This window comes from Bubalus kerabau, unplaced genomic scaffold (assembly GCF_029407905.1).
Source record: "Bubalus kerabau isolate K-KA32 ecotype Philippines breed swamp buffalo unplaced genomic scaffold, PCC_UOA_SB_1v2 scaffold_42, whole genome shotgun sequence".
NCBI classification, from domain to species: Eukaryota; Metazoa; Chordata; class Mammalia; order Artiodactyla; family Bovidae; genus Bubalus; species Bubalus kerabau.
Window position 1 is genome coordinate 2,247,797 of NW_026577896.1, and position 68,832 is coordinate 2,316,628.

A 68,832-nucleotide genomic window follows, 5' to 3' on the forward strand; every position below is an offset into this window, starting at 1 on the left:
ACAAAGCAGGGGAATCGACCCACCGGTCACGATCAGGAGGGGAGAAGGGGCTTAAATGAAGTGGTGCCGGGAACCTCGGTGTTCCCCTTGAGTGAGACCGGCGTGTTGGGGGACTTTTGGGGTCGCATCAAGGGTGCCAAGTACCGTTTCGCATTTCAAGACGGAACCTGGGACATCTTTTGAAACGCTGTAGCGGGCAAGGGCCTCATCTTGCGATGACGGGAGAACCACGTGGTTTTGCTCGAGTTGCGGCGGGATTCTCGAGTTATGACCGGGAATTTAGGCTTCCTTTTGTTGGCCTTGAAATCCAATCTTCCTTTCGGGTTGCGAGGGGGAGCTGGGGATTGCGCTAGAGTCACTGCAGGGCAAAAGAGACCTAATCTAGGCTTGTGTCCAGGATCTAACGTTGCTCTCCAGGGGCGACAGGGATCTCGGGTTTGCATTCCAGACTCATCCGGGGAGTCAGTTCTCACCTCGAGGGTAAGCAAAGAATTCCGCTCTCGTCTCGAGTCGCGATGGGTATCTCTTGGAGCCCACTGTGTGTACTAAAGGGAGTCAAGCCTCCTGTGGAGTTTGGAGAGAGGACTCGGGATTGGACTCCAGGCCATGCAGGAAAAGAAGGCCCTCATCTCGAGATGACGGTGGCGTCTCGTGGGTTTTCTCGAGCTGCGGCGCCAGTGTGGGGTGTCTCATGAAGTACCACGGGGATCTCAGGGAGCCTCTTGTATGGCGCCAGGAAAATCCAGTATTCCATTCGAGTTGCAAGTTAGAACTGGGGTTTGCTCTCCAGTCACTGCAGGGCAAAATAGACCTCATCTACGCTTGTGTCCAGGACCTAGTGTTCCACTACTGGGCCAACAGGGATCTCAGGGTTGCATTCTCGACTCACCCGGGGAGTCAGGCCTCGTCTTGAGGGGAAAAAAAGGACTCCGCTCTCCTGTCGAGTCGCGACAGGTATCTCTTGGAGCCCACTGCGTGGCGTAAAGGGAGTGAAGCCTCCTATGGAGTTTGGAGATGACTCGGGATTGTTTTCCTGGCCATGCAGGAAAAAAGGCCCTCATCTCGCGATGACGGGGGCATCCCGTGGGTTTTCTCCAGCTGCGGCGCCAGTATCAGATTTCTCACGAGGTACAACGGGGAGCTCAGAGAGCCTCTCGTGTGGTGCTAGGGACGTCAGGTCTCCGTGCGTGTGGTGAAGGGGAGTGCGTGATTGCTCTCGAGTCATAGTAGGCGAATCGGGCCTCAAGACGCATTGAAGAAGGACTCTTGAGGTCTTTCTCGGGTTGCGGCAGGGAACCCTGGGTTCCCTTGATTTGTGTCGGTGACCTCAGGCAACTTCTAAGGGTGCCTCTGAGAAGTCAGGCACACTGTGGATTTGGGAGGGGCCTTTCGTTACTCAACTGGGTTTGGTGCAATCGAAGAGGGCCTCATCTCGAATGGAGGCAGGAACCTCAGGGGTCCTCTCCATATCTGACTCGGGTCGCAGGGTACCTGCAGAGTATGGACAAGAGAGTCACGCCTCGTCTTCTGTGGAGGAATGGATTTCCCCTTGCCTTTCGAGTTGTTCACGGAGTGACAGGCCACTTGTTGAGCTGAGTGTAGAACCTGCGGGTTTTTCTGGACGATGCACGGGGGTGTCAGTGCCCCTTCGTGTTGTGCCTTCATCCACAGGGTTGCCTTCAAAGAGGTTTCCGGGCATCGGGTTCTTTTCAAGAGCGTACCGGAAAATTAGGGTCTTTCAGCATGTGGTACCACCCACGAGGCTACGTCTCGAATTTCCTCGGGACACCGGCCTCATCCTGAGGTGCGCCAGGAAGCTCGGGAACCCCTTGCAGACAAAGCAGGGGAATCGACCCACCGGTCGCAATCAGAAGGGGAGAAGGGGCTCAGATGAAGTGGTGCCGGGAACCTCGGTGGTCCCCTCGAGTGAGACCAGTATGTCACGGCACTTTTGAGGTCGCATCAAGGGTGCCAAGTACAGTTTCGCACTTCAAGACGGAACGTGGGAATTCTCTGGAGATGCTGTAGCGGGCAAGGGCCTCATATTGCGATGACGAGGGAAACACGTGGTTTTTCTCGAGTTGAGGCGGGATTCTCGAGTTACAATGGGGAATTCAGGCTTCCTCCTGTGTTGGCCCAGGAAGTCCAATCTTCCATTCAACTTGTCAGAGAGAGCTGGGGGTTGCTCTCGAGTCACTTCAGGGCAAAGAGTCCTCATCTAGGCTTGGGTCCAGGACGTAATGTCCCTCTCCAGGGGCGACAGGGATATCGGGGTCGCATTCCAGTCTCACCCGGTGGGTCACGCCTCGTCTCGAGTGGAAGCAAAGGACTCCACTATCCTCTCGAGTCGGGACGCGTAACTCTTGGAGCCCAATGAGTGGCCTAAAGGGAGTCAAGCGTCCTGTGTAGCTTGGACAGAAGGTTCACGCTTGATCTGCATACCATGCAGTTAAAGATGGCCCTCCTCTCGTGATGACGGGGGCGTCTCATGGGTTTTCTCGAGCTGCGGCGCCAGTGTGGGGTTTCTCACGAGATATGATGGGGAGTTCAGGGAGCCTCTCATGCGGCGCCAGAGAAGCCTGACTCCATGCGTGTGGCCAGGCAGATCGCGTCATTGCTCTCGAGTCATGGGAGGGACTAGGGCCTCAAGAGGCATTTAAGAAGGACTCTCAAGGTCTTTCTTGGGTTGGGGCGGGAAACACTCGTTTCCATCGACCTCTAAGGGGACCTTAGGGAACTTCCCAGGTGCCTCTGAGAGGTGAGGGATACTGAGGAGTTAGAGGGGCCTCTCGGGACTCCACTAGGTTTGACGAAATGAAAGAGGGCCTCATCTCGATTGGAGGCAGGAACCTCAGGCTTCCTCTCCATTTCTGACTCCGACCGCAGGGTCCCTGCAGAGTTGGGACAGGAGAGTCAGGCCTCGTCTTGTCTGAGTAACGGAACTCTGCTTGCCTCTCGAGTCGTTCAGGGGGTCTCAGGGCCCTTGACAAGCTGTTAGTGGAACCTGCGGGTGTTTCCAGAAGATGCATGGGGGTGTCAGTGCCCCTTCGTTTTGTGCCTTCCCCCACAGGGTTGCCTTCAAAGAGGTGTCCGGGCATCGGGTTCATTTCAAGAGCGGACCGGGAAATCGGGGTCATTCGGCATGTGGCACCACCCACGTGGCTCATCTCGAATTTCCTCGTGAGACCAGCATCATCCTGAGGTGCGCCGGGAAGGCCGGGAACACCTTCCACACAAAGTAGGGGAATCGATTCTCCTGTCGCGTTCAGGAGGGGAGATGGGGCTCAGATGAAGTGGTGCCGGGACCCTCAGTGTTCCACTCGAGGGAACCCGGCGTTTCAGGGAACTTTAGGGGTCGCATCAAGGGAGCCAAGTACCGTTTCCCACTTCAGGACGGAACATGGGACTTCCCTGGAGACGCTATAGAGGGCAAGGGCCTCATCCTGTGAAGACGTTGGAACCACGTCGTTTTTCTCGAGTTGCATCGGGATTCTCGAAAACGACAGGAATTTCAGGCTTCCTCTTGGGTTGGCCCTGGGAAGCCCAATCTTCAATTCGAGTTGCGATGGAAAGCTGGGGGTTCTGCTCGAGTCACTACAGGGCCAAAGAGACCTCATCGAGGCGTGTGTCCAGGACCTAATATTCCTCCCAAGGGAAGACAGGGATCACGGGTTTCCATTCCAGACTCCCCCGGGGGGTCAGGACTCGCCTGGAGGGGAAGCAAAGGACTCCGCTTTCCTCTCAAGTCGCGACACGGTTCTCTTGGAGCCCACTGAGTGGACTCAAGGGTGTCGAGCCTCCTCTTCAGTTTGGAGAGAGGACCCGGGATTGCCCTCCAGGCCAGGCAGGAAAAGAAGGCCCTCATCTCGCGATGACGGGGGAGTCTCATGGGTTTCCTCAGGCTGCTGCGCTCATGGAGGTTTTCTCACGAGGCACGACGAGGACCTCAGGGAGCCTCTCGTGCGGCGCCAGGGAAGTCAGGTCCCCATGCGCATGGCGAGGGGGAGCTGGTCATCACTCTCGAGTCATGGGAAACGGCTAGGTCCTCAAGAGGCGTTGAAGAAGGACTCTCGAGGTCTTTCTCGGGTTGTGGCGGGAAACCCTCGTTTCCCTCGACTTCTGCAGGGGACCTTAGTGAACTTCCCACGGTGCCTCTGAGAGGTGAGGGATGCTGTGTAGTTCGCAGGGCCTCTCGGGACTCTGCTGGGTTCGGCGCAATGGAAGAGGGCCTCATCTCGAGGGGAGGCATGAACCTCAGGCTTCCTCTCGGTTTCGGACTCCGACTGCACGGTCCCTGCAGGGTTGGGACAGGAGAGTCATGCCTCGTCTTGTCTGAGGAATGGAATTCTGGTTGCCTCTCGAGTTGTTCCAGGAGTCTCAGGCCCCTTGTCGAGCTGTGTGTAGACCCTGCGGGTTTTTCCGGATGATGCACGGGGGTGTCACTGCCCCTTCGTGTTATGCCTTCACTCACAGGGTTGCCTTCGAAGACGTGTCCGGGCATCGGGTTCTTATCAAGAGCAGACCGGAAAATCGGAGTCGTTCGGCACGTGGCACCTCACACGTGGCTAGTCTCCAATTTCCTCCTGAGACCGGCCTCATCCTGAGGTGCGCCAGGAAGGCCGGGAACCCCTTCCAGACAAAGCAGGGGAATCGACTCTCCTGTCGCGATCAGGAGGGGAGAAGGGGCTCAGATGAAGTGGTGCCGGGACCCTCGGTGTTCCCCTCGAGGGAACCCAGCGTGTCGGGGAACTTTTGCGGTCGCATCAAGGGTGTCAAATACCGTTTCGCCCTTCAGGGCGGAACATGGGACTTCCCTGGAGACACCGGGAACTTCGGTGTTCCCCTGGAGTGAGACCGGTATGTTGGGGAACTTTGGGGTCGCATCAAGGGTGCCAAGTAGCATTTCGAACTTTAAGATGGAACGTGGGACTTCTCTTGAGACTCTAGCTGGCAAGGGCCTCATATTGCGATGAAGGGGGAACCACATGGTTTTTAAGACTTGAGGCTGTATTCTCGAATTACGATGGGAAATTCAGACTTCCTCTTGTGTTGACCGTGGGAAGACCAATCTTCCATTCAGATTGTGAGGGAGAGATGGAGGTTGCTCTCGAGTCACTGTAGGGCAAAATAGACCTCATCTAGGCTTGTGTCTAGGACATAATGTTCCACTCCAGGGGTGACATGGATCTCGGGGTTGCATTCCAAACTCACCCGGGGAGTCAGGCCTCGTCTCCAGGGAAGCAAAGGACTCCGCTCTCCTCTCGAGTCGCACCGGGTATTTCTTGGACCCAACTGAGTGGCCTAAAGGGAGTCAATACTCCTGTGAAGTTTGGAGAGAGGACCAGGAATTGCTCTCCAGGTCAGGCAGGAAAAGAAGGCCCCCATCTCTCCTTGACGGGGGCATCTTGTGGTTTTTCTCGAACTGCGGCGCCAGTGTGGGTTTTCTCACGAGGTACGATGGGGTACTCAGGGAGCCTCTTGTGTGGTACTAGGGAAGTCAGTTTTCCTGCTTGTGGCGAGGGGAGCGCGTCCTTGCTCTGGAGTCATGGTAGGGGAATCGGGCATCAAGAGACGTTGAAAAAGGACTCTCCAAGTCTTTCTCGGGTTACTTCAGGAAACTCTGGGTTCCCTCGACTTGTGCCAGTGACCTCAGGTAGCTTCTCAGGGAGCCTCTGAGAATTCAGGGATACTGTGGTGTTGGGAGGGGCCTCTCGGGACACCACTGAGTTTGGTTCAATGGAAGAGGGCCTCTTCTCTAGTTGAGGCAGGAACCTCAGGGTTCCTCTCCATTTCTGACTCTAATTGCAGGGTCCCTGAAGAGTTGGGACAGGAGAGTAAGGCCTTGTCTTGTGTGAAGGAATGCAACTTCACTTGCCTCTCGAGTTGTTCACGGGGTGACAGTCCACATTTGGAGCTGTGAGTGGAATCTGCGGGTTTTTCCAGACGATGCATGGGGATGTCAGTGTCCCTTCGTGTTGTGCCTTCATCCACAGGGTTGCCTTCGAAGAGATGTCCGGGCGTCAGGTTCTTATCTAGAGTGGACCGGGAATTCGGGATCTTTCAGCATATGGCACCAACCATGAGGCTACTTTTCGAATTTCCTCATGAGACCGGCCTCATCCGGAGGTTCGCGGGGAACGTCGGGAACCCCTTGCAGACAAAACATGGGAATCGACCCTTCTGTCGTGATCAGGAGGGGTGAAGGGGCTCACAGGAAGTGCTGCCGTGAACTTTGGTGTTTCCCTCGAGTGAGACCGGTATGTCAGGGAACTTTGGGGGTCGCATCAAGGGTGCCAAGTACCGTTTTGTACTTCAGGATGGAACGTGGGACTTCTCTTGATACGCTGTAGCGGCCAAGGGCCTCATCTTGCGATGACGGGGGAGCCACGTGGTTTTAATCGAGTTGCGGCGGGATTCTCGAGTTACGACGGGGATTTCAGGCTTCCTCTTGTCTTGTGCCAGGGAAGTCCAATCATCCATTCGAGTTGCGAGGGAGAACTGGGGGTTGCGCTCGAGTCACGTCAGGGCAAAGGAGACCTCATCTAGGCTTGTGTCCAGGACCTAATGTTCCTCTCCAAGGGCCACAGGGATCTCAGGTTTGCATTCCAGACTCACCCAGGGAGTCAGGCCTCATGTCGAAGGGAAGCAAAGGACTCCGCTCTCCTTTCGAGTCGCGACAGGCACCTCTTGGAGCACACTTTGTGGCCTAAAGGGAGTCAAGCCTCCTGTGAAGTTTGGAGAGAGGACTTGGGACTGCTCTCCAGGCCATGCAGGAAAAGATGGCCCTCATCTCGCGATGACGGAGGGATCTTGTGGGTTTTCTCGAGCTGCGGCGCCAGTGTGGGGTTTCACACGAGGTACGACGGGGAGCTCAGGGAGCGTCTCGTGTGGTGCCACGGAAGTCAGGTCTCCATGAGCGTGGCGAGGGGGAGCGCGTACTGGCTCTCGAGTCACGGGAGGGGACTAGGGCCTTGAGACGCGTTGAAGAAGGACTCTCGAGGTTTTTCTCGGGGGGCGGAGGGAAACCCTCGTTTCCTTCGCCTTCTGCCAGGGACCTTAGGGAACTTCCCAGCGTGCCTCTGAGAAGCGAGGGATCCTGTGGAGGTGGCGTTGCCCCTCGGGACTCCGCTGGATCTGGCGCAACGGAAGAGGACCTCACCTCGAGGGGAGGCAGGAACCTCAGGCTTCCTCTCCGTTTCGTACTCCGACCGCAGGGTCCCTGCAGAGTTGGGACAGGAGAGTCAGGCCTCGTCTTGTCTGAGGAAGGGAACCCCGCTGGCCTCTCGAGTTGCTCAGGGGGTCTCAGGCCCCTCGTCGAGCTGTGTGTGGAACCCGCGGGTCTTTGCGGACGATGAACGGGGGTGGCAGTGCCCCTTCGTGTTGTGCCTTCACCCACAGGGTTGCCTTCGAAGAGGGGTCCGGGCCTCGGGTCCTTCTCAAGAGCGGACCGTGGAATCGGGTGCGTTCGGCATGTGGCACCACCCACGTGGCTCGTCTCGAATTTCCTCGTGAGACCGGCCTCATCCTTAGGTGCGCCGGGAACCCCGGGAACCCTTTCCAGACCACGCAGGTGAATCGCCTCTCCTGTCGCGATCAGGAGGGGAGAAGGGGCTCAGAGGAAGCGGTGCTGGGACCCTCGGTGTTCCCCTCGGGGGAACCCGGCGTTTCGGGGGACTCTTGGGGGTCGCAGGAAGGCTGTCAGGGACCGTTTCGCCCTTCAGGGCGGAACAGGGGACTTCCCTTGAGACGCCGTGGCGGGCAAGGGCCTCATCTTGCCAAGAGGTGGGAACCACGTGGTTTTTCTCGAGTTGCGGCGGGATTCTCGAGTTACGACGGGGATCTCAGCCTTCCCCATGGGTTGGCCCTGGGAAGCCCAATCTTCCCCTCGGGTTGCGAGGGAAAGCTGGGGGTTGCGCTCGAGTCACTGCAGGGCCGAAGAGACCTCACCTAGGCGTGTGTCCGGGACCTAATATTCCTCTCCAGGGAAGGCAGGGATCTCGGGGTTGCATTCCAGGCTCCCCCGGGGAGTCAGGCCTCGTCTCGACGGGAAGCCAAGGACTCTGCTCTCCTCTCGAGTTCAACGGGTATCTCTTTTAGCCCACAGAGTGGCCTAAAGGGAGTCAGGCCTCCTGTGGAGTTTGAAGAGAGGCCTCGAGATTGCTCTCCAGGCCATGCAGGAAAAGAAGGCCTTCATCTCGCGATGACGGAGGCATCTCGTGGGTTTTCTGGAGCTGGGGAGCCAGTGTGGGATTTCTCACGAGGTATGACGGGGAGCTCAGGGAGCCTCTCGTGTGGCGCCATGGAAGTCAAGTCTCCATGCGAGTGGCGAGGGGGAACGCGTCATTGCTCTCGAGTCATGGTAGGGGAATCGGGATTCAAGATGCGTTGAAGGAGGATTTTCGAGGTCTTTCTCGGGTTGCGTCAGGAAACCCTGTGTTCCCTCGACTTGTGCCAGTGACCTCAGGGAGCTTCTAAGGGTGCCTCTGAGAAGTCGCGATACTGTGGATTTGGGAGGGGCCTCTCGGGCCTCCACTGTTTTTGGTGTAATGGAAGAGGGCCTCATCTCGAGTGGAGTCAGGAACCTCAGGGTTCCTCTCCATTTCGGACTCCGATCGCAGGGTCCCTTCAGAGTTGGGACCGGAGAGTCAGGCCTCGTCTTGAGTGCAGGAATGGAACTCTGCTTGCCTCTCGAGTTGTTCATGGGATGACAGGCCTCTTATCGAGCTGCGTGTGGATCCTGCGGCTTTTACCGTATGATGCACGGGAGTGTCAGTGTCCCTTCGTTTTGTGCCTTCGTCCACAGGGTTGCCTTCGAATAGGTGTCCGGGCATCGGGTTCTTCTCAAGAGTGGGCCGGGAAATCGGGGTATTTCGGCCTGTGACACCACCCACGACGCTATGTCTCAAATTTACTCGTGAGACCGGCCTCATCCTGAGGTGCGCCGGGAATGTGGGGAACCCCTTCCAAACAAAGCAGGGGAATAGACCCTCCTGTCTCGAACATGAGGGGAGAAGGTGCTCAGATGAAGTGGTGCGGGAACCTCGGTGTTCCTGTCGAGTGAGACCGGCGTGTCCGGGAACATTTGGTGTCGCATCAAGGGTACAAAGTACCGTTTCGCACTTCAAGACGGAACGTGGTTCTTTTCTTGAGACGCCATAGCAGCAAGGGCCTCATCTTGGGATGACGTTGGAAACACGTGGTTTTTCTCGAGTTGCGGCGGGATTCTCGAGTTACGAAGGGGATTTCTGGCTTCCTCTTGTGTTGGCCCAGGGAAGCCCAATCTTCCATTCGAGTTGCGAGGGAGAGCTGGGGGTTGCGCTCGAGTCACTGCAGGGCAAAAGAAACCTCATCCAGGCTTGTGTCTAGGACCTAATGTTCCTCTCAAGGGATGACTGGGATCTTGGGGTTGCATTCTAGACTCACCCAGGAGTCAGGCGTCCTCTCGAGGGGAAACAAAGGACTTCTCTCTCTTCTCGAGTCGCGACGGGTATTTCTTGGAGCCCACTGAGTGGACTAAAGGGAGTCAAGCCTCCTCTGGAGTTTGGAGAGAGGACTCGGGATTGCACTCCAGGACATGCAGGAAAAGAAGGCCCTCATCTCACGATGACGGGGGGGGGGGGTCTCGGTGGTTTTACCGAGCTGCAGCGCCTGTGTTGGTTTCTCAGGAGGTACGACGGGGAGCTCAGTGAGCCTCTTGTGTGGCGCCAGGGAAGTTAGGTCTCGATGCGTGTGGCGAGGGGGAGCGCGTCATTGCTCTCGAGTCATGGTAGGGGAATCAGGCCTCTAGACGCGTTGAAGGACTCTCAAGATCTCTCTCGGGTCTTGGCAAGAATACCTGGGTTCCCTCGACTTGTGCCGGTGACCTCAGGGAGATTCTCCGGGTGCCTCTGAGAAATCAGGGATACTGTGGAGTTGGGAAAGACCTCTCGGGACTCCACTGGGTTTGGTGAAATGGAAGGGGGCCTCATCTCGAGGGGAGGCAGGAACCTCAGGTTTCCTCTCCATTTCTCATTCCGATCGCAGCCCCCTGCATAGTTGGGAGAGGTGAGTCAGGCCTTGTCTTGTGTGCAGGAATGGACCTCCGCTTGCCTCTCGAGTTGTTCACTGGGTGACACGCACTTGTTGAGCTGTATGAGTAACCTGCGGTCTTTTCCGGACGATGCACGGGGGTGTCAGTGCCCCTTCGTGTTGTGCCTTCATCCACACTATCTTCGAATAGGTGTCTGGGCATCGCGTTCTTATCAAGAGCGGATCGGGAAATCGCGGTCTTTCGGCATGTGGCACCACCATCGAGGCTACGTCTCGAATTTCCTCGTGAGACAGCCTCATCTGAGCTGCGTGGAGAAGGTCGGGAACCCCTTGCAGACAAAGCAGGGGAATTGACCCTCCTTTCGCGATCAGGAGGGGAGAAGGGGCTCAGATGATGTGGTGCCAGGAACCTCGGTGTTCCCCTCTAGTGCGACCCGTATGTCGGGGAACTTTTGGGGTAGCATTAAGGGTGCCAAATATCATTTCGCACTTGAAGACAGAACGTGGGACTACTCTTGAGACGCTGGAGCGGGCAAGGGCCTCATCTTGCAATGACGGGGGAACCACGTGGTTTTTCTCAAGTTGAGGCGGAATTCTCGAATTACTCCTGGGAATTCAGGCTTCCTCTTGTGTTGGCCCAGGGAGGTCCAATCTTCCATTCGGGTTGCGAGGGAAAGCTGGGGAGTGCTCTCGAGTTACTGCAGGGCAAAAGCGACCTCATCTAGCCTTGTGTTCAGGACCCAATGATCCTCTCCAAGGGCGACAGGGATCTCGGGTTTGCATTACAGACTCACCCGGGGAGTTAGGCCTCGTCTCGAGGGGAAGCAAAGGACTCGGCTATCCTCTCGAGTTGCGACGCGTATCTCTTGGAGCCCACTGAGTGTTCTAAAGGGAGTCAACCCTCCTCTTCAGTTTGGAGAGAGGACTCGGGATTGCTCTCCAGGCCATGCAGGAAAAGAAGGCCCACATCTCGAGATGACGGGGGCGTCTCGTGGGTTTTCTCGAGCTGCGGCGCCAGTGTGGGGTTTCTCACGAGGTACGACGGGGAGTTCAGGTAGCCTCTCGTGTGGCAACAGGGAAGTCAGGTCTCCATGGGCGGGGCAAGGGGGAGCGCGTCATTGCTCTCAAGTCAGGGTAGGGGAATCGGGCCTCATGACGGGTTGAAAAAGGACTCTCGATGTCTTTCTAGGGTTGCGGCAGGAAACCCTGGGTTCCCTTGACTTGTGCCGGTGACCTCAGGGAGCGTCTCAGGGTGCCTCTGAGAAGTCAGGGATACTGTGGATTTGGGAGAGGCCTCTCGGGCCTCCTCTGGGTTTGGTGCAATGGAAGTGGGCCTCATCTCGAGTTGAGGCAGGAACCTCAGGGTTCTGCTCCTGACTTCCTGGAGGCCGGATCTGACTCAGATCGCAGGGTCCCTGTTGAGTTTGCTCAGGAGTGTCAGGTCTCGTGTTCTGCGGAGGAATGGAACTCCGCTTACATCTCAAGTTGTTCAAGGATAACACCACTTTTCGTGATGTGTGTGGAACCTGCGGGTTTTTCGGAGATGCACGGGGGCGTCAGTGCTCCTTCCTGTTGTGCCTTCATCCACAGGGTTGCCTTCGAAGAGGTGTCCGGGCATCGTGTTCTCCTCAAGTGCGGACCGGGAAATTGGGGTCTTTCAGCATGTTGCACCACCCACTAGGCTACGTCTCGAATTTTCTCGTGAGACCGGCCTCATCCTGAGGCGCGCAGGAAAGTCCGGGAACCCTTTCCAAACAAAGCAGGGGAATCGACCCTACTTTCGGGATCAGGAGGAGAGAAAGGGCTCAGATGAAGTAGTGCCGGGAACCTCGGTGCTCTCCTTGAGTGAAAGTCGGGTAACTTTTCTGGTTGCATCAAGGGTGCCAAGTACCGTTTCGCACTTCAAGACGGAACCTGGGACTTCTCTTGAGATGCTGTAGTGGGCAAGGGCCTCATCTAGCGCTGACGGGGGACCCACGTGTTTTTTCTCGAGTTGCGGCAGGATTCTTGAGTTACGATGGGGAATACAGGTTTCCTCTTGTGTTGGCCCAGGGAAGTCCAATCTTCCATTCGAGTTGCAAGTGAGAGCTGGAGATTGCTCTCGAGTCACTGCAGGGCAAAATAGAGCTCATCTAGGTTTGCGTCCAGGACCGAGTTTTTCTCTCCAGGGGCAACAGGGATCTCGGGGTTGCATTCCAGACTCACCCGGGGAGTCAGGCCTCGTCTCGAAGGGAATGAATGGACTCCGCTCTCCTCTCGAGTCGCGACGGGTATCCCTTGGAGCCCAAGAGTGGCCTAAATGGAGTTAAGCCTCCTGTGGAGTTTGGAGAGAGGACTCGGGATTGCTCTCTAGGCCATGCAGGAAAAGAAGGCCCTCATCTCGCGATGACGGGGGCGTCTCGTGGGTTTTCTCAAGGTGCAGTGCCTGGTTAGGGTTTCTCACGAGATAGGACGGGGAGCTCAGGGAGACTCCTGTGGTGCCACGGAAGTCAGGTCTCCATGGACGTGGCGTGGGGGAGCGCCTCATTGCTCTCGAGTCATGGTAGGGGAATCAAGCCTCAAGACGCTTCGAAGAAGAACTCTCGAGGTCTTTCTCGGGGTGTGGCAGGAAACCCTGGGTTCCCTCGACTTGTGCCCATGACCTCAGGGAGCTTAGCGGGGTTCCTCTGAGAAGTCAGGGATACTGTGGAGTTGAGAGGGGCTTCTCGGGACATCACAGGGACTGGTGCAATTGAAGAGGACCTAATCTCGGATTGAGGCAGTAACGTCAGGGTTCCTCTCCATTTCTGACTCGGATAGCAGGGTCCCTGCAGAGTTGGGACAGGAGAGTCAGACCTCGTCTTGTGTGGAGTAATGGAACTCCGCTTGCCTCTCGAGTTGTTCACGGGATGACAGGCCACCTGTCGAGTTGTATGTGGAACCTGCGGTTTTGGGGGACGATGCACAGGGGTGTCAGTGCCCCTTCGTGTTGTGCCTTCATCCACAGGGTTACCTTCGAAGAGGTGACCGGGCATCGGGATCTTATCAATAGTGGACCAGGAAATCGGGGTCTTTCGGCATGTGGCACAACCCACGAGGCTACGTCTCGACTTCCCTCGTGAGACTGGCCTCATCCTGAGGTTCGCCGGGAAGTCTGGGAACCCCTTCCAGACAAAGCAGGGGAATCGACCCTCCTGTCGCCATCAGGAGGGGAGAAGAGGCTCAGCTGAAGCGGTGCTGGGAACCTCCATGTTCTCCTCGAGTGAGACCGGGGTGTCAGGGAAATTTGGGGGTCGCATCAAGGGTGCCAAGTACCGTTTCACACTTCAAGCCGGAACATGGGACTTCCCTGGAGACGCTATAGCTGACAGGGGCCTCATATTTCGATGACGGAGGAGCCACGTTGTTTTTCTCCAGTTGCCGCGGGATTCTCGAATTACAATGGGGAATACAGGCTTCCTCTTGTGTTGGCCCAGGGAAGTCCAATCATCCATTCGAGTTGCGAGGGAGAGCTGGGGATTGCACTTGAGTCAATGCAGGACAAAAAAGACCTCATTTAGGCTTGTGTCCAGGACCGAGTTTTCCTCTACAGGGGCAACACGGATCTCGGGATCCCATTCCAGACTCACCCAAGTAGTCAGGCCTCGGCTCGAGGGGAAGCAACGGACTCTGCTCTCCTCTAGAGTAGCGACGTGTATCTCTTGGAGGCTACTGAGTGGCCTAAAGGGAGTCAGGCCTCCAGTGGAGTTTGGAGAGTGGACTCGGGATTGCTCTCTAGGTCATGTAGGAAAAGAAGGCCCTCATCTTACGATGATGGGGGCGTCTCGTGAGTTTTCTCGAGCGGCGGTGCCAGTGTGGGGTTTTCATGAGGTAGGACGGGGAGCGCAGGGAGCCTCTCGTGTGGCGCCAGGGAAGTTAGGTTTCAATGGGCGTGGCGAGGGGAATGCGTCATTGCTCTCCAGTCATGGTAGGGTATCGGGCCTCAAGACGCGGTAAAGAAGGACTCTCGAGGTCTTTCTCAGAATGCAGCAGGAAACCCTGGGTTCACTCGACTTGTGCCAGTGACCGCAGAGAGCTTCTGAGGGTGCCTCTGAGAATCAGGGATACTGTGGAGTTTTAGGGGCCTCTCGGGACTCCACTGGGTATGGCGCAATGGAAGAGGGCCTCATTTCGAGTTGATGCAGGAACGTCAGGTTTCATCTACATTTCTGACTCCGATCGCACGGTCCCTGCAGAGTTGGGAAAGGAGAGTCAGGCCTTCTCTTGTGTGGAGGAACGGAACTCCGCATGCCTCTCTAGTTCTTCAAGGGATGACAGGACACTTGTCGATCTGTGTTTGGAATCTGCGTGTTTTTCCGTACTATGCATGGGGATGTCAGTACCCCTTCGTGTTGTGCATTCATCCACAGGTTTGCTTTCGAAGAGGTGTCCTGGCATCGGGTTCTTGTTAAGAGTGGACCGGGAAATCGGGGTCTTTCCGCATGTGGCACCACCCACCAGGCTACGTCTCAAATTTCCTAGTGAGACCGGCCTCATCCTGAGGTGCGCCAGGAAGGTCGGAAGCCCTTGCAGACAAAGCAGGGGAATCGACCCTCCTGTCTCGATCAGGAGGGGAGAAGGGGCACAGATGAGGTGATGCCGGGAACCTCGGTGTTCCCCTCCAGTGAGACCAGTGTGTTGGGGAACTTTTGGGGTCGCATCAAAGGTGCCAAGTACCGTATCGCACTTCAAGATGGAACGTAAGACTTCTTTTGAGACGCTGTAGTGGCAATGGCCGCATCTTGCGATGAAGAGGGAACGACGTGGTTTTTCTCGAGTTGTGGCGGGATTCTTGAGTTACAACGGGAAATTCAGGCTTCCTCTTCTGTTGGCCCAGGGAAGTCCAGTCTTCCATTCGAGTTGCGAGGGAGAGTTGGGGATTGCTCTCGAGTCACTGCAGGAAAAAAGAGACCTCATCTAGGCTTGTGTCCAGGACCTAATGTTTCTCTCCAGGGGCGACAGGGATCTCCGGTTCACATATCAGACACACCCGAGGAGTCAGGCCTCGCCTCGAGGGGAAGGAAAAGACTCCGCTCTCCTCTCGAGTCGCGACGGGTATGTCTTGGAGTCCACTGAGTGACCAAAAGGGAGTCAAGCCTACTGTGGAGTTTGGAGAGAGGACTCGGGATTGCTCTCCAGGCCATGCTAGAAAAGAAGGCCGTCATGTCGCGAAAATGGGGGCGTCTCGTGGGTTTTCTCTATCTGTGGCGCCAGTGTTTGGTTTCTCACGAGGTATGACGGGGAGCTCAGGGAGCCTCTCGTGTGGCGCCAGGGAAGTCAGGGCTTCATGAGTGTAGCAGAGGGAGCGCGTCATTGCCCTCGAGTCATGGTAGGGGAATCAGGCCTCAAAATGCATTGAAGAAGGACTCTTGAGTTCTTTCTATGGTGGCGGCAGTAAACCCTGGGTTCACTCGAATTGTGCTGGTGCCTCAGGGAGCTTCTCAGGGTGCCTCTGAGAAGTCAGGGATACTGTGGAGCTGGGACGCGTCTCTCGGGACTCCACTGGGTTTCGTGCAATGGAAGAGGTCCTAATCTCGAGTGGAGGCAGGAACCTCAGTGTTCCTCTCGTGACTTCACTGGCGCTGGTCTGATTCGGATCGCAAAGCCCCTGCAGAGTTGGGACAGGAGAGTCAGGCATCGTCTTGTGTAGAGGAATGAAACCCCACTTGCCTCTCGAGTTCTTCAGGGGTGACAAGCCACTTGTTGAGCTGTATGTGGAACCTGCGGGTTTTTCCGGACGATGCACGAGGGTGTCAGTGCCCCTTTGTGTTGTGCCTTCATCCACAGGGTTGCCTTCGAAGAGGTGTCCAGGCATCTGGTTCTTATCAAGAGCGTACCGGGAAATCATAGTCTTTTGGCATGTGGTACCACCCACGAGCTACGTCTCGAATTTCCTCGTGAGACTGGCCTCATCCTGAAGTGCCCCGTGAAGGTCGGGAACCCCTTACTAACAAAGCAGGGGAAGTGACCCTCCTATCACGAACAGGAGGGGAGAAGGGGCTCAGATAAACTGGTGCCGGGAACCTCGGTGTTCACCTCGAGTGAGACCGATATTTTGGGGAACTTTTGGGGTCACATCAAGGGTGTCAAGTATCGTTTTGCACTTCAAGACGGAACGTGGGACTTTTCTTGAGAAGCTGTAGCGGGCAAGGGCCTCATCTTGTGATGACGAGGGAACCAAGTGCTTTTTCTCGATTTGCGGCGGGATTCTCGAGTAACAAGGGGAATTCAGGCTTCCTCTTGTGTTGGCCCAGGGAAGTCCAATCTTCCATTCGAGTTGTCAGGGAGAGCGGGGGATTGCTCTCGAGTTACAGAAGGGCAAAAGAGACCTCATCTAGGCTTGTTTCCAGGACCTAATGTTCCTCTCCAGGGGAGACAGGGATCTCGGGGTTGCATTCCAGACCCACCTGGTGAGTCAGGCCTTGTCTCGAGGGGAAGCAAAGGACTCCATTCTCCTCTCGAGTCGCGACGGGTATCTCTTGGAGCCCACTAAGTGGCCTAAAGGGAGTCAAGCCTCCTGTGGAGTTTGGAAAGAGGATTCGGGATTCCTCTCCAGGCCATGCAGGAAAAGAAGGCCCTCATCTCGCGATGACAGGGGCGTATGGTGAGTTTTCTCAAGCTGCGGCGTCAGTGTGGGGTTTCTCACGAGGTACAACAGGGAGCTCAGGGAGCCTCTCTTATGGCGCCAGGGAAGTCAGGTCTCCATGTGCGTGGCGAGGGGGTGCGTGTCATTTCTATAGAGCCATGGAAGCAGATTCGGGCTTCAAGACACGTTGAAGTAGGACTCTCGAGGTCTTTTTCCCATTGTGGCAGGAAACCCTGGGTTCCCTCGACATGTGCCGGTGACCTCATGGAGCTTCTCCGGGTGCCTCTGAGAAGTCAGGGGTACTGTGGAGTTGGGAGGGGCCTCTCTGGACTCCACTGGGTTTGGTGCAATGGATGAGAGCCTCATCTCGAGTGGAGGCAGGAACCTCATGTTTCCTCTCCTGGGTTTCCTGTCGCTGGTACTGACTCGGATCGCAGTTTCCCTGCAGAGTTGGTACAGAAAATCAGGTCTCGTCTTGTGTGGAGGAATGGAACTCCACTTGCCTGTCGAGTTGTTCACGGGGTGACAGACCACTTGTTGAACTGTGTTTGTAACCTGCGGGTTTTTCTGGACGATGCACGGGGGTGTCAGTGCCCCTTCGTGTTGTGCTTTCATCCACAGGTTTTCCTTCGTAAAGGTGTCAGGGCATCACGTTCTTATCAAGAGCAGACCGGGAAATCGGGGTCTTTCGGCTTGTGGCACCACCCACGAGGCTATGTCTCGAATTTCCTCGTGAGACCTGCCTCATCCTTAGGCGCGCTGGAAAGGTCGGGAACGCCTTCCAGACATAGCAGGGGAATCGACACGCCTGTCGCGATCACGAGGGGAGAAGGAGCTCAAATGAAGTGGTTCCGGGAACCTCGGTGTTCCTTTCGAGTGAGACCGGTATGTCGGGGAATTTTGAGATTGCATCAAGGGTGCCAAGTACCGTTTCGCACTTCAAGACAGAAAGTGGGACTTCTCTTGAGTCGCTGTAGCGGGCAAGGGCCTCATCTAGCGCTGATGGGGGAACCACGTAGATTTTCTCGAGTTTCGGCGGGATTCTCGAGTTACGATGTCGAATTCAGGCTTCCAATTGTATTGGCCCAGGGAAGTCCAATCTTCAATTTGATTTGCGAGGGAGAGCTGGCGATTGCTCTCTAGTAACTGCAGTGCAAAATAGACCTCATCTAGGCTTGTGTCCAGGACCGAGTTTTCCTCTCCAGGTGTGACAGGAACTCGGGGTTGCATTCCAGACTCACACGGGGAGTCAGGCCTCGTCTCGAGGGGAAGCAAAGGACTCTGCTCTCCCTTCAGGTCCTGACAGGTATCTCTTGGAGCCAACTGAGAGGCCTAAAGAGAGTCAAGCCTCCTGTGGAGTCTGGAGAGAGGACTCGGTTTTGCTCTCCATGCCAGGCAGGAAACAAGTCCCTCATCTCGTGATGACGGGGGCATATCGTGGGTTTTCTCGAGCTGCGGTGCCTGAATGGGGTTTCCGAAGAGGTACGATGGGGAGCTCAGGGAGACTCTCTTCAGGAGTCAGGGAAGTCAGGTATCCATGCGCATGGCGATGGGGAGCGGGTCTTTGCTCTAGAGTCATGGTAGGGGAATCGGGCCTCAAGACGCGCCGAAGGACTCTCAAGGTCTTTCTCGGGTCGCAGCAGGAAACCCTGGGTTCCCTGGACTTGAGCCGGTGACCTCAGGTAGATTCTCAAGGTGCCTCTGAGAATTCAAGGATACTGCGGAGTTGGGAGGGGCCTCTCGCGACTCATCTGGGTTTGGTGCAATGGAAGAGGGCCTCACCTCGAGGGGAGACAGGAACCTCAGGATTCCTCTCCGTTTCGGACTCCGACCGCAGGGTCCCTGCAGAGTTGGGACAGGAGAGTCAGGCCTCGTCTTGTCTGAGGAAGGGAACACCACTGGCCTCTCGAGTTGCTCAGGGGGTCTCAGGCCCCTCGTCGAGCTCTGTGTGGAACCCGAGGGACTTTGCGGACGATGCCCGGTGGTGGCAGTGCCCCTTCGTGTTGTGCCTTCACCCACAGGGTTGCCTTCGAAGAGGGGTCCGGGCCTCGGGTCCTGCTCAAGGGCGGAGCGGGGAATCGGGGGCGTTCGGCATGTGGCACCACCCACGTGGCTCGTCTCGAATTTCCTCGTGAGACCGGCCTCATCCTGAGGTGCACCGGGAAGGCCGGGAACCCCTTCCAGCCCACGCAGGGGAATCGCCTCTCCTGTCGCGATCAGGAGGGGAGAAGGGGCTCAGAGGAAGCGGTGCCGGGACCCTCGGTGTTCCCCTCGGGGCAACCCGGCGTGTCGGGGGACTCTTGGGGGTCGCAGGAGGGCTGTCAGGGACCGTTTCGCCCTTCAGGGCGGAACAGGGGACTTCCCTTGAGACGTCGTGGAGGGCAAGGGCCTCATCTTGCCAAGAGGTGGGAACCACGTGGTTTTTCTCGAGTTGCGGCGGCATTCTCAAGTTACGACGGGGATCTCAGCCTTCCCCTTGGGTTGGCCCTGGGAAGCCCAATCTTCCCCTCGGGTTGCGAGGGAAAGCTGGGGGTTGCGCTCGAGTCACCGCAGGGCCGAAGAGACTTCACCTAGGCGTGTGTCCGGGACCTAATATTCCTCTCCAGGGAAGGCAGGGATCTCAGGGTTGCATTCCAGGCTCCCCCGGGGAGTCAGGCCTCATCTCGACGGGAAGCCAAGGACTCCGCTCTCCTCTCGAGTCGCGACGCGGGTCTCTTGGAGCCCCCTGAGCGGCCTCAAGGGAGTCCAGCCTCCTCTTCCGTTTGGAGAGAGGACCCGGGATTGCTCTCCAGGCCATGCAGGAAAAGAAGGCCCTCAGATCGCGAGGACGGGGGCGTCTCAGGGCTTTCCTCGAGCTGAGGCGCCCGTGGGTTTTTTCTCCCGAGGCACGACGAGGATCTCAGGGAGCCTCTCGTGCGGCGCCAGGGAAATCAGGTTTCCATGCGCGTGGCGAGGGGGAGCGCGTCCTGGCTCTCGAGTCACGGGAGGGGACTAGGGCCTCGAGACGCGTTGAAGAAAGACTCTCGAGGTCTTTGTCGGGGGGCGGCGGGAAACCCTCGTGTCCCTCGCCTTCTGCCGGGGACCTTAGGGAACTTGCCAGGGTGCCTCAGAGAGGCGAGGGATCCTGTGGAGGTGGCGGGCCCCTCGGGACTCCGCTGGGTCTGGCGCAATGGAAGAGGGCCTCACCTCGAGGGGAGGCAGGAACCTCAGGCTTCCTCTCCGTTTCGGACTCCGACCGCAGGGTTCCTGCAGAGTTGGGACAGGAGAGTCAGGCCTCGTCTTGTCTGAGGAAGGGAACCCCGCTGGCCTCTCGAGTTGCTCAGGGGGTCTCCGGCCCCTCGTCGAGCTGTGTGTGGAACCCGCGGGTCTTTGCGGACGATGCACGGGGGTGGCAGTGCCCCTTCGTGTTGCGCCTTCCCCCACAGGGTTGCCTTCGAAGAGGGTTCCGGGCCTCGGGTCCTTCTCAAGGGCGGACCGGGGAATCGGGGGCGTTCGGCATGTGGCCCCACTCACGTGGCTCATCTCGAATTTCCTCGTGAGACCGGCCTCATCCTGAGGTGCGCCGGGAAGGCCGGGAACCCCTTCCAGACCACGCAGGGGAATCGCCTCTCCTGTCGCGATCAGGAGGGGAGAAGGGGCTCAGAGGAAGCGGTGCCGGAAACCTCAGTGTCCCCCTCGAGGGAACCCGGCGTGTCGGGGGACTTTTGGGGGTCGCAGGAAGGCTGTCAGGGACCGTTTCGCCCTTCAGGGCGTTACAGGGGACTTCCCTTGAGACGCCGTGGCGGGCAAGGGCCTCATCTTGCCAAGAGGTGGGAACCACGTGGTTTTTCTCGAGTTGCGGCGGGATTCTCGAGTTACGACGGGGATCTCAGCCTTCCCCTTGGGTTGCCCCTGGGAAGCCCAAACTTCCCCTCGGGTTGCGAGGGAAAGCTGGGGGTTGCGCTCGAGTCACTGCAGGGCCGAAGAGACCTCACCTAGGCGTGTGTCCAGGACCTACTCTTCCTCTCCAGGGAAGGCAGGGATCTCGGGGTTGCATTCCAGGCTCCCCCGGGGAGTCAGGCCTCGTCTGGAGGGGAAGCCAAGGACTCCGCTCTCCTCTCGAGTCGCGAAGCGGTTCTCTTGGAACCACCTGAGCGGCCTCAAAGGAGTCCAGCCTCCTCTTCCGTTTGGAGAGAGGACCCGGGATTGCTCTCCAGGCCATGCAGGAAAAGAAGGCCCTCAGCTCGCGAGGACGGGGGCTTCTCAGAGGTTTCCTCGAGCTGCGGCGCCCGTGGGTTTTTTCTCCCTAGGCACGACGAGGATCTCAGGGAGCCTCTCGTGCGGCGCCAGGGAAGTCAGGTCTCCATGCGCGTGGAGAGGGGGAGCGCGTCCTGGCTCTCGATTCACGGGAGGGGACTAGGGCCTCGAGACGCGTTGAAGAAGGACTCTCGAGGTCTTTCTCGGGGGGCGGCAGGAAACCCTCGTGTCCCTCGCCTTCTGCCGGGGACCTTAGGGAACTTGCCAGGGTGCCTCTGAGAGGCGAGGGATCCTGTGGAGGTGGCGGGGCCCCTCGGGACTCCGCTGGGTCTGGCGCAACGGAAGAGGGCCTCACCTCGAGGGGAGGCAGGAACCTCAGGCTTCCTCTCCGTTTCGTACTCCGACCGCAGGGTCCCTGCAGAGTTGGGACAGGAGAGTCAGGCCTCGTCTTGTCTGAGGAAGGGAACCCCGCTGGCCTCTCGAGTTGCTCAGGGGGTGTCAGGCCCCTCATCGAGCTGTGTGTGGAACCCGCGGGTCTTTGCGGACGCTGCACGGGGGTGGCAGTGCCCCTTCGTGTTGTGCCTTCACCCACAGGGTTGCCTTCGAAGAGGGGTCCGGGCCTCGGTTCCTTCTCAAGGGCGGACCGGGGAATCGGGGGCGTTCGGCATGTGGCCCCACCCACGTGGCTCGTCTCGAATTTCCTCGTGAGACCGGCCTCATCCTGAGGTGCGCCGGGAAGGCCGGGAACCCCTTCCAGACCACGCAGGGGAATCGCCTCTCCTGTCGCGGTCAGGAGGGGAGAAGGGGCTCAGAGGAAGCGGTGCCGGGACCCTCGGTGTTCCCCTCGAGGGAACCCGGCGTGTCGGGGGACTTTTGGGGGTCGCAGGAAGGCTGTCAGGGACCGTTTCGCCCTTCAGGGCGGAACAGGGGACTTCCCTTGAGACGCCGTGGCGGGCAAGTGCCTCATCTTGCCAAGAGGTGGGAACCACGTGGTTTTTCTCGAGTTGCGGCGGGATTCTCGTGTTATGACGGGGATCTCAGCCTTCCCCTTGGGTTGGCCTTGGGAAGCCCAATCTTCCCCTCGGGTTGCGAGGGAAAGCTGGGGGTTGCGCTCGAGTCACTGCAGGGCCGAAGAGACCTCACCTAGGCGTGTGTCCGGGACTTAATATTCCTCTCCAGGGAAGGCAGGGATCTCGGGGTTGCATTCCAGGCTCCCCCGGGGAGTCAGGCCTCGTCTTGAGGGGAAGCCAAGGACTCCGCTCTCCTCTCGAGTCGCGACGCGGGTCTCTTGGAGACCCCTGAGCGGCCTCAAGGGAGTCCAACCTCCTCTTCCGTTTGGAGAGAGGACCCGGGATTGCTCTCCAGGCCATGCAGGAAAAGAAGGCCCTCAGCTCGCGAGGACGGGGGCGTCTCAGGGGTTTCCTCGAGCTGAGGCGCCCGTGGGTTTTTTCTCCCGAGGCAAGACGAGGATCTCAGGGAGCCTCTCGTGCGGCGCCAGGGATGTCAGGTTTCCATGCGCGTGGAGAGGGGGAGCGCGTCCTGGCTCTCGAGTCACGGGAGGGGACTAGGGCCTCGAGACGCGTTGAAGAAAGACTCTCGAGGTCTTTGTCGGGGGGCGGCGGGAAACCCTCGTGTCCCTCGCCTTCTGCCGGGGACCTTAGGGAACTTGCCAGGGTGCCTCTGAGAGGCGAGGGATCCTGTGGAGGTGGCGGGGCCCCTCGGGACTCCGCTGGGTCTGGCGCAACGGAAGAGGGCCTCACCTCGAGGGGAGGCAGGAACCTCAGGCTTCCTCTCCGTTTCGGACTCCGACCGCAGGGTTCCTGCAGAGTTGGGACAGGAGAGTCAGGCCTCGTCTTGTCTGAGGAAGGGAACCCCGCTGGCCTCTCGAGTTGCTCAGGGGGTCTCCGGCCCCTCGTCGAGCTGTGTGTGGAACCCACGGGTCTTTGCGGACGATGCACGGGGGTGGCAGTGCCCCTTCGTTTTGTGCCTTCACCCACAGGGTTGCCTTCAAAGAGGGGTCCGGGCTTCGGGTCCTTCTCAAGGGCGGACCGGGGAATCGGGGGCGTTCGGCATGTGGCCCCACCCACGTGGCTCGTCTCGAATTTCCTCGTGAGACCGGCCTCATCCTGAGGTGCGCCGGGAAGGCCGGGAACCCCTTCCAGACCACGCAGGGGAATCGCCTCTCCTGTCGCAATCAGGAAGGGAAAAGGGGCTCAGAGGAAGCGGTGCCGGGACCCTCGGTGTTCCCCTCGAGGGAACCCGGCGTGTTGGGGGACTTTTGGGGGTCGCAGGAAGGCTGTCAGGGACCGTTTCGCCCTTCAGGGCGGAACAGGGGACTTCCCTTGAGACGCCGTGGCGGGCAAGGGCCTCATCTTGCCAAGAGGTGGGAACCACGTGGTTTTTCTCGAGTTGCGGCGGGATTCTCGAGTTACGACGGGGATCTCAGCCTTCCCCTTGGGTTGGCCCTGGGAAGCCCAATCTACCCCTCGGGTTGCGAGGGAAAGCTGGGGGTTGCGCTCGAGTCACCGCAGGGCCGAAGAGACCTCACCTAGGCGTGTGTCCGGGACCTAATATTCCTCTCCAGGGAAGGCAGGATCTCGGGGTTGCATTCCAGGCTCCCCCGGGGAGTCAGGCCTCGTCTCGAGGGGAAGCCAAGGATTCCGCTCTCCTCTCGAGTCGACACGCGGGTCTCTCGGAGCCCCCTGAGCGGCCTCAAGGGAGTCCAGCCTCCTCTTCCGTTTGGAGAGAGGACCCGGGATTGCTCTCCAGGCCATGCAGGAAAAGAAGGCCCTCAGGTCGCGAGGACGGGGGCATCTCAGGGGTTTCCTCGAGCTGCGGCGCCCGTGGGGGTTTTCTCTAAGGCACGACGAGGATCTCAGGGAGCCTCTCGTGCGGCGCCAGGGAAGTCAGGTCTCCATGCGCGTGGCGAGGGGGAGCGCGTCCTGGCTCTCGAGTCACGGGAGGGGACTAGGGCCTCGAGACGCGTTGAAGAAGTACTCTCGAGGTCTTTCTCGGGGGGCGGCGGGAAACCCTCGTTTCCCTCGCCTTCTGCCGGGGACCTTAGGGAACTTCCCAGGGTGCCTCTGAGAGGCGAGGGATCCTGTGGAGGTGGCGGGGCCCCTCGGGACTCCGCTGGGTCTGGCGCAACGGAAGAGGGCCTCACCTCGAGGGGAGGCAGGAACCTCAGGCTACCTCTCCGTTTCGGACTCCGACCGCAGGGTCCCTGCAGAGTTGGGACAGGAGAGTGAGGCCTCGTATTGCCTGAGGAAGGGAACCCCGCTGGCCTCTCGAGTTGCTCAGGGGGTCTCAGGCCCCTCGTCGAGCTGTGTGTGGAACCCGCGGGTCTTTGCGGACGATGCATGGGGGTGGCAGTGCCCCTTCGTGTTGTGCCTTCACCCACAGGGTTGCCTTCGAAGAGGGGTCCGGGCCTCGGGTCCTTCTCAAGGGCGGACCGGGGAATCGGGGGCGTTCGGCATGTGGCCCCACCCACGTGGTTCGTCTCGAATTTCCTCGTGAGACCGGCCTCATCCTGAGGTGCGCCGGGAAGGCCGGGAACCCCTTCCAGACCACGCAGGGGAATCGCCTCTCCTGTCGCGATCAGGAGGGGAGAAGGGGCTCAGAGGAAGCGGTGCCGGGACCCTCGGTGTTCCCCTCGAGGGAACCCGGCGTGTCAGGGGACTTTTGGGGGTCGCAGGAAGGCTGTCAGGGACCGTTTCGCCCTTCAGGGCGGAACAGGGGACTTCCCTTGAGACGCCGTGGCGGGCAAGGGCCTCATCTTGCCAAGAGGTGGGAACCACGTGGTTTTTCTCGAGTTGCGGCGGGATTCTCGAGTTACGACGAGGATCTCAGCCTTCCCCTTGGGTTGGCCCTGGGAAGCCCAATCTTCCCCTCGGGTTGCGAGGGAAAGCTGGGGGTTGCGCTCGAGTCACCGCAGGGCCGAAGAGCCCTCACCTAGGCGTGTGTCCGGGACCTAATATTCCTCTCCAGGGAAGGCAGGGATCTCGGGGTTGCATTCCAGGCTCCCCCGGGGAGTCAGGCCTCGTCTCGAGGGGAAGCCAAGGACTCGGCTCTCCTCTCGAGTCGCGACGCGGGTCTCTTGGAACCCCCTGAGCGGCCTCAAGGGAGTCCAGCCTCCTCTTCCGTTTGGAGAGAGGACCCGGGATTGCTCTCCAGGCCATGCAGGAAAAGAAGGCCCTCAGCTCGCGAGGACGGGGGCGTCTCAGGGGTTTCCTCGAGCTGCGGCACCCGTGGGGGTTTTCTCCCGAGGCACGACGAGGATCTCAGGGAGCCTCTCGTGCGGCGCCAGGGAAGTCAGGTCTCCATGCGCGTGGCGAGGGGGAGCGCGTCCTGGCTCTCGAGTCACGGGAGGGGACTAGGGCCTCGAGACGCGTTGAAGAAGGACTCTCGAGGTCTTTGTCGGGGGGCGGCGGGAAACCCTCGTGTCCCTCGCCTTCTGCCGGGGACCTTAGGGAACTTCCCAGGGTGCCTCTGAGAGGCGAGGGATCCTGTGGAGGTGGCGGGGCCCCTCGGGACTCCGCTGGGTCTGGCGCAACGGAAGAGGGCCTCACCTCGAGGGGAGGCAGGAACCTCAGGCTTCCTCTCCGTTTCGGACTCCGACCGCAGGGTCCCTGCAGAGTTGGGACAGGAGAGTCAGGCCTCGTCTTGTCTGAGGAAGGGAACCCCGCTGGCCTCTCGAGTTGCTCAGGGGGTCTCAGGCCCCTCGTCGAGCTGTGTGTGGAACCCGCGGGCCTTTGCGGACGCTGCACGTGGGTGGCAGTGCCCCTTCGTGTTGTGCCTTCACCCACAGGGTTGCCTTCGAAGAGGGGTCCGGGCCTCGGGTCCTTCTCAAGGGCGGACCGGGGAATCGGGGGCGTTCGGCATGTGGCCCCACCCACGTGGCTCGTCTCGAATTTCCTCGTGAGACCGGCCTCATCCTGAGGTGCGCCGGGAAGGCCGGGAACCCCTTCCAGATCACGCAGGGGAATCGCCTCTCCTGTCGCGATCAGGAGGGGAGAAGGGGCTCAGAGGAAGCGGTGCCGGGACCCTCGGTGTTCCCCTCGAGGAACCCGGCGTGTCGGGGGATTTTTGGGGGTCGCAGGAAGGCTGTCAGGGACCGTTTCGCCCTTCAGGGCGGAACAGGGGACTTCCCTTGAGACGCCGTGGCGGGCAAGGGCCTCATCTTGCCAAGAGGTGGGAACCACGTGGTTTTTCTCGAGTTGCGGCGGCATTCTCGAGTTACGACGGGGATCTCAGCCTTCCCCTTGGGTTGGCCCTGGGAAGCCCAATCTACCCCTCGGGTTGCGAGGGAAAGCTGGGGGTTGCGCTCGAGTCACCGCAGGGCCGAAGAGACCTCACCTAGGCGTGTGTCCGGGACCTACTATTCCTCTCCAGGGAAGGCAGGGATCTCGGGGTTGCATTCCAGGCTCCCCCGGGGAGTCAGGCCTCGTCTCGAGGGGAAGCCAAGGTCTCCGCTCTCCTCTCGAGTCGCGACGCGGGTCTCTTGGAACCCCCTGAGCGGCCTCAAGGGAGTCCAGCCTCCTCTTCCGTTTGGAGAGAGGACCCGGGATTGCTCTCCAGGCCATGCAGGAAAAGAAGGCCCTCAGCTCGCGAGGACGGGGGCGTCTCAGGGGTTTCCTCGAGCTGCGGCACCCGTGGGGGTTTTCTCCCGAGGCACGACGAGGATCTCAGGGAGCCTCTCGTGCGGCGCCAGGGAAGTCAGGTCTCCATGCGCGTGGCGAGGGGGAGCGCGTCCTGGCTCTCGAGTCACGGGAGGGGACTAGGGCCTCGAGACGCGTTGAAGAAGGACTCTCGAGGTCTTTGTCGGGGGGCGGCGGGAAACCCTCGTGTCCCTCGCCTTCTGCCGGGGACCTTAGGGAACTTCCCAGGGTGCCTCTGAGAGGCGAGGGATCCTGTGGAGGTGGCGGGGCCCCTCGGGACTCCGCTGGGTCTGGCGCAACGGAAGAGGGCCTCACCTCGAGGGGAGGCAGGAACCTCAGGCTTCCTCTCCGTTTCGGACTCCGACCGCAGGGTCCCTGCAGAGTTGGGACAGGAGAGTCAGTCCTCGTCTTGTCTGAGGAAGGGAACCCCGCTGGCCTCTCGAGTTGCTCAGGGGGTCTCAGGCCCCTCGTCGAGCTGTGTGTGGAACCCGCGGGCCTTTGCGGACGCTGCACGTGGGTGGCAGTGCCCCTTCGTGTTGTGCCTTCACCCACAGGGTTGCCTTCGAAGAGGGGTCCGGGCCTCGGGTCCTTCTCAAGGGCGGACCGGGGAATCGGGGGCGTTCGGCATGTGGCCCCACCCACGTGGCTCGTCTCGAATTTCCTCGTGAGACCGGCCTCATCCTGAGGTGCGCCGGGAAGGCCGGGAACCCCTTCCAGATCACGCAGGGGAATCGCCTCTCCTGTCGCGATCAGGAGGGGAGAAGGGGCTCAGAGGAAGCGGTGCCGGGACCCTCGGTGTTCCCCTCGAGGAACCCGGCGTGTCGGGGGATTTTTGGGGGTCGCAGGAAGGCTGTCAGGGACCGTTTCGCCCTTCAGGGCGGAACAGGGGACTTCCCTTGAGACGCCGTGGCGGGCAAGGGCCTCATCTTGCCAAGAGGTGGGAACCACGTGGTTTTTCTCGAGTTGCGGCGGCATTCTCGAGTTACGACGGGGATCTCAGCCTTCCCCTTGGGTTGGCCCGGGGAAGCCCAATCTACCCCTCGGGTTGCGAGGGAAAGCTGGGGGTTGCGCTCGAGTCACCGCAGGGCCGAAGAGACCTCACCTAGGCGTGTGTCCGGGACCTACTATTCCTCTCCAGGGAAGGCAGGGATCTCGGGGTTGCATTCCAGGCTCCCCCGGGGAGTCAGGCCTCGTCTCGAGGGGAAGCCAAGGACTCCGCTCTCCTCTCGAGTCGCGACGCGGGTCTCTTGGAGCCCCCTGAGCGGCCTCAAGGGAGTCCAGCCTCCTCTTCCGTTTGGAGAGAGGACCCGGGATTGCTCTCCAGGCCATGCAGGAAAAGAAGGCCCTCAGCTCGCGAGGACGGGGGCGTCTCAGGGGTTTCCTCGAGCTGCGGCGCCCGTGGGGGTTTTCTCCCGAGGCACGACGAGGATCTCAGGGAGCCTCTCGTGCGGCGCCAGGGAAGTCAGGTCTCCATGCGCGTGGCGAGGGGGAGCGCGTCCTGGCTCTCGAGTCACGGGAGGGGACTAGGGCCTCGAGACGCGTTGAAGAAGGACTCTCGAGGTCTTTGTCGGGGGGCGGCGGGAAACCCTCGTGTCCCTCACCTTCTGCCGGGGACCATAGGGAACTTGCCAGGGTGCCTCTGAGAGGCGAGGGATCCTGTGGAGGTGGCGGGGCCCCTCGGGACTCCGCTGGGTCTGGCGCAACGGAAGAGGGCCTCACCTCGAGGGGAGGCAGGAACCTCAGGCTTCCTCTCCGTTTCGGACTCCGACCGCAGGGTCCCTGCAGAGTTGGGACAGGAGAGTCAGGCCTCGTCTTGTCTGAGGAAGGGAACCCCGCTGGCCTCTCGAGTTGCTCAGGGGGTCTCAGGCCCCTCGTCGAGCTGTGTGTGGAACCCGCGGGTCTTTGCGGACGCTGCACGGGGGTGGCAGTGCCCCTTCGTGTTGTGCCTTCACCCACAGGGTTGCCTTCGAAGAGGGGTCCGGGCCTCGGGTCCTTCTCAAGGGCGGACCGGGGAATCGGGGGCGTTCGGCATGTGGCCCCACCCACGTGGCTCGTCTCGAATTTCCTCGTGAGACCGGCCTCATCCTGAGGTGCGCCGGGAAGGCCGGGAACCCCTTCCAGATCACGCAGGGGAATCGCCTCTCCTGTCGCGATCAGGAGGGGAGAAGGGGCTCAGAGGAAGCGGTGCCGGGACCCTCGGTGTTCCCCTCGAGGGAACCCGGCGTGTCGGGGGACTTTTGGGGGTCGCAGGAAGGCTGTCAGGGACCGTTTCGCCCTTCAGGGCGGAACAGGGGACTTCCCTTGAGACGCCGTGGCGGGCAAGGGCCTCATCTTGCCAAGAGGTGGGAACCACGTGGTTTTTCTCGAGTTGCGGCGGGATTCTCGAGTTACGACGGGGATCTCAGCCTTCCCCTTGGGTTGGCCCTGGGAAGCCCAATCTTCCCCTCGGGTTGCGAGGGAAAGCTGGGGGTTGCGCTCGAGTCACCGCAGGGCCGAAGAGACCTCACCTAGGCGTGTGTCCGGGACCTAATATTCCTCTCCAGGGAAGGCAGGGATCTCGGGGTTGCATTCCAGGCTCCCCCGGGGAGTCAGGCCTCGTCTCGAGGGGAAGCCAAGGACTCCGCTCTCCTCTCGAGTCGCGACGCGGGTCTCTTGGAGCCCCCTGAGCGGCCTCAAGGGAGTCCAGCCTCCTCTTCCGTTTGGAGAGAGGACCCGGGATTGCTCTCCAGGCCATGCAGGAAAAGAAGGCCCTCAGCTCTCGAGGACGGGGGCGTCTCAGGGGTTTCCTCGAGCTGCGGCGCCCGTGGGGGTTTTCTCCCGAGGCACGACGAGGATCTCAGGGAGCCTCTCGTGCGGCGCCAGGGAAGTCAGGTCTCCATGCGCGTGGCGAGGGGGAGCGCGTCCTGGCTCTCGAGTCACGGGAGGGGACTAGGGCCTCGAGACGCGTTGAAGAAGGACTCTCGAGGTCTTTCTCCGGGGGCGGCGGGAAACCCTCGTGTCCCTCGCCATCTGCCGGGGACCTTAGGGAACTTGCCAGGGTGCCTCTGAGAGGCGAGGGATCCTGTGGAGGTGGCGGGGCCCCTCGGGACTCCGCTGGGTCTGGCGCAACGGAAGAGGGCCTCACCTCGAGGGGAGGCAGGCACCTCAGGCTTCCTCTCCGTTTCGGACTCCGACCGCAGGGTCCCTGCAGAGTTGGGACAGGAGAGTCAGGCCTCGTCTTGTCTGAGGAAGGGAACCCCGCTGGCCTCTCGAGTTGCTCAGGGGGTCTCAGGCCCCTCGTCGAGCTGTGTGTGGAACCCGCGGGTCTTTGCGGACGCTGCACGGGGGTGGCAGTGCCCCTTCGTGTTGTGCCTTCACCCAGAGGGTTGCCTTCGAAGAGGGTCCGGGCCTCGGGTCCTTCTCAAGGGCGGACCGGGGAATCGGGGGCGTTCGACATGTGGCCCCACCCACGTGGCTCGTCTCGAATTTCCTCGTGAGACCGGCCTCATCCTGAGGTGCGCCGGGAAGGCCGGGAACCCCTTCCAGACCACGCAGGGGAATCGCCTCTCCTGTCGCGATCAGGAGGGGAGAAGGGGCTCAGAGGAAGCGGTGCCGGGACCCTCGGTGTTCCCCTCGAGGGAACCCGGCGTGTCGGGGGACTTTTGGGGGTCGCAGGAAGGCTGTCAGGGACCGTTTCGCCCTTCAGGGCGGAACAGGGGACTTCCCTTGAGACGCCGTGGCGGGCAAGGGCCTCATCTTGCCAAGAGGTGGGAACCACGTGGTTTTTCTCGAGTTGCGGCGGGATTCTCGAGTTACGACGGGGATCTCAGCCTTCCCCTTGGGTTGGCCCTGGGAAGCCCAATCTTCCCCTCGGGTTGCGAGGGAAAGCTGGGGGTTGCGCTCGAGTCACCGCAGGGCCGAAGAGACCTCACATAGTCGTGTGTCCGGGACCTACTATTCCTCTCCAGGGAAGCAGAGATCTCGGGGTTGCATTCCAGGCTCCCCCGGGGAGTCAGGCCTCGTCTCGAGGGGAAGCCAAGGACTCCGCTCTCCTCTCGAGTCGCGACGCGGGTCTCTTGGAGCCCCCTGAGCGGCCTCAAGGGAGTCCAGCCTCCTCTTACGTTTAGAGAGAGGACCCGGGATTGCTCTCCAGGCCATGCAGGAAAAGAAGGCCCTCAGCTCGCGAGGACGGGGGCGTCTCAGGGGTTTCCTCGAGCTGCGGCGCCCGTGGGGGTTTTCTCCCGAGGCACGATGAGGATCTCAGGGAGCCTCTCGTGCGGCGCCAGGGAAGTCAGGTCTCCATGCGCGTGGCGAGGGGGAGCGCGTCCTGGCTCTCGAGTCATGGGAGGGGACTAGGGCCTCGAGACGCGTTGAAGAAGGACTCTCGAGGTCTTTGTCGGGGGGCGGCGGGAAACCCTCGTGTCCCTCGCCTTCTGCCGGGGACCTTAGGGAACTTGCCAGGGTGCCTCTGAGAGGCGAGGGATCCTGTGGAGGTGGCGGGGCCCCTCGGGACTCCGCTGGGTCTGGCGCAACGGAAGAGGGCCTCACCTCGAGGGGAGGCAGGAACCTCAGGCTTCCTCTCCGTTTCGGACTCCGACCGCAGGGTCCCTGCAGAGTTGGGACAGGAGAGTCAGGCCTCGTCTTGTCTGAGGAAGGGAACCCCGCTGGCCTCTCGAGTTGCTCAGGGGGTCTCAGGCCCCTCGTCGAGCTGTGTGTGGAACCCGCGGGTCTTTGCGGACGCTGCACGGGGGTGGCAGTGCCCCTTCGTGTTGTGCCTTCACCCACAGGGTTGCCTTCGAAGAGGGGTCCGGGCCTCGGGTCCTTCTCAAGGGCGGACCGGGGAATCGGGGGCGTTCGGCATGTGGACCCACCCACGTGGCTCGTCTGGAATTTCCTCGTGAGACCGGCCTCATCCTGAGGTGCGCCGGGAAGGCCGGGAACCCCTTCCAGACCACGCAGGGGAATCGCCTCTCCTGTCGCGATCAGGAGGGGAGAAGGGGCTCAGAGGAAGCGGTGCCGGGACCCTCGGTGTTCCCCTCGAGGGAACCCGGCGTGTTGGGGGACTTTTGGGGGTCGCAGGAAGGCTGTCAGGGACCGTTTCGCCCTTCAGGGCGGAACAGGGGACTTCCCTTGAGACGCCGTGGCGGGCAAGGGCCTCATCTTGCCAAGAGGTGGGAACCACGTGGTTTTTCTCGAGTTGCGGCGGGATTCTCGAGTTACGACGGGGATCTCAGCCTTCCCCTTGCGTTGGCCCTGGGAAGCCCAATCTTCCCCTCGGGTTGCGAGGGAAAGCTGGGGGTTGCGCTCGAGTCACCGCAGGGCCGAAGAGACCTCACCTAGGCGTGTGTCCGGGACCTAATATTCCTCTCCAGGGAAGGCAGGGATCTCGGGGTTGCATTCCAGGCTCCCCCGGGGAGTCAGGCCTCGTCTCGAGGGGAAGCCAAGGTCTCCGCTCTCCTCTCGAGTCGCGACGCGGGTCTCTTGGAACCCCCTGAGCGGCCTCAAGGGAGTCCAGCCTCCTCTTCCGTTTGGAGAGAGGACCCGGGATTGCTCTCCAGGCCATGCAGGAAAAGAAGGCCCTCAGCTCGCGAGGACGGGGGCGTCTCAGGGGTTTCCTCGAGCTGCGGCACCCGTGGGGGTTTTCTCCCGAGGCACGACGAGGATCTCAGGGAGCCTCTCGTGCGGCGCCAGGGAAGTCAGGTCTCCATGCGCGTGGCGAGGGGGAGCGCGTCCTGGCTCTCGAGTCACGGGAGGGGACTAGGGCCTCGAGACGCGTTGAAGAAGGACTCTCGAGGTCTTTGTCGGGGGGCGGCGGGAAACCCTCGTGTCCCTCGCCTTCTGCCGGGGACCTTAGGGAACTTCCCAGGGTGCCTCTGAGAGGCGAGGGATCCTGTGGAGGTGGCGGGGCCCCTCGGGACTCCGCTGGGTCTGGCGCAACGGAAGAGGGCCTCACCTCGAGGGGAGGCAGGAACCTCAGGCTTCCTCTCCGTTTCGGACTCCGACCGCAGGGTCCCTGCAGAGTTGGGACAGGAGAGTCAGTCCTCGTCTTGTCTGAGGAAGGGAACCCCGCTGGCCTCTCGAGTTGCTCAGGGGGTCTCAGGCCCCTCGTCGAGCTGTGTGTGGAACCCGCGGGCCTTTGCGGACGCTGCACGTGGGTGGCAGTGCCCCTTCGTGTTGTGCCTTCACCCACAGGGTTGCCTTCGAAGAGGGGTCCGGGCCTCGGGTCCTTCTCAAGGGCGGACCGGGGAATCGGGGGCGTTCGGCATGTGGCCCCACCCACGTGGCTCGTCTCGAATTTCCTCGTGAGACCGGCCTCATCCTGAGGTGCGCCGGGAAGGCCGGGAACCCCTTCCAGATCACGCAGGGGAATCGCCTCTCCTGTCGCGATCAGGAGGGGAGAAGGGGCTCAGAGGAAGCGGTGCCGGGACCCTCGGTGTTCCCCTCGAGGAACCCGGCGTGTCGGGGGATTTTTGGGGGTCGCAGGAAGGCTGTCAGGGACAGTTTCGCCCTTCAGGGCGGAACAGGGGACTTCCCTTGAGACGCCGTGGCGGGCAAGGGCCTCATCTTGCCAAGAGGTGGGAACCACGTGGTTTTTCTCGAGTTGCGGCGGCATTCTCGAGTTACGACGGGGATCTCAGCCTTCCCCTTGGGTTGGCCCTGGGAAGCCCAATCTACCCCTCGGGTTGCGAGGGAAAGCTGGGGGTTGCGCTCGAGTCACCGCAGGGCCGAAGAGACCTCACCTAGGCGTGTGTCCGGGACCTACTATTCCTCTCCAGGGAAGGCAGGGATCTCGGGGTTGCATTCCAGGCTCCCCCGGGGAGTCAGGCCTCGTCTCGAGGGGAAGCCAAGGTCTCCGCTCTCCTCTCGAGTCGCGACGCGGGTCTCTTGGAACCCCCTGAGCGGCCTCAAGGGAGTCCAGCCTCCTCTTCCGTTTGGAGAGAGGACCCGGGATTGCTCTCCAGGCCATGCAGGAAAAGAAGGCCCTCAGCTCGCGAGGACGGGGGCGTCTCAGGGGTTTCCTCGAGCTGCGGCACCCGTGGGGGTTTTCTCCCGAGGCACGACGAGGATCTCAGGGAGCCTCTCGTGCGGCGCCAGGGAAGTCAGGTCTCCATGCGCGTGGCGAGGGGGAGCGCGTCCTGGCTCTCGAGTCACGGGAGGGGACTAGGGCCTCGAGACGCGTTGAAGAAGGACTCTCGAGGTCTTTGTCGGGGGGCGGCGGGAAACCCTCGTGTCCCTCGCCTTCTGCCGGGGACCTTAGGGAACTTCCCAGGGTGCCTCTGAGAGGCGAGGGATCCTGTGGAGGTGGCGGGGCCCCTCGGGACTCCGCTGGGTCTGGCGCAACGGAAGAGGGCCTCACCTCGAGGGGAGGCAGGAACCTCAGGCTTCCTCTCCGTTTCGGACTCCGACCGCAGGGTCCCTGCAGAGTTGGGACAGGAGAGTCAGTCCTCGTCTTGTCTGAGGAAGGGAACCCCGCTGGCCTCTCGAGTTGCTCAGGGGGTCTCAGGCCCCTCGTCGAGCTGTGTGTGGAACCCGCGGGCCTTTGCGGACGCTGCACGTGGGTGGCAGTGCCCCTTCGTGTTGTGCCTTCACCCACAGGGTTGCCTTCGAAGAGGGGTCCGGGCCTCGGGTCCTTCTCAAGGGCGGACCGGGGAATCGGGGGCGTTCGGCATGTGGCCCCACCCACGTGGCTCGTCTCGAATTTCCTCGTGAGACCGGCCTCATCCTGAGGTGCGCCGGGAAGGCCGGGAACCCCTTCCAGATCACGCAGGGGAATCGCCTCTCCTGTCGCGATCAGGAGGGGAGAAGGGGCTCAGAGGAAGCGGTGCCGGGACCCTCGGTGTTCCCCTCGAGGAACCCGGCGTGTCGGGGGATTTTTGGGGGTCGCAGGAAGGCTGTCAGGGACCGTTTCGCCCTTCAGGGCGGAACAGGGGACTTCCCTTGAGACGCCGTGGCGGGCAAGGGCCTCATCTTGCCAAGAGGTGGGAACCACGTGGTTTTTCTCGAGTTGCGGCGGCATTCTCGAGTTACGACGGGGATCTCAGCCTTCCCCTTGGGTTGGCCCGGGGAAGCCCAATCTACCCCTCGGGTTGCGAGGGAAAGCTGGGGGTTGCGCTCGAGTCACCGCAGGGCCGAAGAGACCTCACCTAGGCGTGTGTCCGGGACCTACTATTCCTCTCCAGGGAAGGCAGGGATCTCGGGGTTGCATTCCAGGCTCCCCCGGGGAGTCAGGCCTCGTCTCGAGGGGAAGCCAAGGACTCCGCTCTCCTCTCGAGTCGCGACGCGGGTCTCTTGGAGCCCCCTGAGCGGCCTCAAGGGAGTCCAGCCTCCTCTTCCGTTTGGAGAGAGGACCCGGGATTGCTCTCCAGGCCATGCAGGAAAAGAAGGCCCTCAGCTCGCGAGGACGGGGGCGTCTCAGGGGTTTCCTCGAGCTGCGGCGCCCGTGGGGGTTTTCTCCCGAGGCACGACGAGGATCTCAGGGAGCCTCTCGTGCGGCGCCAGGGAAGTCAGGTCTCCATGCGCGTGGCGAGGGGGAGCGCGTCCTGGCTCTCGAGTCACGGGAGGGGACTAGGGCCTCGAGACGCGTTGAAGAAGGACTCTCGAGGTCTTTGTCGGGGGGCGGCGGGAAACCCTCGTGTCCCTCACCTTCTGCCGGGGACCATAGGGAACTTGCCAGGGTGCCTCTGAGAGGCGAGGGATCCTGTGGAGGTGGCGGGGCCCCTCGGGACTCCGCTGGGTCTGGCGCAACGGAAGAGGGCCTCACCTCGAGGGGAGGCAGGAACCTCAGGCTTCCTCTCCGTTTCGGACTCCGACCGCAGGGTCCCTGCAGAGTTGGGACAGGAGAGTCAGGCCTCGTCTTGTCTGAGGAAGGGAACCCCGCTGGCCTCTCGAGTTGCTCAGGGGGTCTCAGGCCCCTCGTCGAGCTGTGTGTGGAACCCGCGGGTCTTTGCGGACGCTGCACGGGGGTGGCAGTGCCCCTTCGTGTTGTGCCTTCACCCACAGGGTTGCCTTCGAAGAGGGGTCCGGGCCTCGGGTCCTTCTCAAGGGCGGACCGGGGAATCGGGGGCGTTCGGCATGTGGCCCCACCCACGTGGCTCGTCTCGAATTTCCTCGTGAGACCGGCCTCATCCTGAGGTGCGCCGGGAAGGCCGGGAACCCCTTCCAGATCACGCAGGGGAATCGCCTCTCCTGTCGCGATCAGGAGGGGAGAAGGGGCTCAGAGGAAGCGGTGCCGGGACCCTCGGTGTTCCCCTCGAGGGAACCCGGCGTGTCGGGGGACTTTTGGGGGTCGCAGGAAGGCTGTCAGGGACCGTTTCGCCCTTCAGGGCGGAACAGGGGACTTCCCTTGAGACGCCGTGGCGGGCAAGGGCCTCATCTTGCCAAGAGGTGGGAACCACGTGGTTTTTCTCGAGTTGCGGCGGGATTCTCGAGTTACGACGGGGATCTCAGCCTTCCCCTTGGGTTGGCCCTGGGAAGCCCAATCTTCCCCTCGGGTTGCGAGGGAAAGCTGGGGGTTGCGCTCGAGTCACCGCAGGGCCGAAGAGACCTCACCTAGGCGTGTGTCCGGGACCTAATATTCCTCTCCAGGGAAGGCAGGGATCTCGGGGTTGCATTCCAGGCTCCCCCGGGGAGTCAGGCCTCGTCTCGAGGGGAAGCCAAGGACTCCGCTCTCCTCTCGAGTCGCGACGCGGGTCTCTTGGAGCCCCCTGAGCGGCCTCAAGGGAGTCCAGCCTCCTCTTCCGTTTGGAGAGAGGACCCGGGATTGCTCTCCAGGCCATGCAGGAAAAGAAGGCCCTCAGCTCTCGAGGACGGGGGCGTCTCAGGGGTTTCCTCGAGCTGCGGCGCCCGTGGGGGTTTTCTCCCGAGGCACGACGAGGATCTCAGGGAGCCTCTCGTGCGGCGCCAGGGAAGTCAGGTCTCCATGCGCGTGGCGAGGGGGAGCGCGTCCTGGCTCTCGAGTCACGGGAGGGGACTAGGGCCTCGAGACGCGTTGAAGAAGGACTCTCGAGGTCTTTCTCCGGGGGCGGCGGGAAACCCTCGTGTCCCTCGCCATCTGCCGGGGACCTTAGGGAACTTGCCAGGGTGCCTCTGAGAGGCGAGGGATCCTGTGGAGGTGGCGGGGCCCCTCGGGACTCCGCTGGGTCTGGCGCAACGGAAGAGGGCCTCACCTCGAGGGGAGGCAGGCACCTCAGGCTTCCTCTCCGTTTCGGACTCCGACCGCAGGGTCCCTGCAGAGTTGGGACAGGAGAGTCAGGCCTCGTCTTGTCTGAGGAAGGGAACCCCGCTGGCCTCTCGAGTTGCTCAGGGGGTCTCAGGCCCCTCGTCGAGCTGTGTGTGGAACCCGCGGGTCTTTGCGGACGCTGCACGGGGGTGGCAGTGCCCCTTCGTGTTGTGCCTTCACCCAGAGGGTTGCCTTCGAAGAGGGTCCGGGCCTCGGGTCCTTCTCAAGGGCGGACCGGGGAATCGGGGGCGTTCGACATGTGGCCCCACCCACGTGGCTCGTCTCGAATTTCCTCGTGAGACCGGCCTCATCCTGAGGTGCGCCGGGAAGGCCGGGAACCCCTTCCAGACCACGCAGGGGAATCGCCTCTCCTGTCGCGATCAGGAGGGGAGAAGGGGCTCAGAGGAAGCGGTGCCGGGACCCTCGGTGTTCCCCTCGAGGGAACCCGGCGTGTCGGGGGACTTTTGGGGGTCGCAGGAAGGCTGTCAGGGACCGTTTCGCCCTTCAGGGCGGAACAGGGGACTTCCCTTGAGACGCCGTGGCGGGCAAGGGCCTCATCTTGCCAAGAGGTGGGAACCACGTGGTTTTTCTCGAGTTGCGGCGGGATTCTCGAGTTACGACGGGGATCTCAGCCTTCCCCTTGGGTTGGCCCTGGGAAGCCCAATCTTCCCCTCGGGTTGCGAGGGAAAGCTGGGGGTTGCGCTCGAGTCACCGCAGGGCCGAAGAGACCTCACATAGTCGTGTGTCCGGGACCTACTATTCCTCTCCAGGGAAGCAGAGATCTCGGGGTTGCATTCCAGGCTCCCCCGGGGAGTCAGGCCTCGTCTCGAGGGGAAGCCAAGGACTCCGCTCTCCTCTCGAGTCGCGACGCGGGTCTCTTGGAGCCCCCTGAGCGGCCTCAAGGGAGTCCAGCCTCCTCTTCCGTTTGGAGAGAGGACCCGGGATTTCTCTCCAGGCCATGCAGGAAAAGAAGGCCCTCAGCTCGCGAGGACGGGGGCGTGTCCGGGGTTTCCTCGAGCTGCAGCGCCCTTGGGGGTTTTCTCCCAAGGCACGACGAGGATCTCAGGGACCCTCTCGTGCGGCGCCAGGGAAGTCAGGTCTCCATGCGCGTGGCGAGGGGGAGCGCGTCCTGGCTCTCGAGTCACGGGAGGGGATTAGGGCCTCGAGACGCGTTGAAGAAGGACTCTCGAGGTCTTTGTCGGGGGGCGGCGGGAAACCCTCGTTTCCCTCGCCTTCTGCCGGGGACCTTAGGGAACTTCCCAGGGTGCCTCTGAGAGGCGAGGGATCCTGTGGAGGTGGCGGGGCCCCTCGGGACTCCGCTGGGTCTGGCGCAACGGAAGAGGGCCTCACCTCGAGGGGAGGCAGGAACCTCAGGCTTGCTCTCCGTTTCGGACTCCGACCGCAGGGTCCCTGCAGAGTTGGGACAGGAGAGTCAGGCCTCGTCTTGTCTGAGGAAGGGAACCCCGCTGGCCTCTCGAGTTGCTCAGGGGGTCTCAGGCCCCTCGTCGAGCTGTGTGTGGAACCCGCGGGTCTTTGCGGACGCTGCACGGGGGTGGCAGTGCCCCTTCGTGTTGTGCCTTCACCCACAGGGTTGCCTTCGAAGAGGGGTCCGGGCCTCGGGTGCTTCTCAAGAGAGGACCTGGGAATCGGGGGCGTTCGGCATGTGGCCCCACCCACGTGGCTCGTCTCGAATTTCCTCGTGAGACCGGCCTCATCCTGAGGTGCCCCGGAAGGCCGGGAACCCCTTCCAGACCACGCAGGGGAATCGCCTCTCCTGTCGCGATCAGGAGGGGAGAAGGGGCTCAGAGGAAGCGGTGCCGGGACCCTCGGTGTTCCCCTCGGGGGACCCCGGCGTGTCGGGGGACTTTTGGGGGTCGCAGGAAGGCTGTCAGGGACCGTCTCGCCCTTCAGGGCGGAACAGGGGACTTCCCTTGAGACGCCGTTGCGGGCAAGGGCCTCATCTTGCCAAGCGGTGGGAACCACGTGGTTTTTCTCGAGTGGCGGCGGCATTCTCGAGTTACGACGGGGATCTCAGCCTTCCCCTTGGGTTGGCCCTGGGAAGCCCAATCTTCCCCTCGGGTTGCGAGGGAAAGCTGGGGGTTGCGCTCGAGTCACTGCAGGGCCGAAGAGACCTCACCTAAGCGTGTGTCCGGGACCTAATGTTCCTCTCCAGGGAAGGCAGGGATCTCGGGGTTGCATTCCAGGCTCCCCCGGGGAGTCAGGCCTCGTCTCGAGGGGAAGCCAAGGACTCCGCTCTCCTCTCGAGTCGCGACGCGGGTCTCTTGGAGCCCCCTGAGCGGCCTCAAGGGAGTCCAGCCTCCTCTTCCGTTTGGAGAGAGGACCCGGGATTGCTCTCCAGGCCATGCAGGAAAAGAAGGCCCTCAGCTCGCGAGGACGGGGGCGTCTCAGGGGTTTCCTCGAGCTGCGGCGCCCGTGGGGGTTTTCTCCCGAGGCACGACGAGGATCTCAGGGAGCCTCTCGTGCGGCGCCAGGGAAGTCAGGTCTCCATGCGCGTGGCGAGGGGGAGCGCGTCCTGGCTCTCGAGTCACGCGAGGGGACTAGGGCCTCGAGACGCGTTGAAGAAGGACTCTCGAGGTCTTTGTCGGGGGGCGGCGGGAAACCTTCGTTTCCCTCGCCTTCTGCCGGGGACCTTAGGGAACTTCCCAGGGTGCCTCTGTGAGGCGAGGGATCCTGTGGACGTGGCGGGGCCCCTCGGGACTCCGCTGGGTCTGGCGCAACGGAAGAGGGCCTCACCTCGAGGGGAGGCAGGAACCTCAGGCTTCCTCTCCGTTTCGGACTCCGACCGCAGGGTCCCTGCAGAGTTGGGACAGGAGAGTCAGGCCTCGTCTCGTCTGAGGAAGGGAACCCCGCTGGCCTCTCGAGTTGCTCAGGGGGTCTCAGGCCCCTCGTCGAGCTGTGTGTGGAACCCGCGGGTCTTTGCGGACGATGCACGGGGGTGGCAGTGCCACTTCGTGTTGTGCCTTCACCCACAGGGTTGCCTTCGAAGAGGGGTCCGGGCCTCGGGTCCTTCTCAAGAGCGGACCGGGGAATCGGGGGCGTTCGGCATGTGGCCCCACCCACGTGGCTCTTCTCGAATTTCCTCGTGAGACCGGCCTCATCCTGAGGTGCGCCGGGAAGGCCGGGAACCCCTTCCAGACCACGCAGGGGAATCGCCTCTCCTGTCGCAATCAGGAAGGGAAAAGGGGCTCAGAGGAAGCGGTGCCGGGACCCTCGGTGTTCCCCTTGGGGGACCCCGGTGTGTCGGGGTGCTTTTGGGGGTCGCAGGAAGGCTGTCAGGGACCGTCTCGCCCTTCAGGGCGGAACAGGGGACTTCCCTTGAGACGCCGTGGCGGGCAAGGGCCTCATCTTGCCAAGCGGTGGGAACCACGTGGTTTTTCTCGAGTTGCGGCGGCATTCTGGAGTTACGACGGGGATCTCAGCCTTCCCCTTGGGTTGGCCCTGGGAAGTCCAATCTTCCCCTCGGGTTGCGAGGGAAAGCTGGGGGTTGCGCTCGAGTCACTGCAGGGCCGAAGAGACCTCACCTAAGCGTGTGTCCGGGACCTAATGTTCCTCTCCAGGGAAGGCAGGGATCTCGGGGTTGCATTCCAGGCTCCCCCGGGGAGTCAGGCCTCGTCTCGAGGGGAAGCCAAGGACTCCGCTCTCCTGTCGAGTCGCGACGCGGGTCTCTTGGAGCCCCCTGAGCGGCCTCAAGGGAGTCCAGCCTCCTCTTCCGTTTGGAGAGAGGACCCGGGATTGCTCTCCAGGCCATGCAGGAAAAGAAGGCCCTCAGCTCGCGAGGACGGGGCCGTCTCAGGGGTTTCCTCGAGCTGCGGCGCCCGTGGGGGTTTTCTCCCGAGGCACGACGAGGATCTCAGGGAGCCTCTCGTGCGGCGCCAGGGAAGTCAGGTCTCCATGCGCGTGGCGAGGGGGAGCGCGTCCTGGCTCTCGAGTCACGGGAGGGGACTAGGGGCTCGAGACGCGTTGAAGAAGGACCCTCGAGGTCTTTGTCGGGGGGCGGTGGGAAACCCTCGTTTCCCTCGCCTTCTGCCGGGGTCCTTAGGGAACTTCCCAGGGAGCCTCTGAGAGGCGAGGGATCCTGTGGAGGTGGCGGGGCCCCTCGGGACTCCGCTGGGTCTGGCGCAACGGAAGAGGGCCTCACCTCGAGGGGAGGCAGGAACCTCAGGCTTCCTCTCCGTTTCGGACTCCGACCGCAGGGTCCCTGCAGAGTTGGGACAGGAGAGTCAGGCCTCGTCTTGTCTGAGGAAGGGAACCCCGCTGGCCTCTCGAGTTGCTCAGGGGGTCTCAGGCCCCTCGTCGAGCTGTGTGTGGAACCCGCGGGTCTTTGCGGACGCTGCACGGGGGTGGCAGTGCCCCTTCGTGTTGTGCCTTCACCCACAGGGTTGCCTTCGAAGAGGGGTCCGGGCCTCGGGTGCTTCTCAAGAGCGGACCGGGGAATCGGGGGCGTTCGGCATGTGGCCCCACCCACGTGGCTCGTCTCGAATTTCCTCGTGAGACCGGCCTCATCCTGAGGTGCCCCGGAAGGCCGGGAACCCCTTCCAGACCACGCAGGGGAATCGCCTCTCCTGTCGCGATCAGGAGGGGAGAAGGGGCTCAGAGGAAGCGGTGCCGGGACCCTCGGTGTTCCCCTCGGGGGACCCCGGCGTGTCGGGGGACTTTTGGGGGTCGCAGGAAGGCTGTCAGGGACCGTCTCGCCCTTCAGGGCGGAACAGGGGACTTCCCTTGAGACGCCGTTGCGGGCAAGGGCCTCATCTTGCCAAGCGGTGGGAACCACGTGGTTTTTCTCGAGTGGCGGCGGGATTCTCGAGTTACGACGGGGATCTCAGCCTTCCCCTTGGGTTGGCCCTGGGAAGCCCAATCTTCCCCTCGGGTTGCGAGGGAAAGCTGGGGGTTGCGCTCGAGTCACTGCAGGGCCGAAGAGACCTCACCTAAGCGTGTGTCCGGGACCTAATGTTCCTCTCCAGGGAAGGCAGGGATCTCGGGGTTGCATTCCAGGCTCCCCCGGGGAGTCAGGCCTCGTCTCGAGGGGAAGCCAAGGACTCCGCTCTCCTCTCGAGTCGCGACGCGGGTCTCTTGGAGCCCCCTGAGCGGCCTCAAGGGAGTCCAGCCTCCTCTTCCGTTTGGAGAGAGGACCCGGGATTGCTCTCCAGGCCATGCAGGAAAAGAAGGCCCTCAGCTCGCGAGGACGGGGGCGTCTCGGGGGTTTCCTCGAGCTGCGGCGCCCGTGGGGGTTTTCTCCCGAGGCACGACGAGGATCTCAGGGAGCCTCTCGTGCGGCGCCAGTGAAGTCAGGTCTCCATGCGTGTGGCGAGGGGGAGCGCGTCCTGGCTCTCGAGTCACGCGAGGGGACTAGGGCCTCGAGACGCGTTGAAGAAGGACTCTCGAGGTCTTTGTCGGGGGGCGGCGGGAAACCCTCGTTTCCCTCGCCTTCTGCCGGGGACCTTAGGGAACTTCCCAGGGTGCCTCTGTGAGGCGAGGGATCCTGTGGAGGTGGCGGGGCCCCTCGGGACTCCGCTGGGTCTGGCGCAACGGAAGAGGGCCTCACCTCGAGGGGAGGCAGGAACCTCAGGCTTCCTCTCCGTTTCGGACTCCGACCGCAGGGTCCCTGCAGAGTTGGGACAGGAGAGTCAGGCCTCGTCTCGTCTGAGGAAGGGAACCCCGCTGGCCTCTCGAGTTGCTCAGGGGGTCTCAGGCCCCTCGTCGAGCTGTGTGTGGAACCCGCGGGTCTTTGCGGACGATGCACGGGGGTGGCAGTGCCCCTTCGTGTTGTGCCTTCACCCACAGGGTTGCCTTCCAAGAGGGGTCCGGGCCTCGGGTCCTTCTCAAGAGCGGACCGGGGAATCGGGGGCGTTCGGCATGTGGCCCCACCCACGTGGCTCTTCTCGAATTTCCTCGTGAGACCAGCCTCATCCTGAGGTGCGCCGGGAAGGCCGGGAACCCCTTCCAGACCACGCAGGGGAATCGCCTCTCCTGTCGCGATCAGGAGGGGAGAAGGGGCTCAGAGGAAGCGGTGCCGGGACCCTCGGTTTTCCCCTTGGGGGACCCCGGTGTGTCGGGGTGCTTTTGGGGGTCGCAGGAAGGCTGTCAGGGACCGTCTCGCCCTTCAGGGCGGAACAGGGGACTTCCCTTGAGACGCCGTGGCGGGCAAGGGCCTCATCTTGCCAAGCGGTGGGAACCACGTGGTTTTTCTCGAGTGGCGGCGGGATTCTCGAGTTACGACGGGGATCTCAGCCTTCCCCTTGGGTTGGCCCTGGGAAGCCCAATCTTCCCCTCGGGTTGCGAGGGAAAGCTGGGGGTTGCGCTCGAGTCACTGCAGGGCCGAAGAGACCTCACCTAAGCGTGTGTCCGGGACCTAATGTTCCTCTCCAGGGAAGGCAGGGATCTCGGGGTTGCATTCCAGGCTCCCCCGGGGAGTCAGGCCTCGTCTCGAGGGGAAGCCAAGGACTCCGCTCTCCTCTCGAGTCGCGACGCGGGTCTCTTGGAGCCCCCTGAGCGGCCTCAAGGGAGTCCAGCCTCCTCTTCCGTTTGGAGAGAGGACCCGGGATTGCTCTCCAGGCCATGCAGGAAAAGAAGGCCCTCAGCTCGCGAGGACGGGGGCGTCTCGGGGGTTTCCTCGAGCTGCGGCGCCCGTGGGGGTTTTCTCCCGAGGCACGACGAGGATCTCAGGGAGCCTCTCGTGCGGCGCCAGTGAAGTCAGGTCTCCATGCGTGTGGCGAGGGGGAGCGCGTCCTGGCTCTCGAGTCACGGGAGGGGACTAGGGCCTCGAGACGCGTTGAAGAAGGACTCTCGAGGTCTTTGTCGGGGGGCGGCGGGAAACCCTCGTTTCCCTCGCCTTCTGCCGGGGACCTTAGGGAACTTCCCAGGGTGCCTCTGTGAGGCGAGGGATCCTGTGGAGGTGGCGGGGCCCCTCGGGACTCCGCTGGGTCTGGCGCAACGGAAGAGGGCCTCACCTCGAGGGGAGGCAGGAACCTCAGGCTTCCTCTCCGTTTCGGACTCCGACCGCAGGGTCCCTGCAGAGTTGGGACAGGAGAGTCAGGCCTCGTCTCGTCTGAGGAAGGGAACCCCACTGGCCTCTCGAGTTGCTCAGGGGGTCTCAGGCCCCTCGTCGAGCTGTGTGTGGAACCCGCGGGTCTTTGCGGACGATGCACGGGGGTGGCAGTGCCCCTTCGTGTTGTGCCTTCACCCACAGGGTTGCCTTCGAAGAGGGGTCCGGGCCTCGGGTCCTTCTCAAGAGCGGACCAGGGAATCGGGGGCGTTCGGCATGTGGCCCCACCCACGTGGCTCGTCTCGAATTTCCTCGTGAGACCGGCCTCATCCTGAGGTGCGCCGGGAAGGCCGGGAACCCCTTCCAGACCACGCAGGGGAATCGCCTCTCCTGTCGCGATCAGGAGGGGAGAAGGGGCTCAGAGGAAGCGGTGCCGGGACCCTCGGTGTTCCCCTCGGGGGACCCCGGCGTGTCGGGGGACTTTTGGGGGTCGCAGGAAGGCTGTCAGGGACCGTCTCGCCCTTCAGGGCGGAACAGGGGACTTCCCTTTAGACGCCGTCGCGGGCAAGGGCCTCATCTTGCCAAGCGGTGGGAACCACGTGGTTTTTCTCGAGTTGCGGCGGCATTCTCGAGTTACGACGGGGATCTCAGCCTTCCCCTTGGGTTGGCCCTGGGAAGACCAATCTTCCCCTCGGGTTGCGAGGGAAAGCTGGGGGTTGCGCTCGAGTCACTGCAGGGCCGAAGAGACCTCACCTAAGCGTGTGTCCGGGACCTAATGTTCCTCTCCAGGGAAGGCAGGGATCTCGGGGTTGCATTCCAGGCTCCCCCGGGGAGTCAGGCCTCGTCTCGAGGGGAAGCCAAGGACTCCGCTCTCCTCTCGAGTCGCGACGCGGGTCTCTTGGAGCCCCCTGAGCGGCCTCAAAGGAGTCCAGCCTCCTCTTCCGTTTGGAAAGAGGAGCCGGGATTGCTCTCCAGGCCATGCAGGAAAAGAAGGCCCTCAGCTCACGAGGACGGGGGCGTCTCAGGGGTTTCCTCGAGCTGCGGCGCCCGTGGGGGTTTTCTCCCGAGGCACGACGATGATCTCAGGGAGCCTCTCGTGCGGCGCCAGGGAAGTCAGGTCTCCATGCGCGTGGCGAGGGGGAGCGCGTCCTGGCTCTCGAGTCACGGGAGGGGACTAGGGCCTCGAGACGCGTTGAAGAAGGACTCTCGAGGTCTTTGTCGGGGGGCGGCGGGAAACCCTCGTTTCCCTCGCCTTCTGCCGGGGACCTTAGGGAACTTGCCAGGGTGCCTCTGAGAGGCGAGGGATCCTGTGGAGGTGGCGGGGCCCCTCGGGACTCCGCTGGGTCTGGCGCAACGGAAGAGGGCCTCACCTCGAGGGGAGGCAGGAACCTCAGGCTTCCTCTGCGTTTCGGACTCCGACCGCAGGGTCCCTGCAGAGTTGGGACAGGAGAGTCAGGCCTCGTCTTGTCTGAGGAAGGGAACCCCGCTGGCCTCTCGAGTTGCTCAGGGGGTCTCAGGCCCCTCGTCGAGCTGTGTGTGGAACCCGCGGGTCTTTGCGGACGATGCACGGGGGTGGCAGTGCCCCTTCGTGTTGTGCCTTCACCCACAGGGTTGCCTTCGAAGAGGGGTCCGGGCCTCGGGTCCTTCTCAAGAGCGGACCGGGGAATCGGGGGCGTTCGGCATGTGGCCCCACCCACGTGGCTCGTCTCGAATTTCCTCGTGAGACCGGCCTCATCCCGAGGTGCGCCGGGAAGGCCGGGAACCCCTTCCAGACCACGCAGGGGAATCGCCTCTCCTGTCGCGATCAGGAGGGGAGAAGGGGCTCAGAGGAAGCGGTGCCGGGACCCTCGGTGTTCCCCTCTGGGGACCCCGGCGTGTCGGGGGACTTTTGGGGGTCGCAGGAAGGCTGTCAGGGACCGTCTCGCCCTTCAGGGCGGAACAGGGGACTTCCCTTGAGACGCCGTGGCGGGCAAGGGCCTCATCTTGCCAAGCGGTGGGAACCACGTGGTTTTTCTCGAGTTGCGGCGGCATTCTCGAGTTACGACGGGGATCTCAGCCTTCCCCTTGGGTTGGCCCTGGGAAGCCCAATCTTCCCCTCGGGTTGCGAGGGAAAGCCGGGGGTTGCGCTCGAGTCACTGCAGGGCCGAAGAGACCTCACCTAAGCGTGTGTCCGGGACCTAATATTCCTCTCCAGGGAAGGCAGGGATCTCGGGGTTGCATTCCAGGCTCCCCTGAGGAGTCAGGCCTCGTCTCAAGGGGAAGCCAAGGACTCCGCTCTCCTCTCGAGTCGCGACGCGGGTCTCTTGGAGCCCCCTGAGCGGCCTCAAGGGAGTCCAGCCTCCTCTTCCGTTTGGAGAGAGGACCCGGGATTGCTCTCCAGGCCATGCAGGAAAAGAAGGCCCTCAGCTCGCGAGGACGGGGGCGTCTCGGGGGTTTCCTGGAGCTGCGGCGCCCGTGGGGGTTTTCTCCCGAGGCACGACGAGGATCTCAGGGAGCCTCTCGTGCGGCGCCAGGGAAGTCAGGTCTCGATGCGCGTGGCGAGGGGGAGCGCGTCCTGGCTCTCGAGTCACGGGAGGGGACTAGGGCCTCGAGACGCGTTGAAGAAGGACTCTCGAGGTCTTTGTCGGGGGGCGGCGGGAAACCCTCGTTTCCCTCGCCTTCTGCCGGGGACCTTAGGGAACTTCCCAGGGTGCCTCTGAGAGGCGAGGGATCCTGTGGAGGTGGCGGGGCCCCTCGGGACTCCGCTGGGTCTGGCGCAACGGAAGAGGGCCTCACCTCGAGGGGAGGCAGGAACCTCAGGCTTCCTCTCCGTTTCGGACTCCGACCGCAGGGTCCCTGCAGAGTTGGGACAGGAGAGTCAGGCCTCGTCTCGTCTGAGGAAGGGAACCCCGCTGGCCTCTCGAGTTGCTCAGGGGGTCTCAGGCCCCTCGTCGAGCTGTGTGTGGAACCCGCGGGTCTTTGCGGACGATGCACGGGGGTGGCAGTGCCCCTTCGTGTTGTGCCTTCACCCACAGGGTTGCCTTCGAAGAGGGGTCCGGGCCTCGGGTCCTTCTCAAGAGCGGACCGGGGAATCGGGGGCGTTCGGCATGTGGCCCCACCCACGTGGCTCGTCTCGAATTTCCTCGTGAGACCGGCCTCATCCTGAGGTGCGCCGGGAAGCCCGGGAACCCCTTCCAGACCACGTAGGGGAATCGCCTCTCCTGTCGCGATCAGGAGGGGAGAAGGGGCTCAGAGGAAGCGCTGCCGGGACCCTCGTTGTTCCCCTCGGGGGACCCCGGCGTGTCGGGGGACTTTTGGGGGTCGCAGGAAGGCTTTCAGGGACCGTCTCGCCCTTCAGGGCGGAACAGGGGACTTCCCTTGAGACGCCGTCGCGGGCAAGGGCCTCATGTTGTCAAGCGGTGGGAACCACGTGGTTTTTCTCGAGTTGCGGCGGCATTCTTGAGTTAGGACGGGGATCTCAGCCTTCCCCTTGGGTTGGCCCTGGGAAGCCCAATCTTCCCCTCGGGTTGCGAGGGAAAGCTGGGGGTTGCGCTCGAGTCACTGCAGGGCCGAAGAGACCTCACCTAAGCGTGTGTCCGGGACCTAATGTTCCTCTCCAGGGAAGGCAGGGATCTCGGGGTTGCATTCCAGGCTCCCCCGGGGAGTCAGGCCTCGTCTCGAGGGGAAGCCAAGGACTCCGCTCTCCTCTCGAGTCGCGACGCGGGTCTCTTGGAGCCCCCTGAGCGGCCTCAAGGGAGTCCAGCCTCCTCTTCCGTTTGGAGAGAGGACCCGGGATTGCTCTCCAGGCCATGCAGGAAAAGAAGGCCCTCAGCTCGCGAGGACGGGGGCGTCTCGGGGGTTTCCTCGAGCTGCGGCGCCCGGGGGGTTTTCTCCCGAGGCACGACGAGGATCTCAGGGAGCCTCTCGTGCGGCGCCAGGGAAGTCAGGTCTCCATGCGCGTGGCGAGGGGGAGCGCGTCCTGGCTCTCGAGTCACGGGAGGGGACTAGGGCCTCGAGACGCGTTGAAGAAGGACTCTCGAGATCTTTGTCGGGGGGCGGCGGGAAACCCTCGTTTCCCTCGCCTTCTGCCGGGGACCTTAGGGAACTTCCCAGGGTGCCTCTGAGAGGCGAGGGATCCTGTGGAGGTGGCGGGGCCCCTCGGGACTCCGCTGGGTCTGGCGCAACCGAAGAGGGACTCACCTCGAGGGGAGGCAGGAACCTCAGGCTTCCTCTCCGTTTCGGGCTCCGACCGCAGGGTCCCTGCAGAGTTGGGACAGGAGAGTCAGGCCTCGTCTCGTCTGAGGAAGGGAACCCCGCTGGCCTCTCGAGTTGCTCAGGGGGTCTCAGGCCCCTCGTCGAGCTGTGTGTGGAACCCGCGGGTCTTTGCGGACGATGCACGGGGGTGGCAGTGCCCCTTCGTGTTGTGCCTTCACCCACAGGGTTGCCTTCGAAGAGGGGTCCGGGCCTCGGGTCCTTCTCAAGAGCGGACCGGGGAATCGGGGGGGTTCGGCATGTGGCCCCACCCACGTGGCTCGTCTCGAATTTCCTCGTGAGACCGGCCTCATCCTGAGGTGCGCCGGGAAGCCCGGGAACCCCTTCCAGACCACGTAGGGGAATCGCCTCTCCTGTCGCGATCAGGAGGGGAGAAGGGGCTGAGAGGAAGCGCTGCCGGGACCCTCGTTGTTCCCCTCGGGGGACCCCGGCGTGTCGGGGGACTTTTGGGGGTCGCAGGAAGGCTGTCAGGGACCGTCTCGCCCTTCAGGGCGGAACAGGGGACTTCCCTTGAGACGCCGTCGCGGGCAAGGGCCTCATGTTGTCAAGCGGTGGGAACCACGTGGTTTTTCTCGAGTTGCGGCGGGATTCTCGAGTTACGACGGGGATCTCAGCCTTCCCCTTGGGTTGGCCCTGGGAAGCCCAATCTTCCCCTCGGGTTGCGAGGGAAAGCTGGGGGTTGCGCTCGAGTCACTGCAGGGCCGAAGAGACCTCACCTAAGCGTGTGTCCGGGACCTAATGTTCCTCTCCAGGGAAGGCAGGGATCTCGGGGTTGCATTCCAGGCTCCCCCGGGGAGTCAGGCCTCGTCTCGAGGGGAAGCCAAGGACTCCGCTCTCCTCTCGAGTCGCGACGCGGGTCTCTTGGAGCCCCCTGAGCGGCCTCAAGGGCGTCCAGCCTCCTCTTCCGTTTGGAGAGAGGACCCGGGATTGCTCTCCAGGCCATGCAGGAAAAGAAGGCCCTCAGCTCGCGAGGACGGGGGCGTCTCAGGGGTTTCCTCGAGCTGCGGCGCCCGTGGGGGTTTTCTCCCGAGGCACGACGAGGATCTCAGGGAGCCTCTCGTGCGGCGCCAGGGAAGTCAGGTCTCCATGCGCGTGGCGAGGGGGAGCGCGTCCTGGCTCTCGAGTCACGGGAGGGGACTAGGGCCTCGAGACGCATTGAAGAAGGACTCTCGAGGTCTTTCTCGGGGGGCGGCGGGAAACCCTCGTTTCCCTCGCCTTCTGCCGGGGACCTTAGGGAACTTCCCAGGGTGCCTCTGAGAGGCGAGGGATCCTGTGGAGGTGGCGGGGCCCCTCGGGTCTCCGCTGGGTCTGGCGCAACGGAAGAGGGCCTCACCTCGAGGGGAGGCAGGAACCTCAGGCTTCCTCTCCGTTTCGGACTCCGACCGCAGGGTCCCTGCAGAGTTGGGACAGGAGAGTCAGGCCTCGTCTTGTCTGAGGAAGGGAACACCGCTGGCCTCTCGAGTTGCTCAGGGGGTCTCAGGCCCCTCGTCGAGCTGTGTGTGGAACCCGCGGGTCTTTGCGGACGATGCACGGGGGTGGCGGTGCCCCTTCGTGTTGTGCCTTCACCCACAGGGTTGCCTTCGAAGAGGGGTCCGGGCCTCGGGTCCTTCTCAAGTGCGGACCGGGGAATCGGGGGCGTTCGGCATGTGGCCCCACCCACGTGGCTCGTCTCGAATTTCCTCGTGAGACCGGCCTCATCCTGAGGTGCGCCGGGAAGGCCGGGAACCCCTTCCAGACCACGCAGGGGAATCGCCTCTCCTGTCGCGATCAGGAGGGGAGAAGGGGCTCAGAGGAAGCGGTGCCGGGACCCTCGGTGTTCCCCTCGGGGGACCCCGGCGTGTCGGGGGACTTTTGGGGGTCGCAGGAAGGCTGTCAGGGACCGTCTCGCCCTTCAGGGCGGAACAGGGTACTTCCCTTGAGACGCCGTCGCGGGAAAGGGCCTCATCTTGCCAAGCGGTGGGAACCACGTGGTTTTTCTCGAGTTGCGGCGGCATTCTCGAGTTACGACGGGGATCTCAGCCTTCCCCTTGGGTTGGCCCTGGGAAGCCCAATCTTCCCCTCGGGTTGCGAGGGAAAGCTGGGGGTTGCGCTCGAGTCACTGCAGGGCCGAAGAGACCTCACCTAAGCGTGTGTCTGGGACCTAATGTTCCTCTCCAGGGAAGGCAGGGATCTCGGGGTTGCATTCCAGGCTCCCCCGGGGAGTCAGGCCTCGTCTCGAGGGGAAGCCAAGGACTCCGCTCTCCTCTCGAGTCGCGACGCGGGTCTCTTGGAGCCCCCTGAGCGGCCTCAAGGGCGTCCAGCCTCCTCTTCCGTTTGGAGAGAGGACCCGGGATTGCTCTCCAGGCCATGCAGGAAAAGAAGGCCCTCAGCTCGCTAGGACGGGGGCGTCTCAGGGGTTTCCTCGAGCTGCGGCGCCCGTGGGGGTTTTCTCCCGAGGCACGACGAGGATCTCAGGGAGCCTCTCGTGCGGCGCCAGGGAAGTCAGGTCTCCATGCGCGTGGCGAGGGGGTGCGCGTCCTGGCTCTCGAGTCACGGGAGGGGACTAGGGCCTCGAGACGCGTTGAAGAAGGACTCTCGAGGTCTTTGTCGGGGGGCGGCGGGAAACCCTCGTGTCCCTCGCCTTCTGCCGGGGACCTTAGGGAACTTCCCAGGGTGCCTCTGAGAGGCGAGGGATCCTGTGGAGGTGGCGGGGCCCCTCGGGACTCCGCTGGGTCTGGCGCAACGGAAGAGGGCCTCACCTCGAGGGGAGGCAGGAACCTCAGGCTTCCTCTCTGTTTCGGACTCCGACCGCAGGGTGCCTGCAGAGTTGGGACAGGAGAGTCAGTCCTCGTCTTGTCTGAGGAAGGGAACCCCGCTGGCCTCTCGAGTTGCTCAGGGGGTCTCAGGCCCCTCGTCGAGCTGTGTGTGGAACCCGCGGGTCTTTGCGGACGATGCACGGGGGTGGCAGTGCCCCTTCGTGTTGTGCCTTCACCCACAGGGTTGCCTTCGAAGAGGGGTCCGGGCCTCGGGTCCTTCTCAAGAGCGGACCGGGGAATCGGGGGCGTTCGGCATGTGGCCCCACCCACGTGGCTCGTCTCGAATTTCCTCGTGAGACCGGCCTCATCCCAAGGTGCCCCGGGAAGCCCGGGAACCCCTTCCAGACCACGCAGGGGAATCGCCTCTCCTGTCGCGATCAGGAGGGGAGAAGGGGCTCAGAGGAAGCGGTGCCGGGACCCTCGGTGTTCCCCTCGGGGGACCCCGGCGTGTCGGGGGACTTTTGGGGGTCGCAGGAAGGCTGTCAGGGACCGTCTCGCCCTTCAGGGAGGAACAGGGGACTTCCCTTGAGACGCCGTCGCGGGCAAGGGCCTCATCTTGCCAAGCGGTGGGAACCACGTGGTTTTTCTCGAGTTGCGGCGGCATTCTCGAGTTACGACGGGGATCTCAGCCTTCCCCTTGGGTTGGCCCTGGGAAGCCCAATCTTCCCCTCGGGTTGCGAGGGAAAGCTGGGGGTTGCGCTCGAGTCACTGCAGGGCCGAAGAGACCTCACCTAAGCGTGTGTCCGGGACCTAATGTTCCTCTCCAGGGAAGGCAGGGATCTCGGGGTTGCATTCCAGGCTCCCCCGGGGAGTCAGGCCTCGTCTCGAGGGGAAGCCAAGGACTCCGCTCTCCTCTCGAGTCGCGACGCGGGTCTCTTGGAGCCCCCTGAGCGGCCTCAAGGGAGTCCAGCCTCCTCTTCCGTTTGGAGAGAGGACCCGGGATTGCTCTCCAGGCCATGCAGGAAAAGAAGGCCCTCAGCTCGCGAGGACGGGGGCGTCTCAGGGGTTTCCTCGAGCTGCGGCGCCCGTGGGGGTTTTCTCCCGAGGCACGACGAGGATCTCTGGGAGCCTCTGGTGCGGCGCCAGGGAAGTCAGGTCTCCATGCGCGTGGCGAGGGGGAGCGCGTCCTGGCTCTCGAGTCACGGGAGGGGACTAGGGCCTCGAGACGCGTTGAAGAAGGACTTTCGAGGTCTTTGTCGGGGGGCGGCGGGAAACCCTCGTGTCCCTCGCCTTCTGCCGGGGACCTTAGGGAACTTCCCAGGGTATCTCTGAGAGGCGAGGGATCCTGTGGAGGTGGCGGGGCCCCTCGGGACTCCGCTGGGTCTGGCGCAACGGAAGAGGGCCTCACCTCGAGGGGAGGCAGGAACCTCAGGCTTCCTCTCCGTTTCGGACTCCGACCGCAGGGTCCCTGCAGAGTTGGGACAGGAGAGTCAGGCCTCGTCTCGTCTGAGGAAGGGAACCCCGCTGGCCTCTCGAGTTGCTCAGGGGGTCTCAGGCCCCTCGTCGAGCTGTGTGTGGAACCCGCGGGTCTTTGCGGACGATGCACGGGGGTGGCAGTGCCCCTTCGTGTTGTGCCTTCACCCACAGGGTTGCCTTCGAAGAGGGGTCCGGGCCTCGGGTCCTTCTCAAGGGCGGACCGGGGAATCGGGGGCGTTCGGCATGTGGCCCCACCCACGTGGCTCGTCTCGAATTTCCTAGTGAGACCGGCCTCATCCCGAGGTGCGCCGGGAAGGCCGGGAACCCCTTCCAGACCACGCAGGGGAATCGCCTCTCCTGTCGCGATCAGGAGGGGAGAAGGGGCTCAGAGGAAGCGGTGCCGGGACCCTCGGTGTTCCCATCGGGGGACCCCGGCGTGTCGGGGGACTTTTGGGGGTCGCAGGAAGGCTGTCAGGGACCGTCTCGCCCTTCAGGGCGGAACAGGTGACTTCCCTTCAGACGCCTTCACGGGCAAGGGCATCATCTTGCGAATAGGTGGGAACCACGTGGTTTTTCTCGAGTTGCGGCGGGATTCTCGTGTTACGACGGGGGATTACAGGCTTCCTCTTGTGTCGGCCCTGGGTAGCCCAATCTTCTATTCTAGTGGCGAGCGAAAGCTTGGGGTTGCGCTCTAGTCACTGCAGGGCCAAAGAGACCTCATCTAGGCCTGTGTCCAGGACCTAATGCTCCTCTCCAGGGAAGACAAGGATCTCGGAGTTGCATCCCATGCTCCCCCGGGGAGTCAGGCCTCGCCTCGAGGGGAAGCAAAGGACTCCGCTCTCCTCCCGAGTCGCGACGCGGATATCTTGGTGCCCCCTGAGTGGCCTCAAGGGAGTCCAGCCTCCTCTTCACTTTTGAGAGAGGACTCGTGATTACTCTCCAGGCCAGGCAGGAAAAGAAGTCCCTCACCTCGCGAGGAGGGGGGCATCTCAGGGGTTTCCTCGAGCTGAGGCACCCCGTGGGGGTTTTCTCCTGAGGCACGACGAGGATCTCAGGGAGCCTCTCGTGCGGTTCCAGGGAAGTCATGTCTCCATGCATGTGGCGAGAAGGAGCGCGTCATTGTTCTCGAGTCATGAGAGGGGACTAGGGCCTCAAGACGCGTTGAAGAAGGACTCTCGATGTCTTCTCGGGTTGCAGCGGGAAACCCTCGTTTCCCCTGAATTCTGCCGGGGACCTGAGGAAACTTCCCAGGGTGCCTCTGAGAGGTGAGGGACGCTGTGGATTTGGCGGGGCCTCTCGGGACTCCACTGGGTTTGTCGCAATGGAAGAGGGCCTCATCTCGAGTGGAGGCAGGAACCTCAGGCTTCCTCTCCAATTCTGACTCTGATCGTAGTGTCCCTGCAGAGTTGGGACAGGAGAGTCAGGCTATGTCTTTTCTGAGGAATGGAACTCCGCTTGCCTCTCGAGTTGTTCATGGGGTTTCAGGCCCCTTGTCAAACTGTGTTTGGAATCTGCAGGTTTTCAGACGATGCATGGGGGTGTCAGTGACCCTTCGTTTTGTGTCTTCATCCACAGGGTTGCCTTCGAAGAGGTGTCCGGGCATCGTGTTCTTATGAAGAGCGGACTGGGAAATCGGGGTCGTTCAGCATTTGGCACCACCCACGTGGCTAGTCTCGAATTTCCTCATGAAACCGGCCTCATCCTGAGGTGTGCCGCGAAGGTCATGAAACCCTTCCAGACAAAGCAGGGGAATCGACCCTCCTGTGGCGATCAGGAGGGGAGAAGTGGCTCAGATGAAGTACTGCTGGGAACCTCGGTGTTTCCCTCAAGTGAGACAGGTATGTCGGGTAACTTTTGGGGTCGCATAACGCGTTCCAAGTACTGTTTCGCTCTTCAAATTGGAACGTGGGACTTCTCTTGGGGTGCTCCAGCGGGCAAGGGCCTCATCTTGGAATGACTGGGGAACCACTTGGTTTTTCTCTAGTTGCGGTGGGATATTTGAGTTACCACAGGGAATTCATGCTTCCTCTTGTGTTGGCCCACAAAAGTCTTATCTTCCATTCGAGATTCAAGGAAGAGCTGGAGGTGCGCTCTAGTCACTGAAGGCAAAAGAGACCCCACCAAGGCTTGTGTGCAGGACCTAATGTTCATGTCAAGGGGCGACAGGAATCTCGGGGTTGCATTCCAGACTCACCCTGGAGTCAGGCCTCGTCTCGAGGGGAAGCAAAGGACTCTGCTCTCCTCTCGAGTCGGACGGGTATGTCTTGGAGACCACTGAGTGGCTTAAAGGGAGTCAAACCTCCTCTGGTGTTTGGAGGGAGGACACGGGATTGCTCTCCAGGCAATGCAGGAAAAGAAGGCCCTCATCTCCCGATGACTGGGGCGTCTCGTAGGTTTTCTCGAGCTGTGGCGCTAGTGTGGGGTTTCTCACGAAGTAAGACTGGGAGCTCAGTGAGCCTCTCATGTGGTGCCAGGGCAGTCAGGTCTCTATGCACGTGGTGAGAGGGAGCCCGTCATTGTTCTCGAGTCATGGTAGGGGAATTGGGCCTGAAGACGTGTTAAAGAAGGACTCTTGAGGTCTTTCTTGGGTTGCAGCAGGAAACCCTGGGTTCCATCGACTTGTGCCAGTGACCTCAGGAAGCTTCTAAGCATGCCTCTGAGACGTCAGGGTCACTGTGGAGTTGGGAGGGGCCTCTCGGAACTCCACTGGGTTTGGTGCAATGGAAGAGGGCCTCATGACAAGTTGAGGCAGGAACCACAGGGTTCCTCTCCTGGCTTCGAATGCGCCAGATCTGACTCGGATCGCAGAGTCCCTGCAGAGTTGGGACAGGAGAGTCAGGCCTCATCTTGTGTGGAGGAATGGAACTCCGCTTGACTCTCGCGTTGTTCATGGGGTGACAGGCCACTTGTCGATTTGTATGTGGAACTTGCGGGTTTTTCTGGACGATGCACTGGGGTGTCACTGCCCCTTCGTGTTGTGCCTTGTTCCACAGGATTGCCTTCGAGTTGGGTTCTGCCATCGGGTTCTTATCAAGAGCAGACCAGGGAATCGGGGTCTTTTGGCATGCCGCAGCACCCACGAGGCTATGTCTCGAATTTCGTCGTGAGACTGGCCTCATCTTGATGTGCACCAGGAAGGTCGGGAACGCCTTCCAGACAAAGCAGGGGAATCGAACCTCCTGTCGCGATCAAGAGGGGAGAAGAGTCTCAGATGAAGTGGTGCCGGGAACCTCGGTGTTCTCCTCAAGTGAGACTGGTATGTCGGGGAACTTTTGGGGTCGCATCAAGGGTTCCAAGTAACTTTTCGCTCTTCAATACAGAACGTGGGACTTCTCTTGAGACGCTGTAGCGGGCAAGGGCCTCATCTTTCGATGACGGGGGAACCACGTGGTTTTTCCTGAGTTGGTGCGGGATTCTCGAGTTACAACCGGGAATTCAGGCTTCCTCTTCAACTGGCCCAGGGAAGTCCAGTTTTCATTCGAATTGCGAGTTAGAACTGGGGATTCCTCTCGAGACACTGCAGGGCCAAATAGACCTCATCTAGGCTTGTGTCCAGGACCTAATGTTCCTCTGCTGGGGCAAAAGCGATCTCAACATTGCATTCTCGACTCACCCGGGGAGTCAGGCCTCGTCTCGAGGGGAAGCCAAGGACACCGCTCTCCTGTCAAGTCGCGACGGGTATATCTTGGAGCTCACTGTGTGGCCTAAAATGAGTCAAGCCTCCTGTGGAGTTTGGAGAGAGGACTCAGGATTGCTCTCCAGGCCATACAGCAAAAGAAGGCCCTCATCTCGTGAGGACTGGGGCGTCTCGTGGGTATTCTCGAGCTGCGGCTCCAGTGTGGTGTTGATCACGAGGTATAATGGGTAGCTCAGGGAGCCTCTCCTGTGGCGCCAGGGAAGTCAGGTTTCTATGCGCGTGGCTAGGCGGAGTGCGTCATTGCTCTCGAGTCATGGTAGGGGAATCGCACCTCAAGACGCGTTGAAGAAGGACTCTCGAGGTCTTTTACGGGTTGGGGCAGGAAACCCTTGGTTCCCTCGACTTGTGCCGGTGATCTCAGGAAGGTCTAAGGGTGCCTCTGAGAAGTCAGGGACACTGTGGATTTGGGAGGGGCCTTTCATTACTCAACTGGGTTTGGTGCAATCGAAGAGGGCCTCATCTCGAATGGAGGCAGGAACCTCAGGGGTCCTCTCCATATCTGACTCGGGTCGCAGGGTACCTGCAGAGTATGGACAAGAGAGTCACGCCTCGTCTTCTGTTGAAGAATGGATGTCCCCTTGCCTTTCGAGTTGTTCACGGAGTGACAGGCCACTTGTTGAGCTGAGTGTGGAACCTGCGGGTTTTTCCGGACGATGCACGGGGGTGTCAGTGCCCCTTCGTGTTGTGCCTTCATCCACAGGGTTGCCTTCAAAGAGGTTTCCGGGCATCGGGTTCTTTTCAAGAGCGTACCGGAAAATTGGGGTCTTTCAGCATGTGGTACCACCCACGAGGCTACGTCTCGAATTTCCTCGGGAGACCGGCCTCATCCTGAGGTGCGCTGGGAAGGTCGGGAACCCCTTGCAGACAAAGCAGGGGAATCGACCCACCGCTCGCGATCAGAAGGGGAGAAGGGGCTCAGATGAAGTGGTGCCGGGAACCTCGGTGGTCCCCTCGAGTGAGACCGGTATGTCACGGCACTTTTGAGGTCGCATCAAGGGTGCCAAGTACAGTTTCGCACTTCAAGATGGAACGTGGGAATTCTCTGGAGATGCTGTAGCGGGCAAGGGCCTCATATTGCGATGACGAGGGAAACACGTGGTTTTTCTCGAGTTGAGGCGGGATTCTCGAGTTACAACGGGGAATTCAGGCTTCCTCTTGTGTTGGCCCAGGAAGTCCAATCTTCCATTCAACTTGTCAGAGAGAGCTGGGGGTTGCTCTCGAGTCACTTCAGGGCAAAGAGTCCTCATCTAGGCTTGGGTCCAGGACGTAATGTTCCTCTCCAGGGGCGACAGGGATATCGGGGTCGCATTCCAGTCTCACCCGGTGGGTCACACCTCGTCTCGAGTGGAAGCAAAGGACTCCACTATCCTCTCGAGTCGGGACGCGTAACTCTTGGAGCCCAATGAGTGGCCTAAAGGGAGTCAAGCGTCCTGTGTAGCTTGGACAGAAGGTTCACGCTTGATCTGCATACCATGCAGTTAAAGATGGCCCTCCTCTCGTGATGACGGGGGCGTCTCATGGGTTTTCTCGAGCTGCGGCGCCAGTGTGGGGTTTCTCACGAGATATGATGGGGAGTTCAGGGAGCCTCTCGTGCGGCGCCAGAGAAGCCTGACTCCATGCGTGTGGCCAGGCAGATCGCGTCATTGCTCTCGAGTCATGGGAGGGACTAGGGCCTCAAGAGGCATTTAAGAAGGACTCTCAAGGTCTTTCTTGGGTTGGGGCGGGAAACACTCGTTTCCATCGACCTCTAAGGGGACCTTAGGGAACTTCCCAGGTGCCTCTGAGAGGTGAGGGATACTGAGGAGTTAGAGGGGCCTCTCGGGACTCCACTAGGTTTGACGAAATGAAAGAGGGCCTCATCTCGATTGGAGGCAGGAACCTCAGGCTTCCTCTCCATTTCTGACTCCGACCGCAGGGTCCCTGCAGAGTTGGGACAGGAGAGTCAGGCCTCGTCTTGTCTGAGTAACGGAACTCTGCTTGCCTCTTGAGTTGTTCAGGGGGTCTCAGGGCCCTTGACAAGCTGTGTGTGGAACCTGCGGGTGTTTCCAGAAGATGCATGGGGGTGTCAGTGCCCCTTCGTTTTGTGCCTTCCCCCACAGTGTTTCCTTCAAAGAGGTGTCCGGGCATCGGGTTCATTTCAAGAGCGGACCGGGAAATCGGGGTCATTCGGCATGTGGCACCACCCACGTGGCTCATCTCGAATTTCCTCGTGAGACCAGCATCATCCTGAGGTGCGGCGGGAAGGCCGGGAACACCTTCCACACAAAGTAGGGGAATCGATTCTCCTGTCGCGATCAGGAGGGGAGATGGGGCTCAGATGAAGTGGTGCCGGGACCCTCGGTGTTCCACTCGAGGGAACCCGGCGTTTCAGGGAACTTTAGGGGTCGCATCAAGGGAGCCAAGTACCGTTTCCCACTTCAGGACGGAACATGGGACTTCCCTGGAGACGCTGTAGCGGGCAAGGGCCTCATCCTGTGAAGACGTTGGAACCACGTCGTTTTTCTCGAGTTGCATTGGGATTCTCAAAAACGACAGGAATTTCAGGCTTCCTCTTGGGTTGGCCCTGGGAAGCCCAATCTTCAATTCGATTTGCGATGGAAAGCTGGGGGTTCTGCTCGAGTCACTACAGGGCCAAAGAGACCTCATCGAGGCGTGTGTCCAGGACCTAATATTCCTCTCAAGGGAAGACAGGGATCACGGGTTTCCATTCCAGACTCCCCCGGGGGGTCAGGACTCGCCTGGAGGGGAAGCAAAGACTCCGCTTTCCTCTCAAGTCGCGACACGGATCTCTTGGAGCCCACTGAGTGGACTCAAGGGTGTCGAGCCTCCTCTTCAGTTTGGAGAGAGGAATCGGGATTGCTCTCCAGGCCAGGCAAAAAAAGAAGGCCCTCATCTCGCGATGACGGGGGCGTCTCATGGGTTTCCTCAGGCTGCTGCGCCCATGGGGGTTTTCTCACGAGGCATGATGAGGACCTCAGGGAGCCTCTCGTGCGGCGCCAGGCAAGTCAGGTCTCCATGCGCATGGCGAGGGATAGCTGGTCATCACTCTCGAGTCATGGGAAACGGCTAGGTCCTCAAGAGGCGTTGAAGAAGGACTCTCGAGGTCTTTCTCGGGTTGCGGCGGGAAACCCTCGTTTCCCTCGACTTCTGCAGGGGACCTTAGGGAACTTCCCACGGTGCCTCTGAGAGGTGAGGGATGCTGTGTAGTTGGCAGGGCCTCTCGGGACTCTGCTGGGTTCGGCGCAATGGAAGAGGGCCTCATCTCGAGGGGAGGCAGGAACCTCAGGCTTCCTCTCGGATTCGGACTCCGACTGCACGGTCCCTGCAGTGTTGGGACAGGAGAGTCATGCCTCGTCTTGTCTGAGGAATGGAATTCTGGTTGCCTCTTGAGTTGTTCCAGGAGTCTCAGGCCCCTTGTCGAGCTGTGTGTAGACCCTGCGGGTTTTTCCGGATGATGCACGGGGGTGTCAGTGCCCCTTCGTGTTGTGCCTTCACCCACAGGGTTGCCTTCGAAGAGGTGTCCGGGCATCGGGTTCTTATCAAGAGCGGACCGGAAAATCGGAGTCGTTCGGCACGTGGCACCTCACATGTGGCTACTCTCGAATTTCCTCCTGAGACCGGCCTCATCCTGAGGTGCGCCAGGAAGGCCGGGAACCCCTTCCAGACCACGCAGGGGAATCGACTCTCCTGTCGTGATCAGGAGGGGAGAAGGGGCTCAGATGAAGTGGTGCCGGGACCCTCGGTGTTCCCCTCGAGGGAACCCAGCGTGTCAGGGAACTTTTGCGGTCGCATCAAGGGTGTCAAGTACCGTGTCGCCCTTCAGGGCGGAACATGGGACTTCCCTGGAGACACCGGGAACTTCGGTGTTCCCCTGGAGTGAGACCGGTATGTTGGGGAACTTTGGGGTCACATCAAGTGTGCCAAGTAGCATTTCGAACTTTAAGATGGAACGTGGGACTTCTCTTGAGACTCTAGCTGGCAAGGGCCTCATATTGCGATGAAGGGGGAACCACATGGTTTTTAAGACTTGAGGCTGAATTCTCGAATTACGATGGGAAATTCAGACTTCCTCTTGTGTTGACCGTGGGAAGACCAATCTTCCATTCAAATTGTGAGGGAGAGATGGAGGTTGCTCGAGTCACTGTAGGGCAAAATAGACCTCATCTAGGCTTGTGTCTAGGACATAATGTTCCACTCCAGGGGTGACATGGATCTCGGGGTTGCATTCCAAACTCACCCGGGGAGTCAGGCCTCGTCTCCAGGGAAGCAAAGGACTCCGCTCTCCTCTCGAGTCGCACCGGGTATTTCTTGGACCCAACTGAGTGGCCTAAAGGGAGTCAATACTCCTGTGAAGTTTGGAGAGGGGACCAGGAATTGCTCTCCAGGTCAGGCAGGAAAAGAAGGCCCCCATCTCTCCTTGACGGGGGCATCTTGTGGTTTTTCTCGAACTGCGGCGCCAGTGTGGGTTTTCTCACGAGGTACGATGGGGTACTCAGGGAGCCTCTTGTGTGGTACTAGGGAAGTCAGTTTTCCTGCTTGTGGCGAGGGGAGCGCGTCCTTGCTCTGGAGTCATGGTAGGGGAATCGGGCATCAAGAGACGTTGAAAAAGGACTCTCCAAGTCTTTCTCGGGTTACTTCAGGAAACTCTGGGTTCCCTCGACTTGTGCCAGTGACCTCAGGTAGCTTCTCAGGGAGCCTCTGAGAATTCAGGGATACTGTGGTGTTGGGAGGGGCCTCTCGGGACACCACTGAGTTTGGTTCAATGGAAGAGGGCCTCTTCTCTAGTTGAGGCAGGAACCTCAGGGTTCCTCTCCATTTCTGACTCCAATTGCAGGGTCCCTGAAGAGTTGGGACAGGAGAGTAAGGCCTCGTCTTGTGTGAAGGAATGCAACTTCACTTGCCTCTCGAGTTGTTCACGAGGTGACAGTCCACATTTGGAGCTGTGAGTGGAATCTGCGGGTTTTTCCAGACGATGCATGGGGATGTCAGTGTCCCTTCGTGTTGTGCCTTCATCCACAGGGTTGCCTTCGAAGAGATGTCCGGGCGTCAGGTTCTTATCTAGAGTGGACCGGGAATTCGGGATCTTTCAGCATATGGCACCAACCATGAGGCTACTTTTCGAATTTCCTCATGAGACTGGCCTCATCCGGAGGTTCACGGGGAACGTCGGGAACCCCTTGCAGACAAAACATGGGAATCGACCCTTCTGTCGCGATCAGGAGGGGTGAAGGGGCTCACAGGAAGTGGTGCCGTGAACTTTGGTGTTTCCCTCGAGTGAGACCGGTATGTCAGGGAACTTTGGGGGTCGCATCAAGGGTGCCAAGTACCGTTTTGTACTTCAGGATGGAACGTGGGACTTCTCTTGATACGCTGTAGCGGCCAAGGGCCTCATCTTGCGATGACGGGGGAGCCACGTGGATTTTCTCGAGTTGCGGCGGGATTCTCGAGTTACGACGGGGATTTCAGGCTTCCTCTTGTGTTGGGCCAGGGAAGTCCAATCATCCATTCGAGTTGCGAGGGAGAGCTGGGGGTTGCGATCGAGTCACTGCAGGGCAAAGGAGACCTCATCTTGGCTTGTGTCAAGGACCTAATGTTCCTCTCCAAGGGCCACAGGGATCTCAGGTTTGCATTCCAGACTCACCCAGGGAGTCAGGCCTCATGTCGAAGGGAAGCAAAGGACTCCGCTCTCCTTTTGAGTCGCGACGGGCACCTCTTGGAGCCCACTTTGTGGCCTAAAGGGAGTCAAGCCTCCTGTGAAGTTTGGAGAGAGGACTTGGGACTGCTCTCCAGGCCATGCAGGAAAAGATGGCCCTCATCTCGCGATGACGGAGGGATCTTGTGGGTTTCCTCGAGCTGCGGCGCCCGTGGGGGTTTTCTCGCGAGGCGTGACGAGGATCTCAGGGAGCCTCTCCTGCGGCGCCAGAGAAGTCAGGTCTCCATGCGCGTGGCGAGGGGGAGCGCGTCCTGGCTCTCGAGTCACGGAAGGGGACTAGGGCCTCGAGACGAGTTGAAGAAGGACTCTCGAGGTCTTTGTTGGGGGGCGGCGGGAAACCCTCGTTTCCCTCGCCTTCTGCCGGGGACCTTAGGGAACTTCCCAGGGTGCCTCTGAGAGGCGAGGGTTCCTGTGGAGGTGGCGGGGCCCCTCGGGACTCCGCTGGGTCTGGCGCAACGGAAGAGGGCCTCACCTCGAGGGGAGGCAGGAACCTCAGGCTTCCTCTCCGTTTCGGACTCCGACCGCAGGGTCCCTGCAGAGTTGGGACAGGAGAGTCAGGCCTCGTCTTGTCTGAGGAAGGGAACCCCGCTGGCCTCTCGAGTTGCTCGGGGGGTCTCAGGCCCCTCGTCGAGCTGTGTGTGGAACCCGCGGGACTTTGCGGACGATGCCCGGGGGTGGCAGTGCCCCTTCGTGTTGTGCCTTCACCCACAGGGTTGCCTTCGAAGAGGGGTCCGGGCCTCGGGTCCTTCTCAAATGCGGACCGGGGAATCGGGGGCGTTCGCCATGTGGCCCCACCCACGTGGCTCCTCTCGAATTTCCTCGTGAGACCGGCCTCATCCTGAGGTGCGCCGGGAAGGCTGGGAACCCCTTCCAGACCACGCAGGGGAATCGCCTCTCCTGTCGCGATCAGGAGGGGAGAAGGGGCTCAGAGGAAGCGGTGCCGGGAGCCTCGGTGTTCCCCTCGGGGGAACCCGGCGTGTCGGGGGACTTTTGGGGGTCGCAGGAAGGCTGTCAGGGACCGTTTCGCCCTTCAGGGCGGAACAGGGGACTTCCCTTGAGACGCCGTGGCGGGCAAGGGCCTCATCTTGCCAAGAGGTGGGAACCACGTGGTTTTTCTCGAGTTGCGGCGGGATTCTCGAGTTACGACGGGGATCTCAGCCTTCCCCTTGGGTTGGCCCTGGGAAGCCCAATCTTCCCCTCGGGTTGCGAGGGAAAGCTGGGGGTTGCGCTCGAGTCACTGCAGGGCCGAAGAGACCTCACCTAGGCGTGTGTCCGGGACCTCATATTCCTCTCCAGGGAAGGCAGGGATCTCGGGGTTGCATTCCAGGCTCCCCCGGGGAGTCAGGCCTCGTCTCGAGGGGAAGCCAGGGACTCTGCTCTCCTCTCGAGTCGCGACGCGGGTCTCTTGGAGCCCCCTGAGCGGCCTCAAGGGAGTCCAGCCTCCTCTTCCGTTTGGAGAGAGGACCCGGGATTGCTCTCCAGGCCATGCAGGAAAAGAAGGCCCTCAGCTCGCGAGGACGGGGGCGTCTCAGGGGTTTCCTCGAGCTGCGGCGCCCGTGGGGTTTTCTCCCGAGGCGCGACGAGGATCTCAGGGAGCCTCTCGTGCGGCGCCAGGGAAGTCGGGTCTCCACGCGCGTGGCGAGGGGGAGCGCGTCCTGGCTCTCGAGTCACGGGAGGGGACTAGGGCCTTGAGACGCGTTGAAGAAGGACTCTCGAGGTCTTTGTCGGGGGGCGGCGGGAAACCCTCGTTTCCCTCGCCTTCTGCCGGGGACCTTAGGGAACTTCCCAGGGTGCCTCTGAGAGGCGAGGGATCCTGTGGAGGTGGCGGGGCCCCTCGGGACTCCGCTGGGTCTGGCGCAACGGAAGAGGGCCTCACCTCGAGGAGAGGCAGGAACCTCAGGCTTCCTCTCCGTTTCGGACTCCGACCGCAGGGTCCCTGCAGAGTTGGGACAGGAGAGTCAGGCCTCGTCTTGTCTGAGGAAGGGAACCCCGCTGGCCTCTCGAGTTGCTCGGGGGGTCTCAGGCCCCTCGTCGAGCTGTGTGTGGAACCCGCGGGTCTTTGCGGACGATGCCCGGGGGTGGCAGTGCCCCTTCGTGTTGTGCCTTCACCCACAGGGTTGCCTTCGAAGAGGGGTTCGGGCCTCGGGTCCTTCTCAAGGGCGGACCGGGGAATCGGGGGCGTTCGGCATGTGGCACCACCCACGAGGCTACATCTCGAACTTCCTCATGAGACCGGCCTCATCCTGAGGTGCGCCCAGAAGGTCGGGAACCCCTTGCAGACAGATAAGGGGAGTCGACCCTCCTGTCGCAATCAGGAGAGGAGAAGGGGCTCAGATGAAGTGGTGCCGGGAACCTCGGTGTTCCCCTTGAGTGAGTCTGGTATGTCGCGGAACTTTTGGGGTCGCATCAAGGGTGCCAAGTACCGTTTCGCATTTCAGGATGGAACGTGGGACTTCTCTTGAGATGCTGTAGCGGACAAAGGGCCTCATCTTGCGATGACGAGGGAAGCACGTGGTTTTTCTCGAGTTGCGGTGGGATTCTCGAGTTACGACGGGGAATTCAGGCTTCCTCTTGTGTTGGCCCAGGAAGTCTAATCTTCCATTTGAGTTGCCAGGGAGAGCTGGGGATTGGGCTCCATTCACTGAAGGGCAAACTAGACCTCATCTAGGCTTGTATCCAGGACTTAATGTTCCTCTCCATAGGCGACAGGGATTTGGGGTTGCATTCCATACTCACCCGGGGAGTCAGGCCTCATCTCGAGGGGAAGCAAAGGACTCCACTCTCTTCTCGAGTCGCGACAGGTATCTCTTGGAGCCCACTGAGTGGTCTTCGCTCTGTAGGAGAGCTCTAGTGTACATAAGCCTGTACATAAGTGAACACAGACACTCTGTGTGCATGTTGCTGCATACCCAAAATAGGGCCACAAGGAGCCTCATGCTCTCCATGCGGCGCGGAAGCTGTGCAGCCACGCAGCAGCTGAAGAATCCAACCAATTGCTCTTTTCTTACCTCTGACAGAGCTCGCATTGCCGTAGCCCTTGGCAGTTTGGAAACACTGGACCCTAACCCCTCTCAAAGTAGGCCTGGGTTCTAGTTCGAATAGAAAGTCAATAGCAGAGCTGAGGACAGGAACGCGGCAGTCATTTATCACACGCTCCTGCAGCCTGCTACTACAGGGACACTAACGCTAGAAGCTAGGAATGTCTTTACAAGGTGCGCAAAGGACAAGGGAGAACCTCGACCCTGACTCTAGTATTTCAGTCCCCTGAGCAGATCTGAGGTTCTCCCGCTGTAGAAGCTAACCCATTCCTTTCAAATACAGGCTTCCTAACACAGGGCCAGTTGGCTGCTTGCTCTTCCACGAAGCAGGCTTCCTTAACTTGCAAACTGCGAATTCCGCTTAACAGCCTGGAGGAAAATCGCTTCTTGGAAGATTTTTTTCAGAGGCTGTATCCCCGGAGCTGGGGCCAAGCTAGGGAACCCATACTGACAAGGGAAGGCAAAACCACATCCAATGTCTTTGCTCTGGAGGACAGCTTTGGTGAGCCTAAGTCTTTCAGGAATATTTCTGGCTCCAACAGAGTCAAATTCTGTGTGTAAAGCTGCACAGCCAAAATAGGGGAACAGAGAGCCTGATTCTCTCTGTGTAGCTTTGAAGCTGTCATTCAAACAACAGCTTGAGAATCCATACAATGCTCTCCCTTACTGCTAAGAGAATTCTCATTGCTGTCGTCCTTGACAGTTTGTAGAAATCCGCACCCTAACCCTTCTCCAAGTAGGCCTGGGTCCTAGCTCGGAACAACAGGCAACGGCGGAGCTGAGGCCAGTAAGGCACAAGTGAGGTCTCACACACTCTTGCAGCCTGATCGTCCAGGAGCAGTAAGGCCTCTTTTTCCCTGCAGGAGGCTCGCTTGCCTTGCCTCCTGTGAACTGCATTTCCCAGCCTGGGCGCAAAGCTGTTCCTGGAGATTTTTTCTCAGGGGCTGTTTCCCTGGAGCTGGGTCGGACCTCGGGGGCCCAACTCACAGGGGAAGACAAAGCCACATGGACAGGTCTATGCTCTGTAGGAGAGCTCTAGTGAACCTCATCTCTCAGGAACATTCTTGGCTTCTACAGAGACACCTCTGTGCATGAAGCTACACACCCAACATAGTGGCAAAGGGAGTCTGATTCTCTCCGTGGGTGCTGATGCTTTGTGGCAAAGCACCTGCTAAGAATCCATCCGCATAGGCTTCCCTCACCTTGACAGAGGTCTCATTGCTGTAGTCCTTTGCAGTTTGGAAAGAAGCAGACCCTTACCCTTCACCAAGTAGGCCCTTGTCCTTGTTTGAATGGAAAGGCAGTAGCTGAGCTGAGGCCAGTAAGGCGCCAGTCAAGTCTGACATATTCCCGATGCCTGCTCCTTCATGGAAAATAACGTTAGAATCTGGGAATGTCTTTGCAAGGCTGGCAAAGGGCCGTCAGGAACCTCGGCCCTGCCTCTGGAATTTCTATCTTCTCAGCACATCTGGCGGTCTCGGTCAGGAGAAACTAACCCATTCCTTGCAAATATAGGCTTCCAAACACAGGCCGGTTGGCTGTCTCTTCTTGCCGAAGGAAGCTTGCTTATCCCACCTCCTGCGAACTCCGCTTCCCAGCCTGGGGGATAAGAGGTTCTTGGAGATCTTTTCTCAGAGGCTGTTTCCACGGAGCAGGGGCCGATCCCGGAGACCCACACGCACAGGGGAAGGGAAAACCGCATGGATAAGTCTTTGCTCTCTAGGAGTGCTCTAGTGAACCTCAGTCTATGGGGAATGTTCTTGGCTCCAATGGGGACATCTCTGTGTGGGAAGCTGCATAGCCAACATAGAGACACAGAGACCTGATTCTCTCTGTGCAGCTTTGACGCTGTCGTTCAAACAACAAATTGAGAATCCACACAATGCTCTCCCTTACCACTGAGAGAGTTATCATTGCTGTAGCCCTTCGCAGTTTCTGGAAATCGGCACACAAACACCTCCAAGTAGGCCTGGGTTCAAGTTCAGATGAACATGCAATAGCGGAGCTGAGGCCAGTAAGGCACCAGTCAGGTGTCACACACTCTGGCAGCCTGCTCCTCCAGGGACAGTAAGGCCTCTATTTCCCTTCAGGAGGCTCGCTTGCCTTACTTCCTGTGAACAGCGTTTCCCAGCCTGGGCGGAAAGCAGTTCCTGGAGATCTTTTCTCAGGGGCTGTTTCCCCGGAGTTGGGGCGGACCTCCGGGACCCAACTCACAGGGGAAGGCAAAACCAAATGGACAGGTCTATGCTCTGTAGGAGATCTCTAGTGAACTGCCGGGGTCCAGCCCCAGCTGATCCAGGGTATTTGAAGCAGAGACGGCGTAGGCGAGGGTCAGGGAACAACTGCTTAATTAAACGTTAATTAAGGATATAAAGAGTAATAAAATGAGGATAGCTCAGTAGGAAAATTCAGTGGAGAAAAGAGGCTGAGTAGCTTGGTTTATGCGGGGGACCAATAAAACTTCAAGACAAGAAGCTTGCACCACTTACGTAGGCCGCAGGCGTCCTTCCGTTCTCCCGAAGGAGAGGAGACACTGAGGCCTCCCCGGTCGGATCTTAGAAGCCCAGGCAAAATTAGTAAGCTTGGTGGGTTCCGCGCTCCAGATGGAGACTCAACCAGAGTGAGAGAGAGAGAGAGACATGGGGAGACCAGTATTTCGAGAAACTGATCCCAATTCTTTATTTTCCATGGTCTACTTTTATACACTGAGATGTTATGCAAAAGTCACGTGGGGTCAGCAGTCCTGACTTTTATCAAAGTCAGGTGCTTCATACAAAAGTATACAGAGGTCTTAGGGGTGTTACATCATCTTCTGGCCGGGGGGCCTGCTGACAATTTACGACCCTCTCCTTGTGACAGCGGTCAGTCAACCAGGACACTTATTTCTCCAGGGGTGATTATTCTTAAAACAGACGCCACCCAAATAAAGTTACATTCCTATAGGGTGAGGGTGTAGTGGGTTTTAGTTAAGGAAAGAATTTACTTAGCCTAAGGTCTAACGTGATTTATATCAAAGGTTAATACTTATTTCTTCTATATATTCATTAATGTGTATAAGGGCAGGGGATGTGGAGACTTAGCAGTAAACATCAGCTCAACAAATGAAAAACCCTTCACCAATATGATTTCTAATCAGCCCATTATACTTATACTAATAATTTTCTAACTTTTCTAAGGAACCTGTTTTTAGAAGGTTTAAAGCATCTCGTGCCTCTCATGGTTGGGAGGCTGTGAGCAATCACATGTGGCCGGACAAGCCTGTCAGGCAGGCTAGAGAACCTTCAGAGGAGTTTGTAGGTTAAAACACTCTTGTCACACCCAGGGGTTTTTATCAACTGGAGCTCTAGGTTAACTCCTTCTCCGAAAGAGGTGGTGGGGGACAGCCCCCCGTAAAGTCAGAGGTGTAGGTGAGAGCACAAAGTAGTAAGGTAGGCAGGCTCTGGTTATGGGGGTAGATGCTCGAGGATTTCCAGGGGGACTCCTGAGGCTCGATCCCGCCTTTGCGTATGTCGAGCCTCCTTCCTCATGACCTTTGCCATGGGCGGAGTGCCTCACTCTGGCCCCCAACAGTGAACCTCCTCTCTCAGGAACATTCTTGGCTCCTATCGAGACACCTCTGTGTGTGTAGCTACACACGCAACATAGGGGCAAAGGGAGCCAGATTCTTTCCGTGGGGTGCTGATGCTTTGTGGCAAAGCACCTGCTTGAGAATCCATCAGCTTACGCTTCCCTCGCCTTGACAGAGGTCTCATTGCAGTAGCCCTTGGCAGTTTGGAAAGAAGAGGACCCTTACCTTTCATAAAGTGGGCCCTTGTCCTAGTTTGAAAGGAAAGGCAAGAGCTGAGCTGAGGCCAATAAGGCGCCAGTCAAGTCTGACATATTCCCGAAGCCTGCTCATTCATGGAAAATAACGCTGGAATCTAGGAATGTCTCTGCAAGGCTGGCAAAGGGCAGTCAGGAGCCTGCACCCTGCCTCTGGAATTACCGATTTCTGAGCAGATCTGGAGGTCTCCTTTAGGAGAATCTAACTCATTCCTTCCATATTGAGACTTCCAAAAACAGGCAGGTCGGCTGCCTCTTCGTGCCCGAAGGAGGCTTGATTTTCCTGCCTCCTATGAACCCAGCTTCCCAGGCTCTGGGAAAAGCGGATCTTGAAGATCTTTTCTCAGGGGTTGTTTCCACGGAGCTGGGGCTA